The sequence below is a fragment of the Saccopteryx leptura genome, chromosome 13, assembly GCF_036850995.1.
Source record: "Saccopteryx leptura isolate mSacLep1 chromosome 13, mSacLep1_pri_phased_curated, whole genome shotgun sequence".
Taxonomy (NCBI): Eukaryota; Metazoa; Chordata; class Mammalia; order Chiroptera; family Emballonuridae; genus Saccopteryx; species Saccopteryx leptura.
Window position 1 is genome coordinate 42,053,365 of NC_089515.1, and position 50,961 is coordinate 42,104,325.

General features: G+C 49.8%; 1 protein-coding gene and 1 non-coding gene across 2 annotated transcripts; one reads left to right on the top strand and one right to left on the bottom strand.

The window, feature by feature from the left end:
- Positions 1–350: 350 nt before the first annotated feature.
- On the bottom strand, positions 351–40,205 carry ABHD17C (abhydrolase domain containing 17C, depalmitoylase). The gene is made up of 3 exons (XM_066355535.1): positions 39,447–40,205; positions 7,018–7,197; positions 351–1,819 (listed from the first exon to the last, which is right to left on the bottom strand). Exons 1-3 carry the CDS (start codon positions 40,043–40,045, stop codon positions 1,600–1,602), a joined length of 999 nt encoding a protein of 332 aa, XP_066211632.1. The 5' UTR covers positions 40,046–40,205; the 3' UTR covers positions 351–1,599.
- A 1,192-nt stretch (positions 40,206–41,397) lies between these two features.
- Positions 41,398–41,473, top strand: TRNAT-AGU (transfer RNA threonine (anticodon AGU)). Its single transcript has one exon. It is a non-coding gene; the product is annotated as a tRNA-Thr (tRNA).
- Positions 41,474–50,961: the final 9,488 nt, after the last annotated feature.

Below are 50,961 nucleotides of genomic sequence, written 5' to 3' on the forward strand. Positions count from 1 at the left end.
TGCTCTCCCCCCTCAGCCTTTATTTCCTTAGCAGCTCACACGTCCATTTAAGATTTTCCCATTTCATTCAGTGGCATTAATGTTCTTTCCCTGGGAGAGTTGGTCCACGTCCCAGAATCTGCTGCCTAGGCTATTTGGGCTCCATCTGCCCTTTCCTGTGACATGTTTTGTATTTTTCCTTCTTCCAAAAGTCGTTTTTAAGTTCTCTTACCAAACAAAAGCTTATACCTTGACAAAGGTGGCCAAGTGTGTGTGAGCCCCAAGGGTTTCCTCTTAAATGGAAACAAAACATTTTCTTATTCGCTATTTTCTCTGAGAGCGAGAAGGAAAAAAAACGGCCACGCCATGGCTCTGATCCATGCATCCTTTATTCCATGACCAACCAATCGCTGAGCCGCGTCCAGGCAACAGTACACAGACTGGCAACCGACCGCATACCGCTAGACAGTGATCTGAGGCTGACAGGACGTTTAAGGCTTTTAAATTGGAAAACAAAAATTAAAACGAAAACAAAAAAAAACCCCACTCCAAACCCAAACCCTCAACCAGCATGAGCAGTGTAGCAATGTAAAGCATCTTCCATTTCTGATGCTTATCAGATGAAACTCCATTGTCAAAACCCAGAAACCTGCTAAACTAAAAAGGTTAGTTTAGTGAAATTTTAAATACATAAATTCTTCAAAGCATAGACTTGTCATTTTTTTTTTTTTTTGTCTTGGAAATGTTATAAAATTTTTTTTAATAGCAAAACATAGGAATAAAAACATATTAACAAAATGTATCCAATCATTTACATTAAAAACAAGGAATTTGCAGTTCGTTGTTGTATCCTGACAAAAGGACAACTACTCAGTAAGAATCTATGCACAACGGGATGGCAGATATGTACAGGACTTTTTAAAAAGCCTCTCAGGAGGCCTGGCCAGGAGGAAGTCTGCAAAGGCTCCTGTTAGATCAACCAGACAAGCAAAATAGTAAGACTCTGTTGATTAGTAATAAAATTACACTAAAAAAAAAAAACCCACCCAAATTTCATTTTGTTTAAGAATATTCCAGTTACATTTCTGTGGTTCCAGTTGGTGAAGCTGTTCGGGGTGGTTCTGGTAAGTTACCCTTTAAACGGATCTGTTTGGGGGGGTAGGTCAGCATGTTAATAAAAGTGAAAGGAACTGTTGTCACCGGGTTTCCAGTTGCCCTAAAAACAGCTTCACCAAGGGACTGGCCCCAGGAACGCAGAGGAGGTGGGGGAGGGGTGGGAGAGTCCTGCAGAAATGAATCCTAAGTGATGGGGAAGGGAGAGACACAGCTGGGAGCATCCTTTATGTAGCCCGAGACCTGTCCCCACCTTTAAGCCCTCGTTCCCAATCCCTGCGAGGTCCCCAAGCCGGAAATCCAGTAGTCCAGTGTGTAAGAGGTCGTGGGAATTGCTCAACAGGCTCTAGCTACACGGCTGAGCTGTCCCCAGAGCTCTGATGAGAAGACCCGACAGGCCGGCACTTCCTGCGTGGCCGTGGCGCTGTTGCCGCCACCCAGGTAAAGCGTGTGTGCAAAATCAGGACCCTTGTGTTCACAGTAAATGAGGTAAAAATCAAGTCGTCTTCAGGAGTTGGGAAGTTCGTGAGATATGAACTGTTTTAGTCTCTCTAGGTACTGTGCGTAAAGCTCTATGTCATTGTGGCCAGCCCCCTCCACCCAGAGGGGCTCCACGGCTCGAGGACAGCGCTCGTACATGGCCAGGCCGTGGGAGAAATCAATGACCTCATCCTCGGTCCCATGAATGACCAACACGGGAGAGGTGACCTTAGAGATCTTGTCAATGCTGCAAACAGAAAAGGGGAGGGGGAGAAAAGGGACTCTTTAGTCATGCTCACAGACAACGTCACAATGTCAACAAATCAGTGTCCACAGGCAAGGGAGGGACATCGTGTATACCCCCCCTTTTCCTGGGAATTCATTAAAGAAAAACACCAAACTTTTCATTTGGGAATTATTTTGGGTTCATAGGAAAGATACAGATAAAACAGAGCTCCTATACTGCCCTCAGCCATTTCTCTGAGGTTAACCCCAAGTATTGTCACCACACATTGTCAAAACCAAGAAGCCAGCGTGGAGACACTGACAATGACAGAGCTCCGGGCTCTGTTATGTGGGCTTCATTTGTTTTTTCCGATGACATCTTTTTCTGTTTTGGAACCCAAACTGAGAATCCCACACTGCATTTGGCCATTGTGTTTCTTATTAAAGTATTTTATTAAAAACAAAACAACTAAAAGCCATTGGACTAACAATCCAGTAACTAATAGTTCTGATATCTTTGTATTTATGAGAGGATTCACTAAAACAGTAAACAGGCTAGAAGTTAGCATGTCTGAACGAAGGTCTCTTTGGAAAGCTGAACACTTGGTCCCTGGCTGCTCAGGTTTTGAGAACTATCATCAGAATCAATTAACAGGATCCTCACCAACCACATTTCATAAAAAGTTCCTGCCTTATTTTTGATTAAAAAAAAAATTGTACTACTCAGCTTGAAAACTTAATGTAATGCCTCAATTTGATTCCAAATGATTTCTGACTGTTTACAAAAATCAAATCTACCCTTGAACGATGAATATTTGAGGATCTTCAAAACAATGTGCTACAGGCTCTGAAAACATTTATTTCCTCAAGAGGAATGCAGACTTTAAGCCTTGCTGGGCGGAGTGTGTAGCTGCCTTCTCCCAGGGAGGCCGTTTAATCTAAGGGCAAATCAGGAGAGGGCACCAATCTCTGTCCAGCCTGTCTGCCTACCAGAATCCCTCTTACAGTTGACTTCTGTTTCGGGCTATGGTCGAAGCTACGAAGGGATATGAACCGGTACTTTCTGCAGGGATCTTTCTGTTAAAAGTAATAATAGCGCCTGACCTGTGGTGGCGCAGTGGATAAAGCACTGGAAATGCTGAGGTCGCCGGTTCGAAACCCTGGGCTTGCCTGGTCAAGGCATATATGGGAGTTGATGCTTCCAGCTCCTCCCCCCTGTCTCGCTCTCCTCTCTCTCTGTCTCTCTCTCTCCCTCTCTCTCTCCTCTCTAAAATGAATAAATTTTAAAAAACGTAAAAAAAAAAAGTAATAGCTCACAGAGCCTGGCCAGTATCTCAGTGGGTTAGAGGGTCACCCCAAGATAGCAAAGTTGTGGGTTTGATCCCTGGTCAGGGCACATACAAGAATCATCCAATGAAAGCATACATAAGTCTTTCTCCCGCCCCCCTCAAATCAATAAATAATAAAAGTAATAGCACATTTGTTAAACATTTACCGCAGCCAGCGCTTTGCCCTTTGCATACACAAAACCTCATTTAATCTTCAGTGGACACCATGAGAGAAGAAAGAGCACTTGTGTAGCCAGGGGGGGAACTGAAGCTCAGAGATGATCAGACAGCACTCAGGAGGTTGTGGCGATAACGAGGAGCTCTGACGTGACCTGACGTTCCACACGTTTATACACAACGGACACATGGCCATGGGGCACAGCTCCGGAAACTACCGACCACTTCAAGACACCCAGATGATGACAGAACCTCCCCAGCTGGGTCAGTGGCCAAGCTCACAGCCACAGTGGCAGGATCCAAGTTTGCAGATTAAGAGTCTCGTCTAGGGCCCTGGAGCTGGCGGCTCAGTGGATAGACGGCCCAGCATGTGGAGGTCCCAGGTTGGATTCCCAGTCAGGGCACACAGGAGAAGTGACCATCTGCTTCTCTTCCCCTCCCCCTCCCTCTTCACTTCCTGCAGCCAGTGGCTCTATTGGTTCGAACATGGCCCCGAGTGCTGACGATAGCTCAGTTGGTCCGATCGAGTCAGCCTTGGTGCTAAAAATACCTGGGTACTGGAGCATCAGTCCCAGATGGGTTGCCAGGTGGATCCCAGTCGGGGTGCATGTGGGAGTCTGCCTCACTTAAAAAAAAAAATCTTGTTTAGGCCCTGGCCAGGTGGCTCAGTGGATAAAGCATTGACCCCACACACCAGAGGTTGTTGGTTCGACCCCGGATGGGGAACATATATACTAGAAGCAATCAATTGAGTATATACAACTAAATGGAAAAACTAAGTAGAACAAGTTGATTCTCTCTCTCTCTCTCTCGCTCGCTCTCCCCCCCTTCCTCTCTCTCTCACTCTCAAACCAATGGAAATTATTATTTTTTTAATATCTTGTTCAGCCTCACCAGGCAGTGGCACAGTGGATAGAGCATTGGTACGTGTAGGACCCAGGTTCGAAAACCCAAGGTCACCAGCTTGAGTGCAAGCTCATCTGGTTTGAGCAAAGCTCACCAGCTTAAGCCCAGGGTCGCTGGCTTGAGCAAGGGGTCACTTGGTCTGCTGTAGGCCCCTGGTCAAGGCACATATGAGAAAGCAATCAATGAACAACTAAGGAGCTGCAACAAAGAATTGATGCTTCTCATCTCTCTCCCTTCCTGTCTGTCCCCACCTGTCCCTCTCTCTGTCTGACACACACACACACACACACACACACACACACACACACACACACACAATCTTGTTTATAAACCTACTTCTCCCCTGCACTTAATTTTAAAGGGACCTCTTCTCAGAGGGCAGAGCAGAGTCAAACCCCCTTCAGAAGAGAACCATGGGCAGGAGGAAGGGGCCCCACCCTGAGCAGTCTGGGCCTGGAGGGTGTATCTGAAGTTAAATGCTCCGGACTCCTTTAATTTTTTTTAAATATGAAAAGGAAATGGGAAGGGACCCTCCTTTAAAGAGAGGGACACAGAGACAAGTCTACAGTGCATTTAGAAATCACTTCCCAAATTCAGTCAACGAGGAAAGTCAGTGACTGTTCCTGGTTTAGAATCTCTCTCACGGATACTTCATGGGTTTGAATAGTTGGAACTCCTCACCTGGCTCTCTCCACTTACCGATCTTAACTAAGCAAAACGCTTGGCTCTCTCAGCCCTGCTTTTCTTTCTTCTTCTTCTTCTTCTTTTTTTTTTTTTTTTTTTTTTTTTTTTGAGAGAGAGAGACAGACAGACAGGAAGGGAGCGAGATGAGAAGCATTAATTCTTTGTTGTGGCTCCTTAGTTGTTCATTGCTTGCTTTCTCATATGTGCCTTGACCGGGGGGGGGGGGGCAGAGCAGAGCGAGTGACCCCTTGCTCAAGCCAGCGACCTTGGGCTCAAGTCAGCGACTTTGGCCAATGTCTATGGTCCCACGCTTAAGCTGGTGAGCCTCTGCTCAAGCCAGATGAGTCTGTGTGCAAGCTGGCGACCTTGGGATTTTGAACCTGGGTCCTCAGTGTTCCAAGCCGACACTCTGTCACTCTATCTGCTGTGCCCCTGCCTGGTCAGGCTCTAAGCCAGTGATTTTCAACCACCAGTCTGTGAAAGAGTTAACCACCCTGACATTGTATGAAGATTAGAGTCTATCTTCTGTGGACCAGCATGAAGTTTCTGGTGCACTGATACTGGTTGGGACCAGAAGGTGGATAAACACTGCCCTAAGCCTCAGTTTCCTAACCTGTAAAAGAGTCCTCTAACTTGCCCACCTTCTGGAGGCTGTTTTGAAGACTGAGATCGCGTTTAGCTGGATGCCTGGAATACCACACATACCTTGTGCAGATTAGTTGCTGGTTTCCTATTAATTAATAAGCTGCAATGAGCTGTCGTGGCTGTATTTTGAGATATATGCTCATTTAGGAGTCATAAAAATGCTGTTCATTTTGTTGCCAGGGAAACTCCTTGCACGGCTTCCCACAGGCATGCTAAGTATCTCCCCCTTTCCACCGACTGGTCTCTCATTCCCCATTCAGCACCAATCAGACCACAGTGGAGACACCCAGCAGCCCACTTAGCATTCCCGGCCACACCACCAGAAATATGCAGCTCGCTCAGCCTTCCCAGGAAACCAACGTTTCCACTGAATCCGGGTACAAACGGCTCGGAACCCAAGTTCACCCAAGGTGTTAACAGGGGGTCGCTTCCTGTGAAAGCAGACAGTCTGCGTACAGTGGACGTTTTATGTAAACGATAAACGGTGTCCTCCTCTCCCCCAGCAACGGCGGAATGAGAACAACTCACAGGCCAATCAAAACCCTAAAACTGGGCGTTGTTTTGGCTGAGGCGTTTCCCACTGAGGAGCAGGTGAGCTGGCCAATCAAAACCCTAAAACTGGGCGTTGTTTTGGCTGAGGCGTTTCCCACTGAGGAGCAGGTGAGCTGGCCAGACTGCTTTAGCAACGTCTGGGGGTGGGGGGTGGGGGGTGGATAGGAAGCAAACAGTTTTTATTAAAAATACCGTCCTCAACTGGGATTTAAAATAAAACAAGGAGTTCTGGACAGAGGTCAGGTGCTCTGCATCTGTTCCTCCTCTGTCGGGGGGGATGAGGACCCCAGGCTCGGGGACACGCTCCCCGGGGGCTGGCTCTGCAGGGAGTTTTCCCCCAAGCGGGAGACGATGAAGGAAGTCGCTGCTAGGAATCCGCTCACCGCCACTGTCCCCGCGGCCCTCACTCAAGCACGCGATGGCATGGGAGTAGCTCCCTACGCCTCTTCCCTTAGCGGCACTGCCTGGCTGCAAACGTTAGGAGACATTTCAAAACAGTGGGTGCTCGCAGTGTTTATCTGCGTGTGGCCCACCGCTGACAGCCTCGCCACCCACTTTGCTCTTTGCGATTCAACAATACACATTGACCCGCGTGAACGAACACTGAGCCGGAAAGGTCCTTCTCGACACACAGGTGCTTTGTATCCTGCATGCACAGCCCAAGCAATGAAGTCTGGCTATCAGTGTGAGCGAGGTCCTCACACATTATCTGGGGGATCTTTACAAAAGGGTCAGCCCCAGAGGACACAGTCCCCCCCCCTGCTGTGTGTCATACTCACCTCCACACCCCCTAAGTTAGCACCGACACAGGTGGGACAGACGGCTGCATTCAGTGAGTATGTGTCAGCGGGCCACAGCGAATGGCATTATCAGGCCTGAACTCGGGCCACGGGCTGCTTCTGCGCCTGCTGTACAGGCGGGAGCTCACCTGGGGAACGCGTCGAAGCAGTACGTTTTCCGGGTGTCGGGAAAAGCCACACGCAAACCGGACATCAGAGGCGAGTGGAGGATCACGGCTGCGCACTCGTACCTCGAGGCCAGGTCCACCGTGGGGACGGTGCCGATGCTCTGCCCGTATAGGATGATGTTCTCAGGACTCACGCCGTACCTAGGGAGACCGGAGGTTGTGTGCCGCTTGTTAATGAATGGAAGAAAGTCAAAAATATCTTTTTAAAACTTTTTATTCTTTTTAGAGAGAGAGAGAAGAAGGGGGAGGAAGAGAGAGTGTGGGGGGGGGAGAAAAATAGAAGCATTCATTTGTAGTTCTACTGATTTAGGCATTCATTGGTCGATTCTTGCATGTGCCCTGACCAGGGATCGAACCTTCAACCTTGTTGTTTCAGGATGATACTCTGACTGAGCTAACCGGCCAGGGCCCCAAAACCACAGAATCTTACACTCACAAAACTCACATCTCACTTGTACACTTCAGCTTAAAATAAAGTGAACTTCACAAAAACGAATGTTACAACGTATCTCAGTATTAGTGACTCAGATGCTGCCTTTTACACCATTTTGCACAAATAGTGAATATGACTATTTTTCCTCTGGACAATTAACTAAATTCACGCATTACACATTTCATTTCAGTATTTACTGTCATCTCATTCTCTATTTTTCCCTCCGTCTACTTTCTCTGATGATCTGAGAGGTATTTCTGATATGAAAACAACAGTGTGTGCTTGGCAAATCCTAAGACTGTTGTTAAGAGCCCTCTGAGTGAGGCTTTAATAAGATCTGAAATATATTATTAGCATTTGTCAGAAAAAGGTACTGGGAGACGATTCATTTGAAGACAATTACTTTTGCTTTAGCATCTTTTCAGGGCTAAACCCTCCCACGTCATTCAATCCACCAGCAGTTTCCCAATCCCTTCACTTCCGACTCTCAGCTGGGCAAACGGCCACGTGGGGAACAGGCCACACGCTCCCGGGTACAGCCTCCACACACACAGGGCTCATATACCAGTCCTCTCGCCCACAAACACATACAGGACGGTCTGCGGGGCTGCCCGACAGTGGGGGACCCTGCCGGGCACCAGCAGCGTGGGGATGACATGTTACCTGCCTGCTCTGACCTGCTCCTGGCATCTGAGTCGTTCTCTGGTTGGTGAGGGGCAGGGGTCCAATTCCAGGCTGCGGACCTGGTTTCCATCCCCTGCCTCTCGGACTCGTGCTAACGACATGCCCTCCCCAACTTCTGGCCTGGCCTCTCTCTCCTCTCCCGGACCCTCCTCCTCTGGGTTCTATCCACAGAAGCTGTGCAGTCACAACATGCCTGATGCCAACCCACCCTGCGCCCTCTCATCGGCCCCTTCAGCAAATCGCTTTCATTGGGATAAACGTCCATGTCCTCGGATTAACCTCCACGACCTGCCCCCGTTTCCTGTGCCAGCCTCTCCTTTGGTCTCCAGGTGAACCTCCTGCCCCACGGTTAGATACCTCACTGTCCCTTAAACAAGGCACGCCTCTCACTGTCCCATAAACAAGGCACGCCTCTCACTGTCCCTTAAACAAGGCACGCCTCTCACTGTCCCTTAAACAAGGCACGCCTCTCCATTGCCTACAACTCCTGGGGTCCTTGCGGTTTGTCCCCCGTCCTTCCTCCTTCACACCCATTCCAGCCACCCCAGGCCATACTGGCCCTTTCTTTCCCAAGCCATTCTCTGCAGTACTTACCAGTATGGGGGGCGGCAGGCTGGACCACTTTGTGGCATGCCCTGTGCTGTCGATGAGACTTAAGCCCCACCCTGGTGGGTACAATTGTGTACCCCTATCCCCTTGGGAAAGTGAACAATATCACGGTCAGGGATCGGCACCCCGGAAGCCTTTCTTCCTTTGAATGGAATGAGAATCAGCCAAAGGCTGTTTTTTAACCAATTCAAAACTAACTTTCACATATTGTTATCATTCCAGTGGATATTGTTTTTTAATTTTATTTTTTATTTTTTCATTTTAGAGAGAGGAGAGAGAGAGAGAAAGAAAGGGGGAGGAGCAGGAAGCATCAACTCCCATATGTGCCTTGACCAAGCAAGCCCAGGGTTTTGAACCAGCGACCTCAGCGTTTCACGTGGACACTATCTGCTGCAACCACCACAGGCCAGGCCCCAATGGATATCTAATCCCACTTCAAGTTTAGCATCTTCTTGAGGATCTAGCTAGAAGCAGCACCTGTCTGCAAACTAGGGAAATCGACAGTACGTTAGTTTCTGCGCTGTCCAGGTGTCCTGTAAGATTTACGTGAAACACAACACAAGGTATCAGCCAAGGGGAAGCCCAGACTCAGAGTGACGGGTCCCTATTGCTGGAGTGCCACGTGCGCAGTAGCCCTGCTGGAAACCTGGTTTTCGCTCCCCCCCTCTCACGTGTCCCCCGTCCTCCTGCAGTCACAGGGAGCGATGCTGAGCTCCAGGGGGCCATGGCCTTGGCCAGGTAGCTGAGGTTGCAGGTTTGACCCCTAGTTACAGCACACGTGAAAATCAACCAATGAATGCATAAATAAGTGGAACAACGCATCAGTGATTCTCTCCCTCTCTGTGTCTTTCTCCCTTCCACTCTCTCTAAAAATCAATTACCGAAGATTTACTCTTCAGTTTCCACTGAGCACAGAGGACGTGTCCCCGGTGGAGATGGAGCATGCCAGGGAGACAGCGTCCTGTGGGAATGATCACGAAACCGAGGAGGTGAAACCCTGTTTGTTTTCTCTTCACTGTAAAGCTCTCTGTTCTGACTACACACACGGACACGCCGGGCCTCTCAGATGCGCCGCATCCTGTTTAAGGGAACGGGGCCTGGAAGTGAACGGGCCTTGACTTTGTCCTGTCAGAAGCATTTCCATTTATCTTCAGAAGAAGCAGGCTTGGCACGGGGCCACCGACTTTGAAGTCAATAGTTTAAATATTTCAGAGCTACAATTCCTAGTGGAAATGCCTTCAGACTTAGGACAAAGATAAATACACAAGGGCCCGTGAACGCTAACTGAAGGATGAGGTCTTAGGGTACTGAGAAACCCTGACAAATTTTAGAGCAAAGCTCTGGCATTACAGGACTGACAGTGAAGGGAAGCAGGTAGGTAAACACGGCCTGCAAAGAACACAAACCCCTCCAGGACCAGGGCCGCCTGTGGGCACCTTGACCATCAATCATTTTCTCCCCACCAAAGCTTAACAAATGCATGCCTTATATTTTAAATTATGAGGAAGATCAAAAAGCACCCATCATCTGAAATGTACTCCTTTTTCCTTTTTAAAAATATATCTTTGGAGGCCCTGGCCAGTTGGTTCAGCAGTAGAGCATTGACACAGTGTGTGGAAGTCCTGGGTTCGATTCTAGATCGGGCACACACGAGTAGTGACCATCTGCTTCTCCACCCTTCTCTTTTCCCCTTCTCTGTCTCTCTTCCCCTCTCGCAACCATGGCTCAACTGGTTCAAGTGCATCGGCCCTGGATGCTAACGATGGCTCCCTGGAGCCTCAGCCTCAGACACTAAAAATAGCTCAGTTGGGAGCATGGCCCCAGATGGGCAGACCATTGGCTTCAGATGGGGGTTGCTGGGTGGATCCCGGTCGGGGTGCAATGTGGGAGTCTGTCTCTCTCCCCTTCTCACTGGGAAAAGAAGAAAAAAAAAGGAAGAACACTAAAACCAAGTATAAGTTCGGGCAGAATGAACTTTATGGTCAGTAAATTTGTCCAAGTGCAGACAAGGCAACAATCAAATGGAGACAGGGACACCAGGACACGCAGAGAGAGTGCCTGTAGCCACTGCAAAGAGGAGGAGATCCGGGAACACGGAGAAGAAAGGCGACCACCCCAGGGGTGGGCGAGCACCCGGAACCTGGGAGCCGGCCGGGCTGGGGTGAGGCTTTTACCTCGGAAGGAAGCCGAGGACCGTCCCAGGAATGCCCACGGATGCCGTGAGGACACAGATGGGAAACCGCTGTGGCCACGGGAAGGAAGAAGATGGTTGGATAAGAAGAGTTTGGAGTTGCTCAGATGAGACATGTGTGCAGCGAGCGGCGGCGGGGGGGGGGGGGGTCACGCAGAAGGGTGGGGGGACGGCGCACACACAGGGGAGTTGGGAAGGGGACATCGGGTGGCTGGAATTCTGTTTTGTTTTGTTAGAAAGTAAGATCAGTTTGGGAAGATGCTGAGTTTCGGGTGACTGTGGAACACACCAGGAAGGCGTGGAAAAGTCGAACTCTCAGGGTTAGTTATAGGAAAGGTCTTCCTGAAATTGTTGGCTGTATGTGCTCAAGGCCCCCCCCCCAGGAAGGGCCCCCACCACCAGGAAGCCAGGAAGCAGCTGGCAGGAGGCAGCTGCGGGGACAGCGTCCAGGCCCAGAGCCACAGGACGACAGCGAACACAGAGGCTCTGGGAGGGACCAGGTGGCCCTGGTCCTAGGAAGATGGGCAGATCAAAACTTCAATCAGTAAACAGAATGAGAGCATGTCCTTTTCTGAACCGGACTGCTCCGGCAATAATAATACAACCCTCAGAACAACAAGGACATTCCAGGGAAAGGTCACTGGCCAGGAGGCTTGCTGTGGTGACATGCATGCCCAGTCACTAGGCTTTCTTAGACTTCCTCATCTATTTCAAACACATCATCAGCACACACGCCGTCTCGTCTTCGCGAGGCAGCGCTCTCCTCGTGCCCGATGTTCCCCTCTACACCACGCGTTTGAGATCTCCTTCCCGATGACGGCACAGGGGAGGGCTTTCAGCGTCGGGTCGAAACCCACCTTCAGCACAGCTTAATTCTTTACGTCATTCAAGACATGCCCCTTCTCTTACAACACTTTCCCTCTGTGCCAAAGCAAAAATAAACAAGACCTGGCATGACTTAATTTTCATTTTTAAAAAGTCATCTCGCAGAGAGAAAGTTAAGAGTCCTCAAGTATATACAGTGTACAACCAACTCCCTTTAGATCCGTGACAATTAAAATAGAATAATTTGCTTGAACTTGTTTGGGTATAATTGTGTCTGAAATTCTTCTAATGATAATAGAGACTCTCTGGCATTCTCTAATGAGCCAGAAAAGGCTCCCTCTCCCCAGAGCTGCACAGACACCTGGGAAAGGCTCGGAATAGCACCTGCCCTCCAGGGCTCGCGAGGAGTACATGGGCTGCCGTATGCACAACACCAAGCATCTGACAAAAGCCATTTCATAAGTGCCACTTCTGTCCACCCCAACGAGAGGTGAAGACAGACACGTGACCAAAGTACAGCCTTCAAGGGTCTCCTATTAACACCCGAGAAACACGCTGCAAAGTAATGCAAGTGTCTCGTGAAGTCTCAGGATAGGGGAAAGCTTTGAAAATCTAATTGAATTACCCCCCCTTGATTGCCAACACTGGGAGCTATTTCTTAGAACTAGAAACTCGAGAATTTAATTTCTAGTTATTTTATCGTTCTTAGGACAGACGACAGCCATAGCAAGACACCAGGTGGCTGGTGAGCTGGTCCTGCCTGGCAATCCCATGCAAATGGCAGTGATGTGTAGGATGTCACACCACCAAGCCCTTTACAAAACCCTGCACAAATCTGCTGAGATGCCCACGGGGAATTTCGGGATGGTCACGCATGCTGGGGACAGAGAGCATTTCTGACCTGCTGTATCTTTTCAGAGCAATCAAAGTCCTTCTCCACGACCCAGAAGAAACTTTCTTAAGAATACCTAACTACAAAGAGGAGAGCAAGGCTGAGGAAGGGAGGAAGCTGGGGTCCTGAGCCATCGTGGGGGCGCCCTGTACCCAGTCCTGGTCTCCTGGAGTTCTGACCTGGGTGGAGCTTAGACTGCCCTCTCTCGACGTTGGGGTAAAACCAGTGTTTTGTGAGTATGTGGTCAGGCCTGTGTGGAGGTCTGGGGCAGGGACAGAGGGCGGAGGTCTGCCCAGCAGGTGAGGAGGAGGAGGCTTCGGAACCAGACCACTCAAGGTCTGAGTCCGGCTCTGCCTTGCCCCCATTATCTGACCATAAAGGGGTGTGAGTGTTGCCCGCTGGGCCTGCGGTGGGAATTAATGGGATAATGAATGAAACCCACAGTCCCCTCTCCACCTTCCAGGCTGCTTTCCTGTTTCCACAGCCGGGAGATGCGTCCCCCGTGGGATCTGACGTGGTGCATGGACACGGGACGACACCTCCGTCTGAAAACCCAGGAGGCTGGCTCACTCACCAGCTCAGCCGTGCCCGACTCTCACTGCTCGTCCCAACCTGTGGTTTGCACCCACTCGGTCGGAGCGGAGTCTGTAAATAAACCACCCCCCGCCCCACCCAGGGAGGAAGCCCTCTGTCTCCCAGACGGCACTTTTGGTTCTTGAGCCTTGGTCCTTTCTCCTAGTGTCCCCTAGTCTCCCTTCTGCTCCAGAACCTCCTACTTCTCCTTCATCCATCTTAAAAGCATAAGAAGTTCATGGCATCCATTATGAAAATATCTCAAACCACAGGGCGGGGACGGAGAGGCCCCAAGAGATCACATAGACGATGACTTTACAGATAAGGAAACCAAAGCTCAGGGAGAGGTCACTGACTTAATGCAGACTGGTAATTACCAAGACGGCTGCTCTGAGCATCTCCCAGCTCCAGGATGTGCACTAACCTGGGGGAAGAATTACTACCGGTCCACATTACACAGACACGACCTTTGACTGGGGCGGTGCAGCGGCTCAGACCAGACACAGCTGTCAGATCCTGCCTCCGTCTCTGCTGAGTGTGGGGCACACGGCCAGCCCTGCGCTCAGGTGTGAAATGGGGCTCCCTGCTAACCAGGCTGGTGTGCAGCTGCCCAGTAAGGTTAGTGATCACCCCCCTTTAACTCAAAAGGTAAAGCAACTTGGAATCAGGATGTTCACAGCACCAACCTGAAAATGTTGACGTAAGCCAGGCTGGAAAGTGCACATTCTATTTAACCGGGACAGAGTTTACGCAGGGAGGGCACAAAGTTCTGATGACGGGCGGGGGCGACAGCTGCACAACGCTGCGACGTCCTCAATACCACCGAACCGGCCACTTGAAAATGGTTCAAGTGGGAAATTCACATTATGTGAATTTTATCACAATAAAAAGGGGGGAAAAATGAACAGTCTTATGTTGGACTCAAACTAACTGTTGCCTTATCGGTGAGTACAAAGGAAAAATCCCAGCTCTCCCGATTTCAAAATGAGATTCGACTATAAAAATAAAAGCAGTAAGTAGTAAACAACAGTGATAAACATTTGGGTTTTAAAAACGGCAAACTGTCTAACATGCAGAGTCATTGCGATTTACCGGGAACAGAAAGAGAAAAGACGAGAAAGGGGCGCATCACCGCCGGGTGTTCTTCCGCCAGTGTGGCAGCGCGCTCTGCTCACGACCCATCTCTGAGGGGGGGCAGCTGTTTTATTCAAACGCCATTCTGACCTCCCTGTCACAAAGACCTGCTATCCTTTCCATGATCTCTCCACCTCAGCTGGCTTCCCCCCCCCCCCCGTCTTTTTTTTAAAAGGCCAATCAAAAGGAGACCGCTCCTTAGGACAACACAGCACCCCGGCCATCACCCTTTGAGGTGTAAGGGTTCCCTCGGGAACCTCACAGAAGGACCCCCGGCCGCAGTGCGCAGACGTATTTCTCTGAGCAGTACCTGCCGATTTGAATGAAACCGTAACAGAATTCCAATTTCTAGTATTTGAACGCTCAAGGGCAGTTGTTAGAGAGGCTGTCTGCATTCTAAAATAGCACCCTTCGTCTGTCTGTCAAGGACGAAGCCCGAGGCCTGCGTGTGCCACAACCAGCTTCCGCTGCTGACCCGAGTTCTTACCCCACTTGGAGTTTTCATTTCCTTTCCCAAGTTGGTCTGACAGAGGGCCTGGAGGTAACTTCAACATTACCTTTTAATTAAAACACTGTGTAGCGTATAAACATAACAAAGCATATGCCACATCCTTATGCATCATAAATAGGAAGGCTTTATGTGGTCACTAAAGAACATGGAGTACTGAAGCATCAATAATTCAATAGCTCCCAGCCTCCACATTCTGCTCTGCACGCTCCACTGTGACCCAGGATGATGCACTCATAGCCCAGCCCCTGGAGCCTAACACAATAACCAGAGACGGAGCAGCACAAGTAGATTCTGTTTTCTCTGCAGACAACGCAAGACATTCCCAAGCTTTTTCAGCCCTCCTGTCCTTGTGTCAAGCCTCGCTCTGGACCTCGCGTCTTACGTTTTTCCTGTTGTGGTCCTAGCTTGTCTTTGGCTGGATGGAAAATACTGGTGCGTCTCCTATTGAAACCATTCCAGGGGCCCTGGCCGGTTGGCTCAGCGGTAGAGCGTCGGCCTGGCGTGTGGGAGTCCCGGGTTCGATTCCCGGCCAGGGCACACAGGAGAAGCGCCCATCTGCTTCTCTACCCCTCCCCCTCTCCTTCCTCTCTGTCTCTCTCTTCCCCTCCTTTCCCCTCCCGCAGCCGAGGCTCCACTGGAGCAAAGATGGCCCCGGCGCTGGGGATGGCTCCATGGCCTCTGCTTCAGGCGTTAGAATGGCTCTGGATGCAACAGAGCAACACCCCGGATGGGCAGAGCATCGCCCCCTGGTGGGCGTGCCAGGTGGATATCGGTCTGGCGCATGCGGGAGTCTGTCTGACTGCCTCCCCGTTTCCAGCTTCGGAAAAATGAAAACAAAAAAAAAGAAACCATTCCGGAAATTGAGGAACTTCACGTGCCGACGAGGTTTCAAACAGGGATGGGGGTAGATACGGGTCTTCGTTCTGAAGAGAAGCTTTGTCACCGCAGACGTGCCAGTTGCTGCCATCTAGATGTTCTGATCAGGCACAGAAGGGCGCCTGGGGGTGGCGCCCTGCCTCCCCAGCCACAGCAGCCAGGACATCAGAAGTGGATTCCATGTGCAATGGGGACAGGGGACTTCGGGACTCACGGGCAGACATGGGGATTAAATGCTAAATTAAACATAGGAAGGGGCACGAAAGGAGAGAGGTGGGGTCAGGCACAGTCGGGGGCAGCCTGGCTCGGGCAGTGCCAGTGCGCGGAAACCTGCCAGGGGATCTATCCTCCTTTCCCTCATGAGCTTAAAAACGTGTCCCGGTCATCCGAGCAAGGCTTATCCGAGACTCCCACGTGCACCGGGATTCTCTCTCATCCTGGCTGTCATCACCACCCCAGTGGTCGCTCAATTCCAAATGGGCTTTCCTGGCTGTGTCCTCTCCTCTTTCTAAGCCCATGGGACCCCAAAAAGTTCCCGCCCCCTGAATTCCTTCCAAGACGCCAACGGGCACTTTACATGCTGACTCTCAAGTCCCCTTCCTCAGCCGGACATGTTCCGTATTATGACTTCTAATCCATCTGACTCCCTGTCCACAAGTTACCACGATTTGTGAGTTCCCATCAAGTCAAGGCAAATTGCAAGGGGAGAGATTTTACTACATAATTTCGATCAGTCAGGAATTGTTTATTTTTCACTTGAAACATGAAAGAAATCGAAGCAATATAAAATCTTCTATAAAGTATTAACAGATGCTTTCAGTGTCTCAGCTTGGTCTGTGTGAGTTTTCAGCTCTAAAACAAAGCCTATTTTCACCCTCTTCTCCCACCTATTAGAATTCCTCGGGTTTAAAACGCTGTGAAATAGTACAGCCAAATATTTATAAAAACATTAAGGTTTTATTACAGTTTCATTCGTGGTACTTCCTTGGCAGAAAGCAAAATTTACGAGCAAGGTTATATATGTTTTCATAAAGTAACTATTCGAATTGAGCGTTGCATACTAAATGCCTCTGCTGAGCTGTTTGTATCCCGCTGGCCACATACACACCTGCTGACTGCTTCTCTCTGTGGGGCTGTCGGGAACCAGAGAAAGAGAGGGGGATCATTTATCTCTCAAACAGTCACCCCGTGTCCTCTAAGCCTATTGTATGGTGCCAAGAGCCAAGGGGACAAATATTAACAAGGATGACTAGAGCTTCACCCTGCGGGTGGTGGTGGTGGTGGGGGCAAGTTATGTTCTAATGATCTGATAGCGTAGGCTATTTTTATCCTAAAATAAGAATGCCTGACCTTACAGTCTTTCTTTTTCACAGGGCTGATGCTGATGTCTCATATAAACTCTTGGAGAATCTGTGCTCTTAAAGATGGAATTTGATCATTAGGTAGAGATGCTATTTTACCTTCTAAAATGTTCTCAATTTTATTCAGAAGGAAGGCCCTGAAGTTTAGTTGTTTACCTGGTTTCACTAACTGTGATCTGAATGTACTAAGAAAGGTCAAGGACCCTGAGGCCACAGATCACTAACCCACTCTAATGACCCGTAAAAATGCCTGCGGGAACCGAACACGTCAGCTCCCAGGTGACTTACCTGGATTAGACTTCTGATCTGTCATGTGAGGGGAATGAATTAGGGCTGGGTCTGCCTCCTCCATTCCCCTGCCTCACGGTCCCTTTCTCCTGTGGGCTCAGCCATGCCAGGTCAGAAATCACACCTGAGCAGGACAGACCAGAGGGGTTCTCTCAGGGCACGGGTGAGGTCGCAACTGCTGTGAGCAACAGCCCCCACTCTATGGGGCTCCCTGTACACCAGGAACCATGGGGGTGACCACACAGCTGAACAGCAGGGCTCGCCCTTATCCATCGCTAGAATGTCCTGGGCACACAACCAGATAACCTCTGGCACAAGACTGTGCCTCCAACACCTTCTCTCTAATCCCAACAAACACCTGCAAGGTGCTGTCACCATTCAAGTAACGATCGAGGCAGCTAGGTGAGCTACCCAAGGTAGATGGCAGAGCCTGGCTCTGAACCCAGATCAGATGCTACGTTCCAGGCTAAGCCCCTTGTCCCCATGTGTCCACCAGTAGCTAGGGACAGGAGGCAGCAGCCACCTTGGTGACCAGGTGGAGCCAGGAGAGCATGAGGCCTGACAACCTACCCCTTTCCCTGATGTACTTAAGAATGTCACCAGCCCTCCCCCTAACTCCACATTTGCATCTTTAAACGATGCCGCACCAGACCTCCCTGGGACAGTCCAGAATTCATGGCGCAGCACAAACCAGCACACGTGTCACCAGACAAGCCCCGGCTCCGTGACCCTTGGGAACGCCGAGACAACGGCGTGCAGACCCCAGAAGGACGAGTTTGCACCACGGGTCTCGTGTCCTCGTTCGTCTCCTCCCCTCCTCCTCTCCCCCAGTCCTTTCCCAGCGATCTCTGGAAAACTGGCTCTATTTTTAGAAAGGGACTGTATTCTAATATTTAAAGAATGGTATGTAAGGACATCATTAAGGAACCAAGAATGGCTCACAAGAATGTGGACTATTTTAACCTCTAGGACAGAAAGGCGAGGGGACATTCTTCTCCAAAGGTGCACTTGCCACAACCAGATAGTTCCTCAGCTCAAATTCCTTCAGTGGCCCTGGCCAGTGGCTCAGTGGATAGAGCGTCGGCCCAGCGTCTGGACGTCCCAGGTCCGATTCCTGGTCAGGGCACGCGTGAGAAGTGACCATCTGCTTCTCTCCCCCTCCGTCTCCCCCTTCTCTCTCTCTTCTCCTCCTGCAGCCAGTGGCTGGATTGGTTCAAGCGTGGCCCGGGACACTGAGGATAGCTGGTTGCTGGGTGGATCCTGGTCGGTCGGGGAGTCTGCCTCACTATCTGACCCCACACCTAAAAAGATAACCCTTTAGTAACCAACTCTGTGCCACATCCTCGCTGGTGAATGGCCCCAAATCTCTAACATGCTACTGAGCCACACAAGGCTAGTGGGCACATTCCTTTTGTGTCTTTTCCTTGCAAGTCCTTGGCTGTTTGACTTGGGTTATTCTCCAAGAAACCAGAGTATAAAAACATAATAACAGTAGTTACATAACTAAGCCAACAAGGAAATGGTACTTGGCACAGGATTTAAAAGGCCAATAATGGCAGTTCTAATAAAAATTGGCTAAGTGAAGGCATGTGTCTCCCTTCTCCCCCCCTTGAAACCCACACAAAACAAAAATAAAAAATTTTAAATATGAAGATGATGAAAAGAAAACATAAAGCTCTCTGGAGAGCTTGGGGCAGGGGCATCCAGGACCCCATGGACCCCTCGGAGTTGAAGGCAGCCCCCTGCAGAGTACACCCCTGGGGATGGAAAACAGGTATACAGCGAACAGTGGTACCTTGAGATACGAGCAGACCAACATACGAATTTTTTTTTTTTAAAGATACGAGCTGAGACTCTATCCGTATTTTTGTTCGAGATCCAAGCGAAATTCCGAGATCCGAGTTGTGATTCGGGAAGCTATTGCTAACTGGTGCGTTGGCGCACGGGGTCCAGTATCGGCAGCACAACACTGGCATCTCTTTCTTTCTCATGTGTTACCCGCAGAATCAAGTCGAATCTCGTGTGCTGTACTCATTCTTGCATCATTTTTGCTTTTTTTTTTTTTTTTTTGTATTTTTTTCTGAAGCTAGAAACGGGGACAGTCAGACAGACTCCCGCATGAACCCCACCGGGATCCACCCGGCACGCCCACCAGGGGGCGACGCTCTGCCCACCAGGGGGGGATGCTTTGCCCCTCTGGGGCATCGCTCTGTTGCAACCAGAGCCACTCTAGCGCCTGGGGCAGAGACCAAGGAGCCATCCCCAGCGCCCGGGCCATCTTTGCTCCAATGGAGCCTCGGCTGTGGGAGGGGAAGAGAGAGACAGAGAGGAAGGAGAGGGGGAGGGGTGGAGAAGCAGATGGGCACTTCTCTGTGTGCCCTGGCCGGGAATCGAACCCGGGACTTCTGCACGCCAGGCCAACGCTCTACCACTGAGCCAACTGGCCAGGGCCCATTTTTGCATTTTTTACTAACTCTTTTTGTGTGTTATCATGGGGCCGAAGAAAGTGAGTGTAAAGGACAGTGGTGAAAAGAAGAAGAGAATGATGTTGATAGAAGTAAAGCAAGAAATAATAGAAAAACATGAGTGTGATGTACGAATGATTGAACTGGCAAGGCTGTACGACCACAATACATCTACAATTTGTATCATCCTTAAACAGAAGGATGCCATCAAAAGCGCAAATCCAGCGAAAGGAACTACAATTCTGTCCCAATTAAGGACAAATATCCATGAAGAAATGGAGAAGCTTCTGTTGGTGTGGGTGAAAGAGAAAGAGCTGGCAGGAGATATAGTGAAGGAGACTGTAATATGCAAAAAGGCACGTATTATTTACGGCGACTTGAAGAAGAAAGAACCATCAACCTAAAAAGAGGCAGCAGAAGATACGTTTAAGGCAAGTCACAGCTGGTTTAAAAATTTCAGGAAGAGGTCCTGGCCGGTTGGCTCAGCGGTGGAGCGTCGGCCTGGCGTGCGGGGGACCCGGGTTCGATTCCCGGCCGGGGCACATGGGAGAGGCGCCCATTTGCTTCTCCACCCCGCCCCCCCCCTCCTTCCTCTCTGTCTCTCTCTTCCCCTCCCGCAGCCGGGGCTCCATTGGAGCAAAGATGGCCCGGGCGCTGGGGATATCTCCTTGGCCTCTGCCCCAGGCGCTGGAGTGGCTCTGGTCGCGGCAGAGCATTGCCCCCTGGTGGGCAGAGCATGGCCCCTGGTGGGCGTGCCAGGTGGATCCCAGTCGGGCGCATGCGGGAGTCTGTCTGAATGTCTCTCCCCGTTTCCAGCTTCGGGAAAAAAATTTTTTTTTTCAGGAAGAGATCTGGCATCTACTTGGTGGGGAGGCATGGTGAAGCTGTGAGTGCTGACGTTAAGGCAGCTGAGGAATACTTCACACGTTTTGCTGCGCTTATCGCAAAGGAAAGCTACATCCCCCAACAAGTGTTCAACTGTGAGGGAACAGGATTATTTTGGAAAAAAATGCCCTGGAGGACTTTCATCACCGCAGAGGAGAAGAAGCTGCCAGGCCATAAACCCACGAAGGACTGTCTGACCATTGCATTGTGTGCAAATGCTAGCGGTGACTGTAAAGCCACTGCTAGTGTATCATTCTGAAAATCCTTGAGCCTTTAAGACTCACAAGATTCTTAAAGAAAAACTGCAGGTTATGTGGCGTGCCAATGCTAGGGCATGGGTTACACGGCAGTTTTTTATTGAATGGGTAAATCTCGTCTTTGGTCCTGCAGAGAAGAAAGATCTTCAAGAAAATAAACTCCCGATGAAAGCATTACTAATCCTTGATAATGCTCCAGCCCACCCACCTGGTCTTGAAGATGACATTCTCGATAAGTTCAAATTCGTGAAAGTCCTCTACCTCCCACCCAACACGACTTCAATCTTGCAACCTATGGATCAGCAGGTCATTTCCAACTTTAAAAAGCTTCACACAAAGCACTTGTTCTGCCACTGCTTTGAGGTGACTGAGAATACAATTCTAACCCTTCGAGAGTTTTGGAAAGATCACTACAACATTGTGATATGTTTACGCATTATTGACTTGGCATGGCAAGAGGTTACAAGAAGAACCTTGAACTCGGCATGGAAAAAGTTATGACCTGATGTTGTTGCAGACAGGGACTTCGAAGGATTCGAACCAGAGACCCAGACCAAGGTAGAAGCACTGGAGGAGATTGTGTCCCTTGGAAAGTCATCGATGGGTCTGGAGGTAGATGAGGGTGACGTAAACGAGCTCGTCAAGGAACATGAGGAGGAACTCTCACTGAGGAGCTGAAGGAGCTACAGATCATGCAACATACGGAGCTTCTGCAAGAGATCAGTAGGGAGGAGGAGGTAGAGTCGGAGGAAGTGATTTCTACAAGCGAAATTAAAGACATGCTGGCAATGTAGGAGAAGCTTTCAAGTTTCATGGAAAAGAAACACCCAGAAAACGTTTCAACTGGTTGTGCTTCAGCACTTTTTAATGACATTTGTTTATCACACTTCCATAACATTTTAGGTAGGCAAAAGCAAACCTCTTTGGATAGATTTTTATTCAAAAGTCCTACAAATGAAAGTGCCAAAAGTGCAGCCAAAAAGGCAAAAACAGGTGATGATTAAATGAAAAATAAGTAATGTTAAGCTTAGGTTAAGTTTAAAGTTAAGATAATGCATTTTTTTACAATTAAGTTTTTGTGGTTTCATTTTAAGTAAAGACAGTGCAGTTTTAGTTTTGTTTAAAGTAAAGAAAATGCAGTTTTAGTTTACATTTAGTGTTAAGAAAGTGCAGTTTTAGTTTATGGGTCTACAGTGCCTGCATCCCTTCCTCCCTCCCTCCTCCTCCACCATTCACCTCCGTTAGCCGCACTCGTCTGTCTCCAAGGTAAGAACACAGTACTAAATAACACTTTTTTCTTTTATTTCATATATTTTGTTATGCATTGGAAAAGTATACACGTGTATACTTTAATTAAAAACCTGACTTTTTTCATAATTTAGGATGGTTTGGGAATGTTTCACAGGGCTGGAACGGATTAAATCTATTTCTGTTATTTTAAATGGGAGAAATTTGTTTGATATACGAGTTGACTGACTTACGAGCTCGGCTACAGAACAAGTTAAATTCGTACCTCAAGGTACCACTGTATTTCAGAAATATTTCATCGCAAGCGGCGAACAGTTTTGGTGTTTAGAATAACACACAACAGGGCTCTCTGCGAGAACCTGACTGTGGACTTCTCCCTCGCACCCACGGCTGATGGGCCACAGTGGGCGGGCAGGGAACCCGGAGTCCCAGGCGGTCCACGCTTCCTCTCCCTTCCTACCCCATCACTCGGCTCAGTGAAAAGTTCAAATTACTCAAAATGTCTGTCTGGCTTGGAAAAATCTCCCTGAAGTTTAGAATGCTCTGACGAAGGGAAGTCAAAAGGGAAAAATGAACTGAGAGATGAAAACTGGGCCGAAACAGAAACTGACCTCAGAGGAGAGAAAATAAAGTTAGAGAGACTTCCCAGGAGGTCAAACAAGCCAGACAAAGAGATGGAGGCTGGGGGGGGGGTGGGGTGGGGGGTTCAGCAGGGAGCCCCGGAGGTTGGGTGAACAGACGCCCCACGAACAGAGATGGAACTGACCAGAGCGGAGGCAGGAGAATTGAGCAGACATGTTACTTAAAATCACAAATAGTGTGGACAACGTCTCAAAAATAACTATCAAACACTGAAAACAGCAAGAGGAAGCCAGCAGTCCCGGATAATTAAGAAAAACCCCTGTGTTCCTTAGCAGAAAGCCGATCGATACTGTCTTCAGTTGTTCCCGGGTGCTGGGGGGGGGGGGGAGAGCGAGGGTGACCGTTGGTTTTAGTCATTGTCTCTTCTGACTTATTACTGCATGCCTGTATTATTTAATAAGTAAAAATGTTAAATCCTGCCATTAAAATGCGACTCACCTCTCATGTCATTGACATGCTAAGCTTCTCCCTGGCACACCCGCATAAGCTGGTGCCCAGTGACGTACCTTACTGTATTTATTGAGACTTATTCTCCATGAATACCCCAATGGCCCTGTTTCTTATAAAAGGATGAGGGTGCTTCCTGCCTGTATTTCCTGTCATAACCGTGTGAGAAGAGAACCGGAAGGATGATCTGGACCCATTCAGGAAGGTGTTCGCCCCTCCCCCGCACTCTGCCCTTCACCCACCAACCGCGCCCCCAGACCAGGCCAGGTCCTCCGAGTCACCAGACGCTCATTTACAGGAATCACACGGAAGGGTTGACGGAGAAATGAAGACTGACTATTAAGGAGGTCAGGAACAAAATGATATGGATGGGCCAAGCATGGGGCTTAAAATTCCAAGAAGAAATTTTAAAATCTTCAAAGCTGGTTTAAACACAGCTTAAACAACACACACGAGACCAGATCTGGCTACAGTTCACAGAGCGAGGAGACAAACTTGAGGGGAGGGTCTTAAAACTGACAAAAAGGTTTAAACGAGACAAGTCTCTGATGGGAAGGTTGAGAACGCTCCCATGGGCTGTCTGACTCCGGGACAGCCCTGCTTTCCTGCCCCGGGCCACCCTGCTGACAGCCCATGTGAGCCCTGCTTTCCTGCCCCGGGCCACCCTGCTGACAGCCCACGTGAGCCCTGCTTTCCTGCCCCGGGTCACCCTGCTGACGGGCCACCCTGCTGACGGCCCACGTGGACTCCTGTCACAGGAGGGCGATGCCACCAGCTCGACGCTCAGCAGGCCAGCGGCACCCTCCCTCAGCAGTGCTTGTGAAACCGTCTGGGTGTTTTATTGCAACCATTTGGGGTTCTGCTCTGGAGCACTGAGCTCCCCGGGAACACAGACAAGGGGAGAAGGTGGGGCTTCCACCTGGGATGCAAACCCGCCTGCTCTGAAGTAAAAGGCATCAGCTGCCACTTGTTTTAAACCACTGTTTAAAAAAAAAAAAAACCAACGCATTTTATTACTTTTTTTAACCAAATGGGAAAAACAAAAAAGCTAAAATTAATAAGTAGCAGCCTGACCAGGCGGTGGCACAGTGGACAGCGTGTCGGCCTGAGATGCTGAGGAACCAGGTTTGAAACCCTGAGGTCACCGGTTTGAGTGTAGGCTCACCAGCTTGAGCACGGGGTGGCCGGCTTGAGCATGGGGTCATGTCTTTAGTCAAGGTCACTGGCTCAGTTGAAGCCCCCCCTCAGTCAAGGCACATATGAGAAAGCAATCAATGAACAACTAAGGTGTCACAATGAAGAATGGATGCTTCTCATCTCTCTCCCTTCCTGTCTGTCTGTCCCTGTCTGTCCCTCTTTCTCTTGCTCTTAAATAAATAAGTAAAATTAGCAGCAGCAGTCTCATACTTCCTATGGTTGAGGCAAAGACAAAAAGTGTCAGACGTACCAAAGCTCTGATCTCTGTGCCTCTGTCCAATGCCCACCTGCTTCTGGCTGATGGTGTCTATTCAACGTAAAGGGGGAAACACTTCTCTCTCTCTCTCTCCCTTCCTTTCTCTCTAAAATCAATTTTTAAAAAAAGAATATGCACCAAAAGCTTGAAATAAATGTCCTTTTAAAGACTATCGAGCCCTGGCCAGTTAGGTCAGTAGGTTAGAGCATCGTCCTGAAACACCAATGTCGCAGGTTCGATTCCAGGTCAGGGCATATACGGGAAGAGGCCAATGAATACAGAACCACGTGGAACAACAAATGAGTGCTTCCCCCTCTCTGTCTCCCCTCCTTCCTTTCTCTGTCTAAAATCAATCAGTCAATAATAAAATAAAATAAAACCTTAAATCCACTGAAAAGATAATGGACTTTTTATGGCACAACACAGTTAACTAGAGAAATGACCATGCCCCCTATTAGGCTAGCCTATAATTCAAGGAGACTAAACTTAAGTGGGGTAGGCAGAGAGGGGGAGGATTTAAGATGATTTCCTGACACCAGGGATCTATCTACTCAACCAAGAAACCTGGAGTCCGGACGTCACCTCTACTCTGCCAGACCTCTCATTCTGGGGTAAGAGACTGGCTCCATTCCAAGAAATTGTACGGCAACAACAGCCCGAAGCAGAGAGGTTTCCGCCAAGGTCACAGGAGTATCTGTTTGCTGTCCGGTGGCCGTTGGGACAGACGCATGTCAAGAGCCCAGTCTGGAATTAGGCCCATAAACCCTTACTGAGAACTGCTAAGAACCAGGCTCTAGAGCAGCTGGTTGTGATAACATTCTACGTCCTCTAAGTGGGCACAACTCCACGGAGCCACCGGCAATAATAACTGAAGCCCCGTTCTTCAGTTACCCCCCAGGGAAGGCTCCGAGGACAGGAGGGATGCATTTCCAAGGACCCCCCACCCCTGTTTGAAAAAAGAACTCCTGCAATTGAGAGGAAAAAACTGGCCCAATTTTAAATGCACAAGAATGAAACACTGTCCCACAGAATTTAAAATAGGCCATTATGGCTCTCTAAAACCAATTTCAGGAATGACGGAGGAATGAGAAATAAAACTCAACAGCGCCTGACCTGTGGTGGCGCAGTGGATAGTGTCGACCTGGAACGCTGAGGTGACCGGTTCAAAATCCTGGGCTTGCCAGGTCAAGGCACATACGTCAAGTGACTGTGAGTTGATGCTTCCCGCTTCCCCCTCCCACCCTTGCCTTCCTCTCTCTCTTCTCTCTCTAAAAATAATGAATAAACAAAGCCATTAAAAAAATAAGAAAACCTCAACAGCACTAAAAGAAAAGTCAAATGGGCAAAGGGTCGTTGCTGAACCCTCTGTACCTAACTGCTCTATTTACAGACTGACAACCCCTTAGAAAGCAAACCACAAAAGTAACCACAAATAGCAACAAATAAAGAAAAGCAGCCCCCAGCAAATTTAAAAGTCAAAAGAAATACACTGAAGTTTTGCCCTCGCTATTTACGGCCATGGCCACGGCCACCATGGGACTGGTGTAACTCACTCACTCTCTGGAGTCTGCTTGTGCTAATGGATCCAGTGCTGGTACTCACTTTCCCACAGAATTAGTCTTGGGATCCAAGAGCCAGTGTGCCTGCGAGTGCTCTGGTGATTACACAACCCTTTAGAAATGCAGTGAGGCCCTGGCTGGTTGGCTCAGTGGAGAGAGTGTCAACCTAGCGTATGGACACCCCCGGTATGATTCCCGGTCAGGGCACTCATGAGAAGTGACCATCTGCTTCTCTTTCCCTCCCTGTTCCCCTTTTCCCTCTTCCCCTCCTGCAGCCAGTAGTTTGACTGGTCCGAGTGTCGGCCCAGGTGCTGAGGATAGCTTGGTTGATTCAAGCATCGGCCCTAGACGGGGGTTGCCAGGTGGATCCCAGTTGGGGCGCATGCGAGAGTCTGTCTCTCTATCTCCCCTCCTCTCACTTAAAACAGACAAAAAACAAACAAAAAAATGCAGTGAGTTACTAATTTTCAAATCTTTAAAGGCTGTTTTCTATAAACCTTTTCGTTTCTTTCCTTCTGTCTTTTCAGTGGCTTTAAAAATTCAGTTTTTCAAACACAGATATGGGCACTTTGTGAACATTTGCTCAGTTGTCATACATGACAAATACCACTATCATCTCCCCATTTTCTGGGAGAGGAAACTGAAGCACAGAGAAACCAACGCAGGCAGAATTCAAACCCAGGCAGCTCCTCCTCCCTGGCCCACGCACCCACCTAAGGTTATCCAGGGCTCTGCTCACTGACCCTTCGCCAACCACATCTTATCAGAATACACGGTACAAAAGGCAAAGTCCGCAGAACCACCCAACCCAAGTGCTGGAAGGAATTTGAGTGGCCACCTCCCTAGAAGAGAAAAAAGAATAATTTCTTTTCTCCCTTTCAACTGATTGCCAAAGGTTCAGGAGGCATGTTTCTTCTTCAGAACGCCGTTAGACAAAAGCACAGAGTTCCACGGCGGGTGGGAAATCTCTCCAAGGGTATTCAAAGTCATCTTTCAAATGCAAATTGGGCGGTTTCTCTCTTTCTTTTTTTTTTTTTGTACCATAGAAGATCTAGTAACAATGACACTGTACCAAGCCTCCAGCCCAGCACCCCACTAGAGCAGGGGCTGCATTGGTTGAAGGACTGAAATGTCTAAAATTTTTTATTCCTCCTCATGCTCAGCTCCTGTAATTCTGAGAAAAGAAATCCAAAAAAAAAATTACTGGTAGGTAACAACGTTAACCTGGAGAGTCGGTGTCTAAATTTGTAATCACTCGTCCGTTTTCATAAAACATGAGAGCGTGCACGCCTGAGGGGTGTGTGTAGCTTGGTACGGACTTATTCACATTAGTGTTTTAAAATAGTATCTAAAATATTATGGGCACTTAAAACAAAATATAAACATTAAAAATAATAAATAACAAGGCATATTTTTTTTTCCCCGTCGCAAATTTACAAGCAGCGGGGTCTTTCATTCTAAAGCAACGGTTTCCAGAAAGAGTTGCTGATGGAAGGGACAGGTCCTCAGAGATTCAGATTCCAACTGTTACTCGCAGATAATACGAGGGGACTTTTGATACAGATGCTACGAAAGTCCCCTCTCCAATTCAGAGAGGAAATCTCGTTCAGGGAAACAGGCAGGAGGACGGATGCAAAGTAAAATCATAATCCTCCCCGCGCTGAGTTGTGTAGAACTAACTAGATTTTCCACATCAGGAAATGCTGGGCCAGGCTGAGGCGGCTTCAGGGACCACACGGGACAGGAGGGGGCAGCCTGGGGTGCCTCAAAACAGCACCCCGCTCTCGAGAGGGCCTCGAGAGATCCCAGGGGAATCTCCAGGCCACAGACAGTGACCAAAGAGTCACAACCAAGCAGCAAGCGGGACACACACACATAATGTCACAGTGCTGCCTGACCAGATGGTGGCGCAGTGGATAGAGCGTCGGACTGGGATGCGGAAGGACCCAGGTTCGAGACCGCGAGGTCGCCAGCTTGAGCACGGGCTCATCTGGCTTAAGCAAAGAGCTCACCAGTTTGGACCCAAGGTCGCTGGCTCCAGCAGGGGGTTACTCGGTCTGCTGAAGGCCCACGGTCAAGGCACATGTGAGAAAGCAATCAATGAACAACTAAGAAGTCGCAACGCGCAATGAGAAACTGATGATTGAGGCTTCTCATCTCTCTCCGTTCCTGTCTGTCTGTCCCTGTCTATCTCTGCCTCTGTAAAAAAAAAAAATAATAAAATAATAATAATGTCACAGTGCCGTCTCCTGGGGAGACCTGTCCCCCCACCCCCGGGAGCGTCTGATCTGCCCCTCCTGGGTTCTTTCAGAAAAAGGAAAAAGGGAGAAGGAAAAACTTTCAAAGGGAAAATAGAAGCATGGTGCGGACCAGACGTGGGGACTTGCCGCGTGGACACGGACAGACGGAGGGCGGCATGCGGTCGGACGGAGAAGAGCTCTTCTCAACGCTCTGGACTCTGAGGTGTGACGGGACTGCCCAGGACCGGGGTGGGGGGGGGGCAAGGAGAAACGCCCCTGTGGTGAGGTGACAGCCAGGACTCTCCTAAACCCTCCCTTGGAATTATCCTTTAGCTTCATATGTTCTTAGTCCGTCTTTCCAAGGGTTTCTTGAAGTTTCCAGTAGGAAAAACGAATTTATTCCAATGAAATATGACTCCAGGTTCATTTACAAATAATTTTATCAGCCTAATTAGGTAATATAAAATATATTTAAAAGTGATTGGTCTTTTCCTAATATATACCTTAAAATTTAAATAGTATGAATGTTTCAAGTTAGAAGGACACAAGAGTGAGGGTGAAACAACCCAGCAACCAAAAACACAGACTCTGAAATAGCCTCGAGTTATTTATGACAACGGGGATAAATCAAATTAAGTTAAACCCGCAGACGCCCGGCATCACAAAACTCTGCAGTCATGTCTGACCAGGCGGTGGCACAGTGGATAGAGCGTTGGACTGGGATGTGGAAGACCCAGGTTCAAGACCCCGAGGTCGCCAGCTTGAGCGTGGGCTCATCTGGTTTGAGCAAAAATTCACCAGCTTGGACCCAAGGTCGCTGGCTCCAGCAAGGGGTTGCTCGGTCTGCTGAAGGCCCGCGGTCAAGGCACATATGAGAGAGCAATCAATGAACAACTAAGGTGTCGCAATGTGCAACGAAAAACTAATGATTGATGCTTCTCATCTCTCTGTCCCTGTCTATCCCTCACTCTGACTCTCTCTCTGTCTCTGTAAAAAAAAAAAAATAAAATAAATAAATAAATAAATAAATAAAATAAATAAAATTACCAAAAAAAACAACTCTGCAGTCATAAGTATACCGTACGTGGTCTGGGTCTGCCCATGACAATCACTAAAAACAGTTTTGGAGAAGTTGGATCTCATCAGATCACCTACCATAATATCAGAGGACAGCTCGCCACGTTACAATTAAACATCTGGAGCCTCCCTCTTTGTGGATATAGGCTGAATACAGGTTTGCTTGACAATTTCAGCCCAACATCTCTACCCAGATTTCATTTTAACCATTTAAAAACATAAACCAGAGGGGCAAACTGACCCTGTGTCCTGGAGGTTCCCAGCACTCCTATTTCCATTTCTGTTAACACGTCACCTGGAGGTAGGGCTCCTCTCAGTGATTCAGCGCTGTATCTGATAGGCAGCACTTACAGATTTGTCTGAGCATTGAATATGAGTGACCTAGACTTCCTGGAAACAGAGGTTTCCAGTTTCCCGGTGGAGCCTGGTCCTTTAACACTCTAAGGTAAATCAATACCGTGAAGTTATCAATGAGCAGCTTACGGGAGCCCCGAAGACTCCACAGGAGCCTGAGGTACCAGACATCACGGGCACGTTCATGTCTCAAAGAGAAGCATGCGATTTGGGCGCCTTGGCCAATTTTAGGAAAAGGGTAGGATGCCTCCACCTATGGCTGGTCATCCCATCCATCACTAACAAGCAACCAGAATGTCCTCAGTGGCGGAGAGAGACGGGGCTTGGCCTCCTCATCCTCTCCATCCCTGACCCTGTGCCCAGAGATATGATTGGTTCCAGCCAGGAAGGAGACAGACCCACTCTGGAGAACTAAGCCTGGAAACAGGACAGTGGAGGGAGCAGAGGAGAAACAGTTTGCAAAGAATAGCAAGGTGTTGGATTACAGGTAAGGTTTCCTCTCCTTTTAAGATCTCCTTTGGGGATAGAAACACCGGCAGTCGATGAAGTGCTCCTGGGATTTAAAACACTAATGCATACAACGCCCCAGGCTAAAAAGGGACAGCAGAGCTCTGAGGCCAGAGGCACATTCAAAAAACTTCTTTCCTTGGAACTGCAAATAAAACAAACATCCTCCACCTCTGCACCCAGACCCAGCCGGTGAGGCTGGCCTGGTATCAGTTACATCTATGGAAAGGAGGGAAGGAAGGAAGCAACTTCCTTCACTCTCCTTCTCACGGAAGCACCTGGTCTACAGCATGCTCTGAGCATTTGGTTATTATGGCTCTAGTAATTTTACTGATAATACCGAACAACACTAACATCCCACTGTGCTCTTACTAAATGGAAGGCATTGTGCTAGAGCAGGTAACATGAGGAGGTGGTGGTGGTTATTATAAGTATTTAGTATTGTTATTGCCATTATCATTATTATTTTAATTGAGGTTCAAGGTCAGGACACATGCCTGAGGTCAAGCAGCTGATTAGTGACACAGGCAGGGCTCCAAAATCTCTGCTATGGCCCTGGATGGTTGGCTCAGTGGTAAAGCGTTGACCTGGCATATGAAAATTCCGGGTTCAATTCCCAGTCAGGGTACACAGGAGAAGCAACCATCTACTTTTCCACACCTCCCCCTTCTTTCTCTCTCTCTCTCTCTCTATCTTCTCTCTTCCCCATCCACAGCCATGGCTCGATTGGTTCCAGCAAGTTTGTCCTGGGCGCTGAGGATGGTGCCATGGCCTCATCTTAGGTGCTAAAAATAGCTTGTTTGCTGAGCAATGGAGTAACAGCCCCAGATGGGCAGAGCATTGCCTGGTAGGGGGCTTGCCAGGTAGATCCTGGTTGGGGCACATGTAGGAGTCTGTCTCTGCCACCCCACCTCCTGCCTCTCACTTAAAAAAAAAAAAGAGAAAGCTGAGGCCTACAGGACACCCCTCTCCAGGTTCCCCTTGAGACCATCTAGCTGGTGTTGCTGACATATAAGAGCTAGAAAGTGGTTACAACTGTAAATGACCTAAACGGAGAAACAAATCATGAAGTCATTCTGGGCTGGGATCTCCAAACTCAAGTCACAGGGAAGCCAACTGGCGCCCACGGAGCCTTGGCCATCCTCTCCCTGCCCCTCCCCCCAAAGCCTCCCCATTTCCTTTGTCCCATGGGCATTCAGGATTCCATCCACACCATATTCCAGCTTCCACGTGTGGCCACACTGCCCCTGGCTGGATGGCACATCGCTGAGGACAGGAGAAAGGAGAGGCAACAGGAGAGGAGACTCATTTTTCTCTGGCCTCTCATTCCCAGACTTAGACCGGGAGCACACCCCCTGGTCACAACACGCAGGGACTTCACTGCTCCCCGAGCTGGTCTGAGAGCTTCATTCTGGCCTGTTCTGTAAGGCCGATGCTCTGTTGTCAGAGTGAGCCCTGTCCCACGCAGGGGCAGGGTGGAGAGTGAGGACCGAGGACCTGTCCAGGCGATCCTCCACAACCAGACGAGGAGAGGAGCACGGCTCACAGAGTCCCACCAGCGCCAGCAGACAGGATGTGTCAGGTGTGCCGTCCCGGCCCCAGCCCTGCCCCAGTGGAGTCCCACCAGCGCCAGCTGACAGGATGTGTCAGGTGTGCCGTCCCGGCCCCAGCCCTGCCCCAGTGGAGTCCCCCAGCGCCAGCAGACAGGATGTGTCAGGTGTGCCGTCCCGGGCGCATCCTGGCCCCGGCCCTGCCCCAGTGGAGGCTCCCAGCACCAGCAGACAGGATGTGTCAGGTGTGCCGTCCCGGCCCCAGCCCTGCCCCAGTGGAGTCCCCCAGCGCCAGCTGACAGGATGTGTCAGGTGTGCCGTCCCGGCCCCAGCCCTGCCCCAGTGGAGTCCCACCAGCGCCAGCAGACAGGATGTGTCAGGTGTGCCGTCCCGGCCCCAGCCCTGCCCCAGTGGAGTCCCCCAGCGCCAGCAGACAGGATGTGTCAGGTATGCCATCCCGGGCGCATCCTGGCCCCGGCCCTGCCCCAGTGGAGTCCCCCAGCGCCGGCAGACAGGATGCGTCAGGTGTGCCGTCCCGGGCACGTCCCGGCCCCAGTGGAGTCCCCCAGCGCCAGCAGACAGGATGTGTCAGGTGTGCCGTCCCGGCCCCAGCCCTGCCCCAGTGGAGTCCCCCAGCGCCAGCTGACAGGATGCGTCAGGTGTGCCGTCCCGGCCCCAGCCCTGCCCCAGTGGAGTCCCACCAGCGCCAGCAGACAGGATGTGTCAGGTGTGCCGTCCCGGCCCCAGCCCTGCCCCAGTGGAGTCCCCCAGCGCCAGCAGACAGGATGTGTCAGGTGTGCCGTCCCGGCCCCAGCCCTGCCCCAGTGGAGTCCCCCAGCGCCAGCTGACAGGATGCGTCAGGTGTGCCGTCCCGGCCCCAGCCCTGCCCCAGTGGAGTCCCACCAGCGCCAGCAGACAGGATGTGTCAGGTGTGCCGTCCCGGCCCCAGCCCTGCCCCAGTGGAGTCCCCCAGCGCCAGCAGACAGGATGTGTCAGGTATGCCATCCCGGGCGCATCCTGGCCCCGGCCCTGCCCCAGTGGAGTCCCCCAGCGCCGGCAGACAGGATGCGTCAGGTGTGCCGTCCCGGGCACGTCCCGGCCCCGGCCCTGCCCCAGTGGAGTCCCCCAGCGCCAGCAGACAGGATGTGTCAGGTGTGCCGTCCTGGGCGCATCCCGCCCCAGCCCTGCCCCAGTGGAGTCCTCCAGCGCCGGCAGACAGGATGTGTCAGGTGTGCCGTCCTGGGCGCATCCCGCCCCAGCCCTGCCCCAGTGGAGTCCTCCAGCGCTGGCAGACAGGATGTGTCAGGTGTGCTGTCCTGGGAGCATCCCGACCCCAGCCCTGCCCCAGGGGAGTCCCCCAGCACGGGCCAAGGGCCTGGAGGCTCCCACGTGCCGGCGAGACGCAGGAGCTCTGTCCTTTCAACAACTACCCCTCATTGGATCCATCCCAGTGGGTTCCTGGCCACCAAAGGTCTTGGACTAAAACCATTACAGGAGCCTGACCAGGTGGTGGTACAGTGGATAGAGCAATGGATGGGAATGCAAAGGACCCAGGTTCGAAACCCCGAGGTCGCCGGCTTGAGCGCAGGGCCACTGATTTGAGCATGGGATCACAGACATGACCCTATGGTCGCTGGCTTAAAGCCCAAGGTCGCTGGCTTGAGCAAGGGGTCACTCAGTCTGCTGTAGCCCCACAGTCAAGGCACATCTGATAAAGCAGTCTATGAACAACTAAGGTGCTGCAACAAAGAATTGATGCTTCTCATCTCTCTCCTTTCCTGTCTGTCCCTATCTGTCCCTCTCTCTGACTTTCTCTCTGTTTAAAACAAACACAAAAACAATACAGGAAAATCTTCTCCACATTGTTTTAAACTCTTAACCAATTATAATTGGCCGACTTTTAACTGTCAGTGGCTTCTGGATGCTTCTTCTAGGCTCGTGCATCTCAACCCTGTTGCATGTGCACACAAACACATATATGAATATATATTTACACACATATTCATACCGACACACACACATGAATATATATATGTACACATATATATACATGCATATATAAACACACACTTATACATATATACATACAGACATGCACACATGCATATATATGTAAATATCTGGAGACACACACATACTTTTACAAAATCTACCAGGAATGCCAGGTGCAGCCAGGCTGAGAGCCACTGCAGACAGCTGAGGCCACCAAAGCGCCCAGTGTCGTCACAAGTAGATTCCAAAAACACTAGGTGCTTTACCCCAAAACTGCGAAACAGCCTCCCAGGAGGCATCTCGGCAGTCACGTAGTTGGGTCGCCTCCTTCGAAAACAACAGAGCGTGAAGCACAGAGGTGTGCCGGGCCTCGTCCACATCCACGTCTCCCTTCCTGCTTCCAAAGGTTCTGTGTTTATCTAATTTTTGTAAATTGAATCTTTTAGACAAATCAGAAGCCTGTTATTTAAAGCAATCCCGAGAAAATAAGCAGTCACTCTGTTGGCCACATAATGACCCCAGTGACTCTGTGTTGAGACTTTAAATCACCGCGCACAAGGCTTCTCAAAGTGGAGCAGATTTGTGGCTTCAATGCGAAGCTTAAGCAAAACCCAATAGAGGAGTCCAAAATGAGCACTGCCATTCCGAAAGCCAGATCCCGGGCCCTGAGGTGGGATTATCAATCCCGAATAGAGAAGTTACTAAATTTGGAGAGGGGGGAGGGCAGAAGCAGAGGAGAAGGTAGGAAGAGACATCAGGGATCTACTGTGAGTGACTTCAGGATAGTACAATTTAAATGATTCTTTCAGGACAAAGGAAAAAAAAGGCCTCTTCCACCAACATGTCCTGGCAGTAGGAGAGTTGCCAGACTTTGAACCTCCAAGATTATCCTAAATAAACACAAACACATCAGGCCTTTTGCAACTGGATAGCGAGGCCCCTCGACACAGAACAATGGGAAAGTAAGTTTTGGTGGGACGGGGGCAAGAACCCAGTATCTGCCAGAAAGAGAAACCTGCCTGATGGCACAGTGACGGCGCCAGAAGAGCCAGGTGTGACAAAGAGCACTTGGAGGAAGGGGAAGGGGACACCAAAGACAAGGTCCTGAGCGAGCCCCTCCCCCCACACACACCTCGCCGGCCTCAGTTCCACCATGTCCCTTCTTAGAGTTAAGGTCTTCCTAATGGGATATTCTCATGCTCAGTGTCATGAATTGCAAGCCTAAGTTCTTTCTATGTTTTCTCTGGAAAGATCAATGTGCCTTCACCTCGGATCAAACACGATTCATAACACATTCTGTTTCTGTTGTCCCTACTCTGTCCAAGTCAGGTAGAGACCCCCAACATTCTTCTCTTAATGGCATGGTGTGTCCCCCCTCTGAGAATACAGAGAGATATTAGGTCATTAACTTCAGCAGGCCGAGGGGAGTAACTACAAACACCACTCACAATCAACAGATGTGCTTTTCAAAGCTCTACCACCTGGGAGTATCCACTACCGCCTTCCTAGAAATCACACAGAAGTTGTAACACAGCAACACATGGTTACGTATTCAAAATGTGACTAAAATCTAATCTATCCTTTAACAGAAAAACAGTTTGGGATTAATGACACTCTAGGGGGACCCACCGTAGCCTCTGATACAAGCAGAAGATCGATATATGTGAGTTTAACATTTAATGGTTTGCTGGTCGAATGAATGAATCAACGGATGAAATACTAAGTCTTTGGTAATTTGCCTTTTGCCCCTAGGCAATGGGTCTCTAATCTATCCATGGCCAACTGAATCACAACGCCCGTCTCTCTTGTTGCTCTAGAGCAGTGGTCCCCAACCTTTTTTGGGGCCATGGACCAGTTTAATGTCCGAAAATATTTTCACGGACCGGCCTTTAGGGTGGGATGGATAAATGTATCAAGTAACCGAGACAAGCATCAAAGAGTGTGTCTTAGACGGATGTAACAGAGGGAATCTGATCATTTTTTAAAAAATAAAACATCGTTCAGACTTAAATGTAAATAAAACGGAAATAATGTAAGTTATTTATTCTTTCTCTGCGGATAGGTACCAAATGGCCCATGGACCGGTACCGGTCCGCGGCCCCGGGAGTTGGGGACCACTGCTCTAGATGACAACGTTTCGGTTGAAATACCCTCTGCTTCATTCTCTGGGTTGTTTGGGTTTATACTTTCAAACTAGTTTGGCCCCCTCCCCTCTGGAGCCGAAGGTCTCACTTCTGCACAGTCTAAAGCTGCTTGGGTCCTACTGGGCCTCCCAATCCAATCTGGACTCAGGCAGGATGGGATGTCTCAGCCTCAGAAAAGGACAGGTACGAGGCCAGACGCAGCCTGGGGAAGGGAGGAGGAGGGCTGGGCTTACACGGCGCTGACATGCACACCTTACAGCCCTGAGTACAGAGGCTGATGGAGGCGGAGGGCGCCAAGCGCAGGGGGTTAACCAGGAGGCCAGAAAAGAGAAAGATCCCCCAAGACGGGGGCTGTGGGTGGATAGACAAGGAGGCGACCCAGCCATGGATGTATGAATACACGTGTTAGGAGGCACTGCGGCGTGGCAATGGCCTCAACGGAGCATAAAATGGTAGAGAAAGGGGAGGGGACAGGCTAAAGCAGGGGTCCCCAAACTAGGGCCCGCAGGCCACATGCGGCCCCCTGAGGCCATTTATCTGGCCCCCGCCGCACTTCTGGAAGGGGCACCTCTTTCATTGGTGGTCAGTGAGAGGAGCACATTGACCATCTCATTAGCCAAAAGCAGGTCCATAGTTCCCATTGAAATACTGGTCAGTTTGTTGATTTAAATTTACTTGTTCTTTATTTTAAATATTGTATTTGTTCCTGTTTTTGTTTTGTTTTTTTGTTGTTTTTTTACTTTAAAATAAGATATGTGCAGTATGCATAGGGATTTGTTCATAGTTTTTTTTATAGTCCGGCCCTCCAACGGTCTGAGGGACAGTGAACTGGCCCCCTGTGTAAAAAGTTTGGGGACCCCTGGGCTCAAGAAAGGCAGTGAAGGGACTGGGTTGCTTCAGAGCCCTAAATTGTTAGAATAACCAACACACACAAATCTGGTAACAAGGATCACATGGTGAAGCCCAGAGACCCACCGCTGACGGGTCGCGAATGTATTCCCCTGGCCTCTGTCGGACGAGGGGAGCAGGAGCTGTGTCCAGAAAGGCGCCGGGAGATGAAGTTAGCAGTTCACAAACAGTATTCTTTTCCGTCTTTAAAAAAAATAACAGACAGAAAGAAAACAACACATTCTGCCATGTGCACAAACCATAGGAAAATAAAAAGAATTGTGTTTTGAAATGTTTGCTTTGGATCTAGAAATAGCAATGTGCACGTGCGGCTGGGCTGAGGTGTAAAATGAGTGTCTTCCTGTGTGGTCACAATCCCAAATGTTCGACAAGCACAGGGAAAGAGGATATGTAAGGTTTCTTCAAATGCTAAGATTCTCCCACCTGGCAGGTGTATTTATCAATCTACATAGGAGTTCTGGCATCAAATTAAATAAATCCTGGGCAAAAATTCAGATATGTCATCAGATACCATATTTCCCCATGTATAAGACACACCCTTTTTTGAAAAATTTGGGGTCTAAAAACTGGGTGTGTCTTACGGTTGTAGCTTTTTTACTCGCATTTCCCGCTTGAGGAGTTGTATGAATTTTATGATGAATAGAACTTGAGTTCTATAACTTTATGTAATACATTTTTATTTTTTACCTCGGGCCCCAAAATTAAGGTGTGTCTTATACATGGGAAGGTCTTATACATGGGGAAATACGGTAATTCAAAATTAAACATTATGGCAGCTGTACTAAGGGCAAAACAATGCCCTTAGTTAAACTAAGCTCTACTCAAGTCACCAGGAAGTAACTATGCCTCACAGTTGTTGCAACACAGACATGCCTGCATATTCGGGCCAAAGGGTGGGCCTTATACCTGAGAGGCTTTCATTCCAACACAGAGGAGCACAAAGAACAGAGTCCCACAGACATTTTATTGTAAAACCTACTCAAGGCTGAACCTGACCATGTCACTTTAAAAACATCTGTCAACCCTTATTTTTAATGCCTTTACCAACAGCAAATTCTAGCACTCTATGGACTGTGTGTATACCTTTGACACCCTTTCCTGGAACAGGTGGCTTTTAACGACTTGTGGATTCTGACGCAGTGTATCTGCATATGACATTTTTATCTGCTTGGAAAAGCTATGATCCTGATAAGGTCAGGACTTCATAACATGAATAAGCAACATGCATGAGACCTTAAGTTCTTCCTGGTGGATAAGCCAGTTCCCAGCAAAGCAAAGGGTCCTTTGTGAGCATACTGATGCACAGAAACGGAGACAAAGTCGTAATAAGCCCAGAAAAACTGAGAAGGGGTCCACAACAGCAACAGTAACGCCCGTGTACTGGTTCTGGGACTGTCTCACCTGAGGCAATAAGGTGTCCTTACAGACACCATCTCAGGGGTTCCCACTGTCACTGCTCTGAGGTAGATGAGAGAAAGTTACTGATGTGAAAAATGGGGCACAAGGCGATGCGAGCTACCCACTTTCTCTTAGTTAAGAAAGAAATTCAAGTTTTCTGTCTGCTTCTCTTACTACGATTTGTGCCTGGCCCATAAATGGTCCTCCCTCAAGGAATACTTTCCAGTCCTCCTGGGAATGCTAGTTCAAGGTGAAGAGAACCCCCAAACCCTGTTTTCACATTCATCCTGGGCTGTTGCAGAGGATCTCTGGAGGGTGCCATCCAGACAGCCACCCCTAAAAACCTGCCCCCCACAGCTACTCTGCCCGACCAGGGCATAAACTTCACACCACCGGGCCCTCGACCGGTGTCCAGAGCTGCCCAGATGCTGCCCGCAGAGCACTTCACAACCGGAAAGTCTTTGAGAGGTCATCCCGGCTCACCCCTTGACCTTAGAAAGGAAACAGCGATCTCCCGGCGCCCTGTGCCTTGCCCAAGGTCACTTGAGTCTGAGGACCCGAGTCTCCGGTTGCCAGCTCAAACTAAACGCAAACCAAAGAGTTTTCTTTCTGCCGGCACTGAAGCACCCCACGCTGCCACTTGAGGTGACTAGAGCCACAGAAGACCCAGCCGGGGGGCCGGTGGCACCTAGGTGTGCCCAAGCTGGCCAAACCCTCTGAGCCAGGAAGCTCAGGACTAGCGGGGTTATGGACGGGGTGGTGGGAGAAGGCCAGGACGGGGAAGGAAGCGAATCCACAGGGCCGGGGCTTTCGGCTCGCCCCCAGCCCAGGAGGGGTCCCCACTCGCCTCCCCGCAGCCACAGGCCGGGCCACTCCGCGGGCTCACCGGGTACGGAGCGCCTGCCAGGCGGCGTCGATGTCCGCGTAGAGGTTCTTCTCGGAGGGCCTGCCCGAGCTGACGCCGTAGCCCGAGTAGTCGTAGGAGAAGATGTTGCAGTTGATGCGCGAGCCCAGGCCGATGTAGAAGCTGCACATCTGGCCCAGGTCCACCGCGTTGCCGTGCGAGAAGAGCAGCGTGTAGCGGCTGGAGGGCGCGCAGCGCACGAACATGCAGCCCAGCCGGTTGTCGCGGGCCGTGCGCGAGAAGAAGACCTCGACGGCGTCCAGCTCGCGCTGCGAGTACTGCCAGTCGGCGCGCTCGCTCAGGTGCAGGCTGCACACGCCCGGGCCCGCGCCCTCCTCGGCCGCCTGCGCCGCCGCCTGCGCCGGGGTGGCCGCGGGCGCCGGAGCGGCGGGCGCCGGGGTGGCCGGGGCGGGCGCGCCGGGGCCCGGGCCGCGCTGCTCGGGCGCCAGCACCGTGTAGGTGGGCTCCGGCGGCAGGAAGGCCAGCTTGGCGGCGATGCGGCTTGGGCAGGGCGGGCAGCAGAAGAGCCAGCACAGCTCGCCCAGCGAGAAGCCGTTCATCCTGGGGCCGGGCTCGGGCATCGGGGCGGCCTGGGCCCGCCGCCGGCCGGGCAGGCAGGTAGGCAGCGAGGCGGCGAGCGAGGGCGCGCGGGCGCGGGGAGCGCGCGGAGGCGGGGCCGGCAGCGGGCGGGGCGGGTCAGAGGCGGCTCCGCGGCCCGGGCGAGGCGCGGACGGCCGGGGCCCGCGCGCGGCGCACAAAGCCGGCGGCCATGGCTGCAGCGCGCCCCCCGCCCGCCGCCACTTCCGGGGACCGCGCGGCGGCGCTACCCCCCGGATGCGCTCAGGGTGGGCACCCTCCCCGCCTGGGAGAGCCACGACCCGGGGGTCCGCGTGGGGCCGCTGGGCGGATCCCAGAGCGTCTAGTGCGAGTGGCGCGGTGTCCTCCGGATAGGACAGTTGCCCTCACCGCCCTCCCCCTGGGGTTCCCTTCCCCAAACCCAAGTTCTGTGCGCCTGGAGGTCCTTGGGAATCTACTGAAAAGAAAACCAATGGATGGAAGAGAGTGGGAAGGAACCTAACTATTTGGTGCTTTCTGAACTGTCTCTTCCTGAAGTCTCTGCTCACAGTCGTGACTGCATTGCCAGTCACAGGAGGCAGTTTCTGCACATGTGGCAACAGCGTTACCTTCCTATAACGTCCCTGTGTATGTGAAAGGCAGGGCCCTGTGCACCTGACAGCATCAGCCACGCTGAGTTGTCATTCCCAGACCCACGTGCACTAAATACTCTAGGAGTACCAGTAACTTCCTGTTCGCTGCTGGGGTTACTTTCTTCTCTAGACTCGTTTCTGTCCAGGATTTTTAAGTGGTCTTAGTCATGAAAGAGATTTCTTACAATGCTTTAAATCCACTGTAATCTTGGATTTTTAAGTGACTTTTTTTTCAAATCTAACTCAGTGCCTTGAACCCGAGTGTGCCCTGGTGCCAACTTCTCAGAGCCTTCTGGACTTCTTAGTTCCTCCTGACTTGGCAGTGGAGTCTCCTTTCAGGAATGGACAGGAGATACTCTCTGCCTGGGCTGCCAGCAGGGCCGCTAAAGACCCGGCAGTTGGCAGAATCACCTCTCCCGACCTGTTGCAATCACTCACAGATGTTCCAGGAATGAACTTACACTGGCTTCTTCAGAAGGAGTGTTTTTGAGCATCCTCATCCACATGAATTTGTCCACACTGATCTCCATAACCTTGAGGACCTGGTTTTCAAAGACCATTTCTTCATTAAAATAATTTTTAGATGTTTTTGAACTATCCAGAAAACCTGGTTCAGACCAAGTATTTCTTAGTCTCTTTTAAAGTTATTCCCTCTTGATGTTTCACCTGAAATCAAATTTTAGCTTCACCAGATAGGTTTTCCTTCTTTAAAAAGGTTGATACCAGCCCTGGCCGGTTGGCTCAGTGGTAGAGCGTCGGCCTAGTGTGCGGAGGACCCGGGTTCGATTCCCGGCCAGGGCACACTCCACCCCCCCCCCCTCCTTCCTCTCTGTCTCTCTCTTCCCCTCCCGCAGCCAAGGCTCCATTGGAGCAAAGATGGCCCGGGCGCTGAGGATGGCTCCTTGGCCTCTGCCTCAGGCGCTAGAGTGGCTCTGGTCGCAACATGGCGACGCCCAGGATGGGCAGAGCATCGCCCCCTGGTGGGCAGAGCGTCGCCCCATGGTGGGCGTGCCGGGTGGATCCCGGTCAGGCACATGCGGGAGTCTGTCCTACTGTCTCTCCCTGTTTCCAGCTTCAGAAAAATGAAAAAAAAAAAAAAAAAGTTTGATACCGTACTACAAGTTTATACATACCTTATTTCTTGCATTCAGTATTTATGTAATATTTTACATGCTCACAACTCCCAAGAAGTTAGATCGTTGGTGCAAGAGCTACAGAGATGTATAAGACAGTCCCTGCTATCAAATACCTTCCAATCTAATTAGGGGCCAGTTCAGAACCATTCTTCATGTGTATTTAAAAAAAAATCAACTTCCCATAAAGCTAAGGAAACTGTCTTGTTCAACGGTGATATTTCTGTGGGAGCCAAGGTGATAGCCAAGCGTGCTATATCCTGATCTAATTGAGAGTAAGAATAGAATTCTGGGAATTTAAATGAAAGTGTCTAACGTGCCCCTTAGTCTTTCTCAAACACCACTTCTCTCACCTGTCTTGATAGGACTCAAATAGCATGCAGTTCATAGAGGGGTCTCACGTAAGTGTCTTATGAGCAGCTGATAGAAAAGGCAGGTTTTATATTCCAGATGGCCTGTGGCAGTGTTAACACTCGGGAAAATTTAAAAGCCAGGTGTGTGTACCCAAGCCTGGTAGCTCTTTGTTGAAACATCATCCTGATAACGTCAGGTTGCGAGTTTGATCCCTGATCTGGGCACATACAGGAAATCAACCAAGGAATGCAGGGATAAGGGAACAATAAATCAATGTTTCTTTCTCTCTTGCTCTCTCTCAAATCAATCAAATAAAGTTTTATAAAATAAAATATTTACAAAAACAAACAAAATCCAGGATGTAGTTACACCCTGCCCTATTCCACAAAGGATCTGTGGAGTATACCATAGTTTAATAACACTAAATAAATAAGTAAGTAAAAGCCTGGCTTTAATTTTCGTCCTCTGATAGGGCTACATAGAGGTGGGCTGAAAGAGCAGTTATTCCCCAGGAAGGCATGTTGGCTCAGGTTGCTGTGGATATTGAGCTCCTAGTACTGTGTGCCCCTTTCTCTCTTCATGCTACATGTAGTCATGGGACGGCTTGTGTGGCAAACTGACAGGGGAAGGCGTGCCACCCCAGGGCTCAGCCTCCCCAGGGCTTAGGGCTCAGGGCCCAGGAACTCAGCTCACCTCTAGCATATCCACAAGTAATGTGTCAGTGGGCCCTGGCGCATTGGATAGAACACACAGCACAGAAAGAATAAATTTGCCCTATAAAATACAAAAAGTCAGGGATCACTAGCCGTTCACTTTGACCTTAAAGAATTGTGTGGCTTCTAGTAGAGAAAGGTCTAACTTGGAGCCTGGGTCAGCAAACGTATTTACTAGGTACTCACCATGCGTCGTCTGGCACTGAGTTGATGTGGGGTGGGGGCGCAAAGGAGGCTGAGATACAGCCCCTCCCACCCTCCACAAGCCTCCCCCTGTGTGGTCTGCGCCTCAGAATAACTGCATCCTGCTAAGCCAGGCGTCCCCAAACTGCGGCCCCCTGAGGCCATTTATCCAGCCCCGCTGCACTTCCGGAAGGGGCACCTCTTTCATTGGTGGTCAGTGAGAGGAGCACAGGATGCATCCACATCCTGTGCTCCTGGAGTACTGTATGTGGTGGCGCCGCAAAGCATGGCCTCGCTCACGTACAGTACTACTTCCGGTGACGTGGGACACACGCGTCACGGCTCTGGAAGCACATCATATCACTTGTTACACCTAGCAGTGACAAATATGGAACCGGACATTGACCATCTCAGCCAAAAGCAGGCCCATAGTTCCCGTTGAAATACTGGTCAGTTTGTTGATTTAAATTTACTTGTTCTTTATTTTAAATATTGTATTTGTCTGGAAATGCTGAGGTCGCCGGTTCGAAACCCTGGGCTTGCCTGGTCAAGGCACATATGGGAGTTGATGCTTCCAGCTCCTCCCCCCTTCTCTCTCTCTCTCTCTCTCTCCTCTCTAAAATGAATAAATAAATAAAAAATAAAAAAAATAAAATAAAATAAAAAAAATTAAAAAAAAAATATTGTATTTGTTACCGTTTTGTTTTTTTACTTTAAAGTAAGATATGTGCAGTGTGCATACGGATTTGTTCATAGTTTTTTTTTATAGTCCGGCCCTCCAACAGTCTCAGGGACAGTGAACTGGCCCCCTGTGTAAAAAGTTTGGGGACCCCTGTGCTAAGCCAACAGGGATTGGTAACTAAACAAGTAGCTAAATGCATGCACCTGTACTGTTTACTGTTGGTCCCTTACTCATTGAACTTTGTCTTCCCTATCACTCGGCCTGATGTTCAGTTGCTCAAGACCACCTCCAGCCTGACCAGGCGGTGGCGCAGTGGATAGAGTGTTGGACTGGGACGCAGAGGACCAAGGTTTGAAACCCTGAGGTCGCCAGCTTGAGCGCGGGCTCACCAGCTTGAGCAAGGGGTCGCTCGGTCTGCTATTGCCACCACCCCAACCCATCAAGGCACATATGAGAAAGCAATCAATGAACAACTAAGGAGACAAAGGAGCCCAATGAAGAATTGATGCTTCTCATCTCTCTCCCTTCCTATCTGTCTGTCCCTGTGTGTCCCTCTCTCTGTCTCTGTCACAAAAAAAAAAAAAAAAAAAAAAAGACCACCTTCATTTATAAAGGTAACACTGAGTCAGCCATGGAGAAACAAATGCTCCATTTTTTATTAACCATAAGGACATTCATACTTAAAAACTGAATCTGGCTGTTGAGATGGAAGGTAAAACAAATCTAAGATACACTGCCCTATTTTTTTTTAATGTATTTTAAACAATGTTGATTTTTGTGAGCGAGGAGGATAGAGAGAGAAGAGAGACAGGAAAATCGATCTGTTCCTGTATGTGCCCTGACTAGGGACTGAACCGGCAACCTCTGCACTTCGGGACGATTGCTCTACCAATCAAGCTATCCGGCCAGGGCTGGTTTTCTTTTTTTTTTTTTTTTTTTTAATGTAGGACTGGATTATCTGTGAGGGCAAGGATTGCGTCTCTTTGGTCATCACTGTGTTCCTCATGCCTGGCATAGGCATCAGTAAGTTTAAATTGTGTGGGTAAATTAAAGAGTGAATGAGTGATTTGGTGTGTGCAACAAGAGACCAATCCTACTCCTGCTGGTCTGGGCCGTACCGCTGAGTACAGGCTCTGAGGGAGAGGAAGTACCGTCCCAAGCAAGTGCCCGCAGCCTGCTGCGTGAGTAGCTCATCCATGTCCTCCAGCTCAGGAGTTGAGGCAACCTCCCACCTTCCTTATTAACACAGCACAGGCTCTGTTCCGGGTGTCGCCGCTCCGGTTGTGGTGCAATCACCCCCCTCCCCTGCCCCCAGGTGGTTCTGGCCAGGAGTCTCTAAGAAGAGAACTGTGGGGAACTTTTGGAGAGCCTCTGGAAAGATGAATGAGTCAAATTCACCTGTAATGGTTCCCTTTGTCCCAACTTGGGCTGCAGGCCTTGTTATTAGGGCTGCGGCAGCCCCCTTGCGACCATGAGGGTGAATTTCAAAGTTGAAGACGATGAAGAAAGAGTCTAGATCAGGGGTCCCCAAACTACGGCCCGCGGGCCACATGCAGCCCCCTGAGGCCATTTATCCGGCCCGCACCTCTTTCATTGGTGGTCAGTGAGAGGAGCATAGTTCCCATTGAAATACTGGTCAGTTGGTTGATTTAAATTTACTTGTTCTTTATTTTAAATATTGTATTTGTTCCCGTTTTGTTTTTTTTACTTTAAAATAAGATCTGTGCAGTGTGCATAGGGATTTGTTCATAGTTTTTTTTATAGTCTGGCCCTCCAATGGTCTGAGGGACAGTGAACTGACCCCCTGTGTAAAAAGTTTGGGGACCCCTGGTCTAGATCCTCCATAATGTTGTTGAAGAGCTGCCCAGCTCTGCCTTTGTCTGAGCTGCTTGCTACTTGAGAAAAATAAGTCCCTATGTCACTGTACCTGGGTGTTTTGTTACCTGTAGCCTCGAACGCAGTGATTACGTATCTGATCCAGGAATCCAAAGCAAAACATCTTACGTTGTCCTAAACTGTTTCTTAATAAGGACAAAGAATGTCCTGTTGATCAACAGTGGAACACTATGCCTACATCCATCCTGCCTGCTCCCCCAGAGAAAAATATTAAACTATGACTAAAGATGGACTAGATTTTTGAGGAGATACCTATTAACGGACACAGCTGAAATGGAAGGGAAATAAAAGATTATAATTTAGCGAATAGTAAAAATGGCACTTGGAGGCTGTTCCCACGGACCTGTGCCAGTGCTGATTAGGGTAAGGGGCCTGCCATTCAGTGAAGAGATTTTGTTGGCAAAATATCTTTTCCCAGAACCTTTTTCAGCCTGAGGGCTCTTATCAAGAAGTGCTGTAAATGAGGTCAGTGGAACCGAGCCGGGGGAGCCAGAGTGCTGAGACAGCACGGCGGAGATAAGGCCGCCGGGGAGAAAGCACTAGCCGCCCACAGGTGTTTCCACGGTTCCCGCCACCCGTCGGCGATGATGTCCAGAACCTGCGTTTCGTACTGGTCTCCTCCCATCACCTAGTCGTGGGTTCTGAACGGGAGGGAGGCCCAGTCTCCCTGAACTTGATCACAGGGTTTGGATTTGATAAGCGATTTGAAAACAGGGAGTGTGTCCATCTTGTCCTAGCACATAATGAAAAGAACTCAATATGTATTTGTCAATTAACTGGAATTCTATTTTTGATCGTTTCTAATCGCTTTTTCAAATGTGCAAAAATGTGGCCCTGGCCAGTTGGCTCCGTGGTAGAGCATTGGCCTGGCATGTGGATGTCCCAGGTTCAATGCCCGGTCAGGGCACACAGAAGCAGCAACCATCTGCTTTTCCACCTTGCCCCCACACCCTCTTCTCTCTCCCTCTTTCTCTCTCTCCTTCTCTCTTCTCCTCCTGCAGCCATGGCTCAATATATTCAAGTGTATCGGCCCTGGGCGCTGAGGATGGCTCCATGGAGCCTCTGCCTCGGGCACTAAAAATGGCTCAGTTGCAAGCATGGCCCTAGATGGGCAGAGCATCAGCCCCAGACAGGGGTTGCCAGGTGGATCCCAGTCAGAGTGCATGTGGGAGTCTATCTCCCTTCCTCTCACTTGGAAAATAAAAATAAAAATAAATGTGCAAAGATGTGATAGTAAGACTAGGTTAAACAGGTGATTTTTTTAAAAGTAGAAAGTGGGAAGAAACACCTTATCTGCCGAACTAGCGAAATTAATTTTAAGGTATTAATGAACAATCTCATAGCATTATTATTATTATTTTTTTTACAGGGACAGAGAGAGAGAGAGAGTCAGAGAGAGGGATAAGAGGGATAGATAGGGACAGCCAGACAGGAATGGAGAGAGATGAGAAACATCAATCATCAGTTTCTTGTTGCAACACCTTAGTTGTTCATTGATTGCTTTCTCATATGTGCCTTGACTGCGGGTCTGCAGCAGACCGAGTAACCCCTTGCTCGAGCCACTAACCTTGGGTCTAAGCTGGTGAGCTTTTTGCTCAAGCCAGATGAGCCCGCGCTCAAGCTGGCGACCTCAGGGTCTCGAACCTGGGTCCTCTGCATCCCAGTCCGACGCTCTATCCACTGCACCACCGCCTGGTCAGGCTCACGGCATTAATTTCAAGGTTTTCTTTGTTTTGAGGTTTTGTGGGGTTTTTTTTAGAATTTTGGATAGTTGCACACTGAAACAGTGCACATGAATGATTCATCTGCACTGTTATTCCAGGGCATTTACAGTACCAAATATTAAATACATACTCCAAAAAACAGTAAGTCCAGCATAAGACCAGCCAGGCTGAGCTATGTGGAAGTATTTCACAGATGACAGAGTTGATATTCCCAATCAGTAGGGAATACTATTCAACTCCCTACCTGGGTGTAGAATATGGTTTAGAGAAACTTGATGAATAGTAGAAGTATGACTATATTTTGTTTTCGGGGAAGGGCGTTGCTTTTATAAGCTAGCAGAGACGTGGTATTTTGCAGGCGGGGGAAGGACACAGTGAGAAGAAACTGGAGATCTGGGAGGGGGTGGAAGGGGGGGCGGTATTGGATTATAAGCACCCAGAGAGGGTGAGGCTTGACCATATTCTATCTGCTAAGTCAGTTGTAAATAAGAGAGGACAGGTGAGAAGAGGGAGGTCCCAAACAGGGAGGTTAAAGGAGATCTTCAGCTGGTCAGTAGGGAGGAAGGTTGGATAGGCTTGGATCCAGGAAAGCTGAGGTCTGAACCATGGCCTGGGGCCTGGGAGTGTGTGACCCCATGTGCCCACACGCTGAGCAGCAGGGAGGAGCCCGTGGAGGTTCCGGAAAGTCAGTCACTGAAAAACAACTTTGCTGAGTAGTTGTGACATATACAAAACCAGCCTGCTGTGCTGAATTTCAGGAGGGGAGTCTCAGAACAGGTTATTCTTCTTTAAAATTACTCATCTCATTACAAGGAAGTAAAACCTAAGCATGATGTTCACCATGAACTCAGGGGAAGAAGGAAAAGAAAACATCCATGCTGTTTAATAGTCATCTGGTTTCATATTCGGTGTAAAAACATTTCTAACAAATCCAGCTCCGTTTTCCAGTAACTTCGAGACCTACATACTTGGGGATGAGATTTACGATTTACAAAGAAAGAGAGAAATCTTGGTGCGTTGGGAGGGGCAGCTGTGTTCTCTGTGAGCCAGTTATGGAATGACAGAGGGATTTCATTCCCACCTGGAGTCCGCCATACACACAGGAGGTGATGGGGCAAAGGGAATCGTGTGTGTGTGTGTGTGTGTGTGTGTGTGTGTGTGTGTGTGTGTGTACAGCTCCGACTGAGCGAGCCGTCTGTTGTGAGTGGATAGGTATTTCTGTGGGGTTGCTGCTAATCCGAATGGAGACATTATCCATTCATAAACAGATATACTTTGTCAGAACCTCTGCCGTCAGGCTCCGGGCTCAAGCTGTGGGAGAATCAGAGCGATGGTTCTATATTCAGTATCTCAGAAACAGACAACCCTCCCTTCCCTGCCCAAGCTCCACGGTCCAGCCAGGACAGGCGAGCACACCGTTAGACGCAGGAAGAAGGGGCAAGAAAGCCAGGGTGAGCTCAGCTTAAGACGCAGAAGCCGCTTTGCTTGATAGAAGGGTGGTCGCCAGAACTCCAGATTCCGAGGCTCCACTGAGCTAATAAGCCCAAGTGACCTTGGATGGTAACGCCCAGGTGCTGTCACTGACACTGGCCCAGGCCTTGTTTCTCCACCTGCAAGATCCGGCTTCCCACGTATGTTGAAAGATGTAGAGTAAGGCAGCCCACATGCAATATGATTAAAGAGCGCCGTGGAAATGTCAGATGCTATAAATATGGGCAATATCAGGAGAGCTGAGCAGCAGCCTGGAAGCCCCGCCCTTCCCTCTTCCCTCGGGGCGCCTGGCCCTAGTGTCCTGGCTTGACAGAAGAATCCCAATCGTGGGTGACTTGGAAACTACATTTTATTTTGAAAATAACACCTCAAATACTTTTTGAAAAGTCTAATGAGATGAAGCTTACTTTGTTTTCTTATGTAATCTCTACTAAAGGAATCCCTCATCGATCCAATTTTAAGCCATATATTATAAGGAAAATAATGTGAAAAACATCTTGCTCTTTGCCACGGCAAATAAGGAGAGATTTAAAAAATATCCATATCCACAAACTCTGAGAATGTAGAGAGGGAAGTCTGAATCAATTCACTTTAGATGTCGAAGTCTTCGAGTTACAAGGGGACCAAGATGAAGGTGTAAAGATGATACAATTGGATGAGAAGGGTTTCCAGGGGTTCTCTTCTCTGTGACCTTTCACGACTCCTGCCTTGCGAGTCCTCAGCCTAGAACAAACACAAGCACATGTCTCCTCTGTGTCTAGCATTACCTTGAACCCCCAGACACTCGGGTGCTAAGCATTACCATGAAAACCTAAACCATGTTATGCAGTGTGGTGGGTGCCCTCAATCCACTTGTGATTCTTCTTACTCATTCCCCGGGAGGTCCTGCAGCCACACCTGAACACCGCGTGTGGTCAGGAGTCACATACCCGGAGAGTCAGAGAGGCTGAAGCATGCTCAGAGGCTTAGCCACTCAACCCTGCCTTCTGAGGAATTCCTGACTGTTTGGTTTTGAGTCTGAAGAACATAAGCACTGATTTCAGAAGCCCGATGGTCCTTTGGGAGGCCCCAGGGAATAGAATTGGGGTGAATGGGCAGGAGCTACAGGGAGCAGGACGCAACTAAAATGGGTTGTGTCCAGCCCTGGCCGGTTGGCTCAGCGGTAGAGTGTCGGCCTGGTGTGCGGGGGACCCGGGTTCGATTCCCGGCCAGGGCACACAGGAGAGGCGCCCATTTGCTTCTCCACCCCTCCCCCTCTCCTTCCTCTTTGTCTTTCTCTTCCCCTCCCGCAGCCAAGGCTCCATTGGAGCAAAGATGGCCTGGGCGCTGGGGATGGCTCCTTGACCTCTGCCCCAGGCGCTAGAGTGGCTCTGGTCGCGGCAGAGTGATGCCCCGGAGGGGCAGAGCATCGCCCCTGGTGGGCATGCCGGGTGGATCCCGGTCAGGCGCATGCGGAAGTCTGTCTGTCTCTCCCCTTTTCCAGCTTCAGAAAAATACAAAAAATAAATAAATAAATAAATAAAATGGGTCGTGTCCTGAGAGAGTGCCTTTTCATGAGAGCTGACCATGTCCAAGTCTAGTCCTCAGCAGGTGGCTCTACTAGAGTTTGGGACCCCTTTTAATCAAGTCAGCTGATTCTATGTTCTGTTCACATTTACGGAGACACCAACTCACAGCTGTAGGTACAGGGGTGCACTGTGGAAACTGGGTCTCGGTGTGTAGGATCAGGAGGGCCCTTCCCACCGGACAGAACGCTGCTGGGGAAGTCAAGGGAGGCTTTAATCCTGGAGGTGGGCTCTAAGCCCAGTCTTGGAGAATCCGGACCAAGTGTTCACACAGAAGCAACATGGAAGTAGCACAAAGGCAGAACCACAGAATAAATGTACAAATAGGCACTGGCTGGTCGGCTCAGAGCATCAGCCCAGCGTGTGGAAGTCCCAGGTTCGATTCCCAGTCAGGACACACAGGAGAAGCCATCCATCTGCTTCTGCACCCCTCTCCCTTCCTCCTCCCCTTTTCTCTCTCTCCCTTCTCCTCCCACAGCCATGGCTTGATTGGTTCCAGCGCATCAGCCCCTGGGCACTGAGGACGGCTCTGTGGAGCCTCTGCCTCA

What these genes read in the sequence shown, in the direction of transcription:
- ABHD17C (XM_066355535.1), bottom strand. Translation starts at nt 40,045, where the DNA reads ATGCCCGAGCCCGGCCCCAGGATGAACGGCTTCTCGCTGGGCGAGCTG. An exon ending in TGGCAGGCGCTCCGTACCCG is followed by an intron (nt 7,198 to 39,446) that starts GTGAGCCCGCGG and finishes CGGTCTCCCTAG; the next exon opens with GTACGGCGTGAGTCCTGAGA. An exon ending in TGCTTCGACGCGTTCCCCAG is followed by an intron (nt 1,820 to 7,017) that starts GTGAGCTCCCGC and finishes TTCTGTTTGCAG; the next exon opens with CATTGACAAGATCTCTAAGG.